Source organism: Lactuca sativa, chromosome 4, assembly GCF_002870075.4.
Source record: "Lactuca sativa cultivar Salinas chromosome 4, Lsat_Salinas_v11, whole genome shotgun sequence".
In the NCBI taxonomy this organism is placed as follows: domain Eukaryota; kingdom Viridiplantae; phylum Streptophyta; class Magnoliopsida; order Asterales; family Asteraceae; genus Lactuca; species Lactuca sativa.
In genome coordinates this window covers 60,160,497-60,232,585 of record NC_056626.2, presented here as the reverse complement: position 1 = coordinate 60,232,585, position 72,089 = coordinate 60,160,497, and the positions used below count along the sequence as shown (strand labels likewise).

Below are 72,089 nucleotides of genomic sequence, written 5' to 3'. Positions count from 1 at the left end.
GTATTGATCAAGTCCACCATAAGAGTAACAAAGACATTCGTCATGATTTACTAAAGGTTTAGTAAATATGATTATGCTTATAAGATTAAGTGTAATTCTGAATTGATTGAAAATGTTTAAATCAATAGCAGAACGAATAAGAAGAATCAAGTAGGCAGAAAGATAAAAATTTCTCCATTCTAAGAAGAAGGGAGAGTACCTTTTATGATTTATGATAGGTCTTAATGATTAAGAACCATGTCTCAATTGATCCTCTAAGTAAGTCTTATTACAATTATATGTTTAAGAAGAGGAATCAAGGATTGAAGAAATGGTCAAATCAAGAAGTCTATCATACTTCGTTCCAAAAACAAGTCTTAGAGTTAAGATTGTGACAATGAGTGAAAAGTATTAAGAAGGTTTAAAACATTCATTAAATGTGGTAAGTTGTGATGTCTTAGGTAAGACAAAGACCAATTAGGACCAATTTATGAAGAGTTTTGATAAAAGCTACACTAACTCTTGAATATTTGTTTGTCAAAAAAATGTTTTGACAAGAGAATCTTATATGTCAAGGAGTCAGTGGGAGTCTTAATGGTCTTGAAAGGTTTCAAGAACAAATCAAATAAAACTTATCGATCATCACTAGCACACGAGTTGAGGTTTACAACCTATCGTAATGACATTATTTTGTTTTTGTGCCAATCCAATCGAGTTAATTATGCATGAGAGTTCTATGAGTTCTCATTTTGAACGCATAAAAGGCAAAGCACCTTAATCAATGAAAGGTACATTGATAGGAAAGGGTGAGCTGCTTAACTCCTTGGAAGACATGGTGGGCAGCTGTGCTACCATAAAGCAAGAAATCAAGATTAAGGAAGTTCGGACCATATGAGTTTGAATTTGTCGTAAACCTTGGTTTTAACAAATTCACATGGATAGGAACAAATACACCGCTTTAAATCTAAGTGTCATAAGATTTCCTCCTTCATGAAAATGATTGTGAGGAAATGCTTTCACTAAGAAAGATTTTAAGAAGATAGTGATTGTAAAATTGCATTCTCGAATTCAATTATGGTTACAGTATCCCTTTCCATAATTTGAATTGTGAGGTTTGGCAATTAGTCTTAATTGTTTAGACACACATATGAACTATCGAAGGCAAAGGTGTATAAGTTCAAGAAGCCTTGATAAAAGATTATCAAAGCACTATGTATTAGAAACATGGACTTAAGAAATTCAATAGGTATTGTCTTTCTGGAAGTTAAGAGGTTTAAGAATACATGTCGAAGCTAGTGGGAGCATAAGTGTTATGTTTTATAATATCATCAAGATAGTGGGAGCATAAAAGTTATGATTGTATGATTATTAAGGAAAGTATTGCAAGGTTAGCAATATTAATTATAGAAAACAAGAGTCATACTTTGCAAAGTCGCAATAGTTGATGAATTGTTTTGCTATAATTAAGGGAGAGAATATTATGCTTCATTTCAAATCTAAAGGCTTAGGTTGTGGAATGTTAATAAAATTTAGTCAAAGGTACATAATGTGTTCTTAAAATTTCGATTATGATTACGGCATCCCTCTTCACAATTCGAATTTTGAGAACATAGCAAATAAAACATTATGCGTCGTGTCCTATACGCTTCGGGTATAGGATCGATTGCAAATGCTTTAATGTTTGAGCATTCTAAAATTTTCCAAATGTCGAGCGCATTTAGAGGGAAAAGGGACTAGAATTGGTTTTGACTAAAACAATTAAACAACTATCAAAGGACAACCCAAAGTTCGACGAGGATTGGTCGCTTGTGAGTAGTTGGAAGTATAGTATTAGAAAATATGGAAATGTTTCCATATTGGATGGACCGTATTGACATCATTACGAATAGATAAGATTCTATTAAGAATGAGTTGTCATATGGAACATATGGAAGTGTGTCCATATTGGGAATTTAATATTGAGAAATCTATGACTAGATTAGAAATTTCTATGCAAAAGGATGTTCAAAGAATGTACTTTGAGTGAGAGACATCACGTTTATGGAATTGTCTTGTAACAATCTCCGATAGAGGACTTTGTAATATCATTGGCAATAGTCTTTGTGACTTTGGTGCAGTGACATTACGAAAGGATAGTTGCATAGAATGTTAGAATCTAGCATATTCTATAAGTAGCAAGAATTTGATATTCTTTGACTTATGAAAAACGGATTTGGAGTTGTGAAATGAGAAGGATTGGAAATGTATTCAATGAGATCTATTTCACAAAGTAAGAACCATAGGTAAACATTGTGTGCATGCTAGGAGCATGGGACAAGTGTTGGAATTCAAGTAAGAAGTTGATTACCCGAAACGACAAATAATGAGTAATCAATATGGTGATAAATAAAAGGCGTTTTATTTATACTCAAAGGTTTGAGGCCATATGGGATTAGTATTATTCTTGTGTTTCACATTTGCATGTTTTGACTTCCAGAATAATTGAGTTTATTAAGAATAATCGAATTATTCGAACGGGCCACAGTTGTTCATATGTTGGAAGTAGATATGAATGAAGACTGTCGTGAATTGGTGTGTGGATTGTCTAAAGAGCATTAGACATAAGCAAATGTTTGCTGCAACGTTCATGAGTGCTTATGAATATGATTTGAGCATTAGATTAAACCCATGCTCACTTGGATCACTCCATGAACTGTATCACGAGTGATTGGTGAGACGATAACATCGTATATTCTTGAAACCGAGATGTGTGAGTTGTATCTTGCGAATCGGTTGCACATTGATAATATGTAAACGCACTAGTAACTTGGTGTTATAAAACATATTGTTGTGTGTGATTCGGTGCGTGAGTGCAAGCGAGCATTATATCAAAGTTTATCCATTCCTTTTATTCAAAGTAGGATAAAGGCAATATCTTTGGGCCCCTCGATGGTTTAGTGATGACAAACGTAAATGCTCGGCCGGGCTAGGGCTAATTTGATTTGTTCAATTAGTGTGTTGTCATAAATCAGAAATCGAGAAGTAGTACAAAGAGAATGATTTGAAATCATATCTCATATGATATCTAGAATGGAGGAATATATGATCCCTTATCTAAGGACACGCGTATCTGATATGATTAGAGTTGACAGCGGCTTTGGAAAGCTACGATTGCAGATCAGGATCCGAAGTCAAACGCATAATAGTTATTAGACTTATCCAAGTGGGAGACTGTTGGATTAGTGTCTAAGTCCATAACTATTTTGGTATGTACTTGACCCGATGGTGCATGGTCCTTTTGGGTTGCCTTCACCAAAGCAACTTGATAGGATGAATTATGGAGAGAAAGGATAAAATATGATTTATTAATATATTATGAGAATAGTATATTAAAGGAGAAATCATATTGTTTAATTAATATTAGTCAATAATTAATTGGTAATTAGTTTTGTGACTAAAAGAGATTAATTAAACTTAAGGGATTGGAATTGTAATTATAAGATAATTGCAATTAGGGCCATGGATTGCCTTTTATTATAAGGTGGACGAATTCTATAGGGGAAGCCCATATGAAATCGTCCAAGGCTTTAAGAAAAGGGCTCCATGGGTTGCTTAGGGCTTAAGCAACCAAATTAGGGTTTCCTTGTTAGATAACCCTAATAGCCTCACTATATAAAGACCCCTTATGCCTCAAAAACGTGAAAAAAAAGCAACCTTCTAGGGTTTTCACACGTTTTGGGCAGCCTCCATCCTCTCTCCTCTTCATCCTCTTGCTTATGGTGTTTGTGAACCATTAGAGGAGTGACACTTGTGACTCTAAGACTTCCAAAGTCAATTCAAGGAGGAATTGGGATTGTTATTGCTACATAACAATCAAGGTAATATCATAAACCTAATTATATGTTAATATTGATTTCCATATGCTAGAATTAGGGTTTATAGTCTTGGATTCAAAGCATGTACAATAGAGAAACCTAGATCCAAGCATTAGGGTTTGTATGAGCACATAGGATGCCTTATGACCAAAAGCCATCGGATATTGTTTCTGGTATGTAGGTATACTTGTATAGTTTTTGCAAAAAATACTTGTATTTTAAAAGTATACTTTTAGTTCAGAGCACTTTGGCCCCTTAGTGTTTATAGTTGTATACCATGTAAGTTTCGGTATACTTAGTTCACTATAAACAATAGCTCTGATACCAATCTGTCACACCCCCGAACCGTCGGAACGAACGGCGGAAACGTCCGGGGGCGGGTGACGTCATGCGTAGTATCACAACAATCGTATCATAGCAATCAAAGTAAACACAACCGTTACATTATAATATGAATATTTACATCTTTTTGAAAACACAGTTTGTTCATATCAGTATATAACAAAAGTAAAAGATAAAGATGAGACTCCAAGATGCTCCGTCTTCTCCAAAAGTTGGCAAGAGTACCTGTCTAAGGTTGCCCTAAGAATACAAGCAGTTTTAAAATATCAACATAAAGCTGGTGAGTTCATAAGTATTTAGTTCTGGTGAAAGAAATGTTTCTTTGATCCTTTGAAAAGTGTTTCCCAAGAAAATCCTATATTTTCTTATGAAATATGTTTGATTATCCATTAGTTATTTGTTAAGTAGCCTATTTATGTAAGGTTGAGTTATACCAGGAAAATCCTATATTTTCCCTAAAAGTTAACAGTTGGTTATTTGTTCTTGTCTGAGGTGTACAAGTATCTACCATACTTGTATCGTTAGATGTAGTTTCCTTGAAAAACCCTGTTTGCTCTTTGTGAGGTGTATTACCCTTAATTCAGAAATAAAACTAATAAATAAGTGGTGAACTAAATCCTAAGGGTATTAACAATATCCTCTAGCAATCGAATCAGTTATTACTTTGACGTTAGCTCACTTGTTTCATTATTACAAAAGTAAATTCTGTTATCTAGGTTGCGAGTGTCATAACCGTACTTAGACTAAAAATTTGCTTGTAATAATACCGAAAATCCTGTTTATGATGTGTATGAATCCTTTATAAAATATCACATTTTATGACAAGATTCACAAGTTCATTGCTTTAGTTTTGAAAAGTATTTCTACGTATTGATTTCTTAATCGTTTGGTAAAATTGTTTTCTGTGTTAAAAGCATACTGAACATACAATTATTTTATGCAAAATAATATACTTTGAGCACAAGCTTCCTTGTACTTTTGGTTGTATTCCCCCCTGAAAACATGAAAAACTCGGAAAAGCGTAGGGGTATGAACTCACTGTTTGACGTGGGATTCGTGTGTAAGTTGCTAGGAATTGCTGAGTGTCAAATAAAGCCTCGGGCACAAACGGATCCTATTTAGCATGTAAAAGTACATATATGCATTAGGTGAGGGCATAACACTAGTTGTTATAGAAGGAAATCACCCTAGGGACCAGGAAACACTTGAAACTAAGTGTTAGAATCGCATGTGATTTGAAAATGGGGAGTTTGCGGTCGTAAAAGGAGTGTACGGTCAAGGGTTTACGGCCCAACAGGGTTTATGGCCCATATGTTTACGGCCAAGTATTTGCGGTCCATGGGTTTACGGTCGTAAACACTTGGTGAAAGGTGCGATTTTCGGTGTTTCAAGGTCCTTTCTCGCCTTTTGGAAGTGTCCTAAGCCTCGTGCGCAGTTCGAGAAAGAGTTTAAAGGCTAATAATCGACAAAAAATGGAGTTTATGGCCATTGAAGGGAGTACGGTCGTAAACCCTCTATGTTCATGCGTTTCAGGTCGATTTTTAGGCGAAAATCGATGGTTTCTAGTAGATATCAAGTACAGATGGTAGTTACTTACTGTTAAGAAGCTTGGAATGAGGTTTTTAACTACCAAGAACTAGTGTGCGTTCTTAGTGAGAGAGAAAATCTAGATAAAGATGAGATTCATGAGATAGAAACATGGATTTACCACTAGAAGTGAGATAGAAACACAATCAAAGTGAAGAATCACTTACATTCTTGAGGGTCCTTGAGCAATTTCGAAAATTGTAGAGAGAAAGAGAGAGAGAGAGAGAGAGAGAGAGAGAGAGAGAAAGCTCCTAAGATGTGTAAAGTGTGAAATGAAGGCCACTCATCCCTTATATAGGGGTGAGTTTACGGCCAAAGGGTGGGGTGGGGGGTTTACGGCCGTAAACTCCTCTCGAAGGGGTATTTGGCTCGGATACTACTCTTTGACTTGGAAAAACTCATTCTTGGACCCAAACTTTGATTGTACTAAGCTCAGAATATCCCGTTAGACCAAAAATAATACTAACGTGAATGGAAATAAATCCGAATTGATTTATTTAAAACGTTCCCAAACTAAGAAATTTGACGAAATTCAATAAAAACCCAAGTTTTATTAACAGAAACTGGGTAAGGATAACGGAAAAAGTTTCAGGTTGTCACACCAACGTACTCCAAAGAGCACCCATGATGCATCTGCTTAGTATGCCCCACGTACACCTACGTATTCCTTGCACACTGTACTTAACACTAGTACGCCTAGCATACACTTATGTACGTCCCACGTACTAGGTTTAATCCTATGACCACTAAACTTCTGAAAGCCATATCTTCTCCATTATAAGTCTGATTCCGACGATCCTTATATTCAAAGAAAAGGTAACGAGAAGCTCTATGCTGCTATCAACTCATCCATGCCTTAAAAGTTCCCGAAAAAAAAATCCAATATTCATAAAAGCCCGAGCTGACACTTTACTGATATACCTTTTGGCTCCAAAACATAAACCGAACTCCCAGATCACCTAAATTACATTATCCACACCCAAAGGCCCTAAGCCTCGTGACACCCGATATGCGGATCACAACCATGCATTAGGAAACGATTCAGAGCAAGGCGTTACACCAAGATTGATGTTCATCTGAGCTGTTTGTAGAATAAAAACGTTACTTTTAAGCGAAGGCCTGAGCAACAAACAATGTTTGAGGTATCAAGGCAAAAATTATGTGAGTCACTGATTTTGACCTTTCTCGAGGGTGTTGAGGATTTTTGTAGTTTATTGTAATGCATCGATTTTGGGTTTGGGTGTTGTGCTTATGAAGGGGGATCATGTGATTACGTATGCTTCAGGGCAGCAGAAGCCTCATGAGGCAAATTATCCTACTCATGATTTGGACCTGGGGTGGTTGTAACATCCCAAAAATTCAAGCCGATTTAAAACTTTTTCAAACACCCAAAAGCCATTAGTTATTACAAAATGTTTTCAAAATAGTTTAATATCAGAGTATCCCAGAACTCATAAGTCCAAAACACGAGGATGTGTACGGTTACGCCTTCACCTTGCTGAGTCATCTGAAGCACCTAAAACAATAAACTAAAACCGTAAGCACAACGCTTAGTGGGTTCCCCCAAAATACTCATACACACAATAATACACATATAATCATAAATAACATACCATGGGTCCAATCAACCATCGGGTTGGAATAGCCCAGGCCCTCAACCATCGGGTTGGAATGCCAACATAATATAGGTCCAATCATCCATCGGGATGGAATACCCCAGGCCTGTTGACTGTCCCACGAAGCAGCCCAGTCTCACCATGTACAATGACAAATATATCGGGTCCAATCAACCATCGGGTTGGAATACCACAGGCCCAATCAACCTCCGGGTCCAGTCATCCATCCGGATGGAATACCCCAGGTTGGAATGCCAATATATATATATATATATATATATATATATATATATATATATATATATATATATATATATATATATATATATATATATATATATATATATATATATATAACAGGTCCAGTCATCCTTGGGATGTAATACCCTCGACCCACAACCATCGGGTTGGAATGCTCAGGTCTATTGGCTCTCGCACAAAGCAGATAAGCCTCAACCACTAATCAAACATGTGCACATATATCAGCTAATCGCATAACAATCTATAGACAGACAAACCGATCTAACAGATCATAACAACATAGCACATCCTATCCACCATGATACCGATCTAACGGATCATAACAACATATAACATCCTATCTACCAGGATATTGATCTAACAGATCATAACAACATATAACATCTCATCTACCAGGATACTGATCTAACGGATCATACAATACTCGAGCATACAACATATCAGGATAGCAATCCAAAAGGGCCGACTTTGGTGCCTTAGAACCTTGAGTATAGTGATGATAACTCACCTGGTACTGCTGAAGTCCCGCGGATGAAACTCCAGCTGCTGGTTGATATATTCCCAAACTGCCAACATCAAACAATAGCTAATTAATAAGTGCGTTCCAAGCCCAATGTCCAACTCACACTCCAAAGGCCCAATAGTCAAGTAATGGGCCAAAACCCAACATATGGCCTAATTTTCCAAAGTGGGCCCAAGACTCTCACATGGGCCTTATCCTAAAATCCATACAATTATTTAGTCCATTTACTTATTCTTGGAAAGCCCATTAATAGTCCAATCACCAAAGCCCAATAGAAAGGCCCAACTCAAGGCCTAGGTGAAATTAGGGTTCCCATATGAAATGACGATTAAGGTTAAGTGTTTCTTACTTAACCCATTAAGTGCAATATTGCCTTAGGTTAATTTGTCAATGATTATTAATTATTATTTTAGGTTTAATAATTAATTCTCGTGCGGTCCTGATGAATCCCAAAAGTAGGGTTTCAAGGCATTAGGGTTGTCCAAACCCTAATTAGAGTTTCCAACTCAAATACTAGCTCATTAATCAAATGGTTAGGCTTTTAGGTCAATTAGGGTTTCATTGGGCCCACTAGGGTTACATTGGGTCCATTAGGATTTCATTGGGCCCACTTTGTCCAAGCATCCCCAAACGAGTCCAAACACAAACAAGGCACACCGCCACCCAAAACAGCGACTGGTGGCGGCAGCCACCACGTCACGGTGGTGGTTAGGAGTTTTTTTTTTCATTATTCCGAAACGGTTACAAAATTTACAATGAAATTCCTAATTAAAACACACACACACACACACTAAATAAACACACACACACAACCACCCTTGTGGTGTCCGGTGGTGGTAGATGGTGGCAGCCACCATGGTTGGCGGTCGTGGTTGTTTTTCCCATGGTTTCCGGCCAAAGGGAACACCCATACTAGTATAGCAACACCAAAACACGCAAACACATGAGCTGAACCGGGAAAACACACACCCATAAGAATTCTTATGGCGGTAGGCGGCGGTTGACGGCGTTTCACAACAGCAACGACACCACGGTCGCTCTTCCGACTGCCTGATGTTGCATCTTCGACTTCAACTTCGAGTTCACCAGCGAGAGGAGCACCGGGGGTTAGGCAGTAGCATGGAGGCGGCGGTCGAGCTCCGCTGTGAAAGATGGTCGGAGAGCAGCGGCACCCGCAAGCCTTGTTCACCCAATCCTCCACGACTACGACGTCGAGTCTGGTCTGTGGCTCTCGTCTCCGACGGCAGCAAGCGTAGCAATGGTGATTGAAATGGCACCGATAACAGCCGATTGCGGCTGTGAACGATAACAGAAAAGGAGAAGAAGAAGAATAGGAGAACGACATAGAGGTGGCAGAACAGTGGTGTTTGTCGACAAGGCAACAGCTGGAACGGGCTATCGGAGTTGGTGACGCAAACGGTGGCTGAGGAGGGTTCCAATGGTGGTGGCGGCTACCGGAAGTGAAGAAGGTGGGAAGGTGGCGGCTGTATTCCACTTCTAGGGTAGGATTATGAAGCGTTTTTCTACCCTACACCCTTATAAACTTTATTCCATAATAACAACAACAATCCCTCCCTTCTAAAAATCATTTCGAATTCACCCCATTATTTACCGTTTAAACCCTAGATCCCACAATTCCTCTCATATTAGGTCCAACAGTTACCAAACAGCCCATCCTCTACAAATTGTTTTCAAATGAAGTTCATATGTTACCATTCAGCCCCTGCTTCCATAAATTCTTTCATTTTAAGTCCAATACTTACCAAATACATCCTGAAATTACACTTTGACCCCCGAAACCAACTCTCCGCTAAATATTATTGATTTATTCATTTTTATTTATTTATTTATTATTATTATTATTATTATTATTATTATTATTATTATTATTATTATTATTATTATTATTATTATCGGAGTGTTACAGCGGTTGTTTTTTTTACCTCGACATTTGCTGTCATTACTTATATGGAGTTCAGTGCACTATTTTTACAGATCATAAGAGTTTACATTATCTATGGATCAGCATAACCTTAATACGAGGCAGCGTCATTGGTAGATATTCTCAAGGATTATGACTATGAGGTTATTTACCGCCCATGCAAGGCTAATATGGTGGCCGACACTTTGAGTCAGAGGATGATTAGTGCAACTACTCGGAATGTATTTTTGGCTTTGACAGTTCTTTCTCCACTTTTGGATCTCATCAAGGGGCTCGGACTTATGCGGTCAAGGAGGAGAATCGCAAGTGTGAGAGAGGATCGCACGATAGATTTTCGTATTTGACATCGACAGTTGGGGATTATTCATGGTAGGGCTTGGGTTTCGTATTTGGGTGGGCCCCAAATGGTATTGATAGAGGAGGCTCACAAATACAAATTTTTGATTCATCTTGGTGTGACAAAGATGTACCAAGACTCGATACACAACTATTGGTGGCCTTGTATGAAGATGGATATAGATTCGTATGTGGAGCCTGACTTTATCGAAAAGTCAAGGTCGAACATCAACGACCTCACAAAAAAGTTACAACCATTGGATATCTCATTATGGAAATGGGAGCAGATCAACATGCATCTCATCACCAAAATACCAAAGACTACGAGAGGGTTCGATACGATTTAGGTTATTGTGGATCGGTTAACCAAGAGTACACACTTCATCATTATCCAAGAGAGTTCTTCAGCTGAGAAATTAGTCGACATCTACATTCGAGAGGTGGTTACTCTTCAAGATGTCGATCTTTGTAGTTACAGATTGGGACGTTCATTTTACTTCTAGGTTTTGGAAGAGATTTCATGATGAGTTGGGTACTCAGTTGCATTTCTGCACTGCCTATCATCCGCAGATTGACATTCAGAGAGAGAAGACTATCTAGACCTTAGAGGCTATGTTAAGTGCTTGTTTGCTTGATTTTGGTAGGAGTTGGGATTCGTATATTCTTCTAGCCAAGTTCTCCTACAACATTTATCATGCCAATATTGATATGCCTTCTTTTGAGTTGCTTTACGGGAGAAAGTATCGGACCACGATATATTAGGGTGATATCGGTAAAGAGTCATGAAGAGCATAAAGATAGTACTCAAGACTATGAAATTGATTCAACAAGTGCACAGGAGACTTCAGACCATGCAAAGTCGACATAAGAGCTATGCAGGTCGGCGCAAATCCAATTCAAAGTTTCAGGTTGGGGATCTCGTGTTGCTGAAGTGCCACCTTGGAAGAGTGTCATAATGTTTCAGAAGCGGGGCAAGTTGGGTCCCCGACTTGTTGGACCTTTCTGATTGATTGCTCGAGTGGGCAAGGTTGACTACCGATTGGATCTGCCCGAGGAGCTCAGCCAGATCCATGACACTTTTTACGTTTTTCAGCTTTGGAAGTGTTTAGACGATGAGTCAGTTGTGGTACCTTTGGACGACATTCAGGTGGACGAGCATCTGAATTATATAGAAAGACCAACTGTGATCTTGGATAGGAAGACAAAGGGCTTACGCAACAAGGTAGTGAACTTGGTGAGTGTGCAGTAGCGACGCTAGAAGGGTTCAAAATGGACAAAGGAACCTGGGGAAGAGATGCGCAAACACCATCCTGAGCTATTTGGCGCATCGGATTTCGAGGACAAAATCTGATTCAAGGAGGGGAGAATTATATCATCCGTTTCCTGGTATGTAATTTAATCTGATTTTAATTTGAATAATTTGCTGAAATCTGAAAAGTTGGAATTAATCGTAATGGACGCGGGGCACCCCTAATTATAGGGCGCGACGCACCCCAACCCATGGGTTGAATGATTTATAAGGTTTTTGGGGTTATCTAAATAAACTAAAGCCTCTATGGTTGGATCATTTGTGGCCTCCATCTCCCTAGAGAGTGTTTCTAGAAACCATAGCCCATTTCCTTCTATTTTAAGATTAGTTTCACTTAGAGCATTGAATTGAGGAGCAAGTGTAGATCCAATAAGTTTGCACCTTTCTTGGACCTTTGTGAGTGTAAAGCTTAATATTTCCTTTTTTATTTGCTTGATCATGCTTGTTGTCCATTTAATGCACTTTGGTCCCATTTTGGTGGTGAGCTTGAACTTGAGATCAATCCAACTCCTTTTCAACACTTAGGATTGTTTTATGGAGCATTTGGACTTGGAAAGTTGGTATCTTGTGCATGTTCTTTGAGCCATGCAAGTTGTGTTTGCATTTTAGGTCTTTTTGATGTTTTAAATTTCGATCTTGTTGGATTGGAGTGTCTTAATGGATAAAGTTAGAAACTTTATCCATTAATACACTACTAAGGACTAAATCTAGAAGTTTGGGGGATTGACTTAATGGAATAAGTCATTTTTCCTTAAGAATAAGGCATGAGCTTGCATCTTTCCCACGCGCAACATGCCTTTCTAATTTATCTGTAGTGCACATGTTTATGTTGGGAAAGCAGACTGTTATGTCATTTAGTGGGTGCGAGGTGTCCTTATAAGGTGTGGGGCGCCTATTTGACCATGTTGTTGACTTGTTGAATTTTTGACTAAGTTTGTCCTTGGTTCAAATTTTAGGGTTTTAGGTCATGGGCTAAGATTTGACCTTTCATTTAATGTTCAGGTGTTTTGTAGTACCAGCATATACTTTTCCTACGAGCTATGGTGTTTGTCTGCTTTGACTATGAAGTGAGTTTTCTCACTATACTATGTAAGTTTCTAGATGTTTATTGTCTTTGTGACTCTTGCATGGTTGTTTTTATGTATGTTGGGTAAGGGCCGCTATTATCTTTATTGGGTGAGACCTGTGGCCGAGGCCCGTTTATATGTTATTTTAGGCGAGGCCCTTTTATATGTTTGTTAGGCTAGGTCTGTTATGGTATGTGATGTCTTGAGGAAACTCACTAAGCTTTCTACTTATGGTTTTAAGTATAATGTTTCAAAATACTTCTGGTAGCAATGGGAAAAGTCTAGCCTGAATGCATAGCATCCACCGGAGATTCTGCACTATCTATTTGATGTTTTACTCTGATGTTTGTTGAGACTACGTTTTATATACTATGATTATCTTTTGATGCAATGGAAATTAATGGTTTCATCTTTTTTTTAAATGAAAAAATTTACTCTATATTTTGGGACGTTACAATGCAAAGTTGAAAGGTGAGAATAGACTATGGTATAGACATTAGATGTGTGTAGTTGCATATGCATTGCATTTATTCTTTTATTATGATGTCCATAATTTATATTATACTTATATGTATTTGATAGTTGATTTCTAAAAATCATAAAGTATGTTTTTATATTTGCGAATTGCTTTTTATGAAGTTTATAGTACCGTTGTTATTTTGAAACAAGTATCAACCGAATGTTTTAAAGTTGTTTTTGGGGTTTAACCTTGGGATTGATTGATTGCACTCAACCTCTACCCTAAATATGTTAGCCTTGGTTAATGTCACGATGCTTAGCAAATCTTATCTGCATTCTATTTTGATATATACTCAAGTTAGAGGAAGCAGTTATAAAGAAGTAGACTTTTGGGCATTTAGAAGACATCAACTTGGGATGCTGATACATATCTTATCACTACAAGAAAACAAATCATTAGCGGCGACGCCTTTAGCGGCGACACCTAACAATAGTGGCGACATGTAAATGACGCGTTACATGTCACCGCTATTGCTAGGTGTCGCCGCTAAAGGCGTCGCCGCTAATGCTTTGTTTTAGCGATCCGCGTCATTCTCACCCCATCCGTCTGATTTGTTTTCAATCTAACGGCTGTTGAGGAAAGCGGAAAGGCACGTTGACTTTTCCCTCCACTTGTCGCCGCTAATGCCCCTGTGTCGCCGCTATTGCCCTAGCGTCGCCGCTATTGCCCGTCGCCGCTAATGCTAAACGCAGATATCCTTCACAGATTACCTTTCTGCCAATTTTTTCTTACCTTTCTCTCGTTTTTCTCTCTTTCTTTCTTTAATATCGTGAATTTTTTCCATCTTGGTGGACTAGGAATTGCTTGTTCGACTGGTGCTAGCCCATCCTTCCCCCAAGACAGCCACAATACCGCCACAGCCCCAAAAACCGGCGACATTTAGCCAAATTCCAAAATTGCCCTAATCAATGTCGAATTCCTCCTCTTTTTTATGATTTTTCTGTTTTGGTGTTAATTTAGATGATAAATTGTGAGTATTTTTCAATTTTGTTGAGTGATGATATTTGTATTTTGAGATATGAAGTGGTTATGCATTTTGTTGGATTGTGTGTTTTTTCAGATTTGTGGGAATTTTATTATGCATTTTGTGTATGCTTTGAAATTTATGTTTAGATTACATTGGCTTAAAAATAAAATTTGACATGAATATATACATTTGTTGGATTGTAATATATGTTTATACCACATTGCCTTAAAATGAAATTTATATGTATATATTTGTATGAAATTGAATGCAATTGGAACATGCAAATTGGATGTATACATTTGACTTAATTGTATGAAATTGGATGAAATCGGAATATGCAAATTGGATTAAATTGGAAGATGCAAATTGTATGAAATTGGATGTATACATTTGGCTTAATTGTAATAGCAATTCACTTCTAGTAATGTATTGTATATGGTTTCAAAGTGCTTAATTATGTTAGTGACTTAATGTTTGGCCAACTTAATAACAACATACTTTTAGTGACTTAATGTTGGTCATTACAACTTTAACTTTAATTAGGTTATTAATAGCAACGTACTTTTAGTAATTTTAATTTAATTATAGAATAAAATTAAATTAATTTAAAAAAAACATTAAAAAATAATAAATTAGTTGTAAAATCAACTTAAAGTAGTTTTAAAATCTAGTTAATGTTAAAATTAAAGTAAAATAAAGTTAGTTTAATAAATTAAACTAATAACAAAAAAGAAAATATTAAATTAATTATAAAATCTAATTAATTTACCTTTAGAATAAAATTAAGTTACCTTTATAAAATCAAATTATATTAATTATAAAACCAAATTAATAGCAACATAATTTTAGTGACTTAATGTTGGTCATTACAACTTTAGCTTTAATTAGGTTATTAATAACAACGTACTTCTACTAATTTTAATTTAATTATAGAATAAAATTAAATTAATCTAAAAAAAACATTAAAAAAATAATAAATTAATTGTAAAATCAACTTAAAGTAGTTTTAAAATCAAGTTAATGTTAATATTAAAATAAAATAAAATTAGTTTAATAAATTAAACTAATAACAAAAAAGAAAATATTAAATTAATTATTACATATAATTAATTTACCTTTAGAATCAAATTAAGTTACCTTTATAAAATCAAATTAAATCAATTATAAAACCAACTTAATAGCAACATACTTTTAGTGACTTAATGTTGGTCATTACAACTTTAGCTTTAATTAGGTTATTAATAGCAACGTACTTCTAGTAATTTTAATTTAATTATAGAATAAAATTAAATTAATTTAAAAAAAAACATTAAAAAAATAATAAATTAGTTGTAAAATCAACTTAAAGTAGTTTTAAAATCAAGTTAATGTTAATATTAAAATAAAATAAAATTAGTTTAATAAATTAAACTAATAAAAAAAAGAAAATATTAAATTAATTATAAAATCTAATTAATTTACGTTTAGATTCAAATAAAGTTACCTTTATAAAATCAAATTAAATCAATTATAAAACCAATTTAATAGCAACATACTTTTAGTGACTTAATGTTGGTCATTACAACTTTAGTTTTAATTAGGCTATTAATAGCAACGTACTTCTAGTAATTTTAATTTAATTATAGAATAAAATTAAATTAATTTAAAAAAAACATTAAAAATAATAAATTAATTGTAAAATCAACTTAAAGTAGTTTTAAAATCAAGTTAATGTTAATATTAAAATAAAATAAAACTAGTTTAATAAATTAAACTAATAACAAAAAAGAAAATATTAAATTAATTATTAAATCTAATTAATTTACCTTTAGAATCAAATTAAGTTACCTTTACAAAATCAAATTAAATCAATTATAAAACCAACTTAATAGCAACATAATTTTAGTGACTTAATGTTGGTCATTACAACTTTAGTTTTAATTAGGTTATCCCGTGTTGGAATACTTTTTGAATCGTCAACTTTATGAATACTCTACTTGATTTTTGTTTCCCGTAAAGTAAACCTTAAACACTAAAATATGTTTCAGTTGCATCATGTCTATTGATAAAAGCTGGACAACTAATCCACATCGTCAATCTCCCGAGTTCCAGCTAGGACTTGAAACTTTTGTCGAGAGATCCATGTTACACCTAGATTGTAAAGGTGAAACCAGATGTCCGTGTGAGAAATGTGATAATCGTTACTTCATGAATCCAAAAGCAATGAGACGTCATGTTCGTATATATGGTTTCAGTCAATAATACAAAACATGGATATATCACGGTGAACCTTTAATCCCTCCAGTTGTAGATGCCATATCGCCAAGCAACGAGATGGCTGATGTTATTGATGATGTTATGTGGGAGTCGAGAGAAAATGATATAAACCTCAATGAAGGAACCTCGAATACAGGGGGTAGTGGTGTCGATGATGATTTTGAAGAGTTGTTAGAGGCAGTCGAAACCAAGTTATATCCTGGTTGTATGTTTTCATTCCTTGATTTTTTAGCAAAGCTGATGCATATGAAGGTCAACAACAAATGGACTGATAGTTCATTTGATCAACTCCTTGAGTTGCTGCATTCGGCATTTATACCAGACAACAAGGTTCCCCGTTCATATTATTTAGCAAAAAGAAACTGAAGAAGTTAGGTTTGGGGTACGAGTCAATTCATGTGTGCAAAAACAATTGTTTTCTCTTCTGGAAGGAACACAAGTCATTGCAAGTTTGTCCCGTTTGTAAAGTGAGTCGGTGGATTGATAAAAACACCAAGGGTAAGAAAGTGGCTCATAAGGTGTTACGGTACTTTCCATTGGCCCCTAGACTACGCTGTTTGTATTGTTCACGGTACACTTCCAAAAATATGATATGACATAGTACTGGGAGATCAGAAGATGGTGTGATGCGTCATCCTGTTGATGGAGAGTCTTGGCAAAAATTTGATGTAGATTAACCTGACTTCTCGAGTGAACCTCGCAACGTACGACTAGGGCTGGCAGCTGATGGCTTTAATCTATTTGGTAACATGTGTAATCCGCATAGTACGTGGCCGGTTGTACTCACCACTTACAATCTGCCACCATGGCTTTGTATGAAAAAGGCATCATTCATGTTGGCCTTGTTGATTCCCAGCCCTAAAGCGCCTGGAAAGGACATAGATGTTTTCCTTAGGCCGTTAGTGGAAGAGCTTAAGTTTTTATGGAAATCAGGCATACGCATTAAAGACGCAGCGACAAACACATTCTTCATGATGAAAGCTATGTTGTTATGGACAATAAACGATTTTCCAGCTCGTAGTAGTTTATCGGGCTGGAGCGGACAAGGGTATAGAGCATGCCCGACTTGCAATGAAGACACTCCTTCATACCGTGCAGTAAATAAAGTCGTTTATATCGATCATCGTCAGTTCTTAGATGCCGATGATCCATTAAGGATGAGTTTGAAATTTAATGGGCAACCAAAGATAAGACCCGCTCCGAGACACTTTACTAATAAAGACATACAAGAGCAACTAGGTCGTCTAATACTTCGTAAACCGGGTAAACATCCTAACACTCTCAAAGAAAACATGGATCGGCAAGGATTCGAGTTGAACTGGTCAAAACGTAGCATATTTTTCGAGCTCGAGTATCGGTCTTCTCTGCAGCTGAAACACAACATAGATTCGATGCATGTCGAGAAAAATGTGGGTGAGAGTCTTTTGGGTACCTCTATGATGAATGATAAGAGTAAAGACACATCAAATGCACGTGAGGACTTGAAAAATCTGAATATCCGGCGTAATCAATGGTTGCAAAAAAAGGGTAACAAGTTCACTAGACCACATGCAAGCTACTCATTCAAGAAACCTGACTGCAAAATCTTTTGTCAATTTATAAGAGATGTTAAATTTCCTGATGGGTTTGGATCTAACATTAGTAAGAAAGTGGTAGATAATGATGCTAACATTATTGGGTTGAAATCTCATGACTATCACATTCTTATGCAACGTTTGATACCGATTGGAGTTAGAGCGTTATTGGACAAAGAAACTTCTACACCAATTGTAGATCTTTGTATGTTTTTCAAGCAAATTTGCTCCAGAACACTAAAGGTGGAGGATATGAGGAAAGCAAAAGAAGACATTATTAGAATCTTGTGCAAGTTAGAGTTGATTTATCCGCCAACGTTTTTCGACATTATGATTCATTTAGTTTTGCATTTACCTGATGAAGCGATTGCCGGAGGCCCGGTATGTATGAGATGGATGTATCCGTTCGAAAGGTATATGAAAAAACTAAAAAACTATGTCAGAAATAAGGCGAGGTCGGAAGGTTGTATCGCTGAAGGTTATATTGCTGAAGAAGCTTTGACATTTTGTTCGATGTACCTTCGAGATGTCAATCGCCTTGAAAGAAACGAAGACGTTGTCATTGAAAAAACAAAATTTTGGATGTTTGAGTCCAAGTGTCGACCGATGAGCGCAACGCAAATAAACGTCTTGATATAACGCAGAAACGTAATATTGAATGGTTTATATAGAATAGTTGTCAAGAAGTCAGACAATACGTAGAGTAAGTGTTCTTACTTTTAATTATCTTTCATTATTTATTGTTACTTTTTTCCATTCATCAATTATATATATATATATATATATATATATATATATATATATATATATATATATATATATATATATATATATATATATATATATGTATATATTCATCAATATAGAAAATTCAAATCTGAACATCCTGAAAGTGACGAAAAGACCGAATTTCCCAACTAGTTTCTTGAAAAGGTAATCATAATTAACAAACAGATATCTTTCATAAATTTAATGAATAATGAATACATAACATATCAACATATGTTTAATAGGTTTATCAGATGGAAAAAGAAAACTCTCCTGAATTCCACAAAGAGTTGTCAGCCCTTTCAATGGGTTCATAAATGGATGTTTATACTTACACTGCGTGCATAGTCAACGGAGTTAGGTTTATGGTACTTAGTCGTGATGCACAACGCAAAACGCAAAACTCCGGGGTTCTAGCAGTTGGTGAGAATGGAGAGAAATATTATGGCCAGTTAGAAGAGATTATGGAGGTGCAATATCCATATGATTATTCGACTGTAATATTTCGGTGCAAGTGGTTCGATACGGGAGATATTCCTGATGACAATTTCATCAGTATCGACACAGAAAAAGAAGCGTACCAAGATGATCAACTCATATATGCTTCGCAAGCCAAACAAGTGTTCTACATCCGCGAGCCTATTAATCATTGAAGAAACCAAATCAACAACCCTCATTGTGTCGTCGAGCATGTTAATCATCGAAATATTTGGGATCTACCATCCGACAATCCTCGTGTCCAAAATGCTTACAGTGACTCTGTCCAAGATGTCGACAATGTGGAGGCCGAAAATGTTGACATAGTTCAAAACAACTCTTCATCTGGAGCTAGAATTTTTATCGACTTCTCACAATACTTTCAAAACAATGTTGACGTAGCTCAAAACAATGTTGATTATGACGATGAAGACGAGACTGAAGTACCTCCGCCAACGAGTAGAATTGATAATGTTTCCGATGAAGAGACTGATTATGATGATGACGATTCTGATTATGATACAGATGAAGAAGACATTGAAGTATATGATGAAGATTCTGATTAAAAAATCATTTTTTTTGTAATAGAAACTTTATTTGAAATGTACGTTTAATTCATATTGTTTGTCTAACTTTTATTTATGTTGTTTGTCTATATTGTATATCTTACAATTTCGCAGGGTAACTAACTTTTATTCATATTGTATTTCTATATTGTATATCTTGTAATTTACAGGCTGCATATGAGGTTTATTTGGGCGATACTCTTGGCCATGATGGAGGATGTTATGGGGCTTGGACATGGAGGTGATGGAGTCGGGGATCCACCACCTCCAGGAGGCTTTGGTCGTGGCCAGCACGAACATGATGGTGAGTTTTATTATGATATATTTATTAACTATTTTTATTATTTTATAATAAGTTATCGTGACTAATATTTTTAATTGTATTTTTTCAGCCGAGCTTCCAAAAAAAAGAAGGGGCATGTCAAAATATATCGAGTTGGGAAAGTTGATAAGGGAAAATAAGGGAAAGCCCGTAGATTTGGATTTCGACAGGGAGATCACATATTCTCCTGTCGGGAAGCGTGGTAATTGGCTCACACATGAAATTGGGAGGTATTTGTGGAACAATGTCCCTTTCAATGTATCTGGTTGGGACAATGTTTCCCCCGCCTTAAGGAACACAACAGTTGTACATCTAAAGGTAACTTGGATACAATTTTAAGTTTAGTTGTGATTGTTATTTAATTAACTAAATTTTTTGTGTTTTGCAAAATAATTTTGATTTGGATAAGGTTAACATGGATCCAGAGTGTGCTCAATTGTTGCGGAGCATTGATTCGAGTCTTGCAAAAGTTTATAGAGGCCGAAAAAGTAAAGCTCATTCTTATTTTAAGGAAATCGGGGGGCCTGCAGATATCCAAGCCGCATTAAACAACCCCCCTAACGGAATGTCACATGAAAACTGGGCGAAGGCAGTTGAACATTTTCAAACGCCAGAGTTTTTAAGGCGTTCGGCGTCAAACACGGAATGTCGTGCAAAACAAGTAGTTGTAAACAGAGGGGGGTCGAGCTCATACAACAATGCATGTTTCAAAGAAGTAAGTTATGATATATTTAAATATTTATCTAAAGTATAACTAATCTAAATTTTAATGTTAAATAGGATATCAGTCGAATCGAAGCTTTTCATAAGGCTAATTCCAATCTCCAAGGGGTATTTTATAGTCCTGCAGTCGAGCAACAATACGTAAGTGGTTAATTTGTATTTTTCATACAAGTGTTTATATCGTCAAAGGTATTTAGTAATCTAATTTTTATGATTTTTATTATTTTTAAAAAATACAGAATGCTTTACTCGAAGAGATAAACCAACGAACCCAAGCTACTTCCGAGGCAAGCGGTCTAGCACCAACTGATATAAAAGATTGTTTTGAAAGAATATTGGGTGTTCGACGCGGACATATCAGAGGCATTGGGCGTAAACCCCCTACCGTTGTGTCTATGTACGATCAGCAACAACCAATGACACAAGAACAACCACAATCACAGGTAATTGTTAGTAAATGTTATAATGGAAAGTAGAATGCTATAATGATATGTTGGTTATGATTTGATATGTTGATATTTTGTAGTTTGGTAATTTTTGGAAAGTAATGCTATAATGGAAAGTAGAATGGTATAATGATATGTTGGTTATGGTTTGATATGTTGATATTTTGTAGTTTGGTAAATTTTTGGAAAGTACAATGCTATAATGGAAAGTAGAATGGTATAATGATATGTTGGTTATGGTTTGATATGTTAATATTTTGTAGTTTGGTAATATTTTGGAAAGTAAATGCTATAATGAAAAGTAGATGTATGTTTAAGTGTATTTGATATGTTGATATTTTGTAGAATGGTATAATTAATTATAATGTTATTCTGATATGTTGTTAATATATTTTGTTTTCTTTATAGTTGCAAATGCTGCAAACAATACTACATGACTTGGCATGTTTTGCAGCATTGGAAGAGTGGTTTCGCTCATTGCCGCCACCAAATAATGAAGGAGATGATGATGAGGACGAGTAGTTATTTTAGGATTTTATGAAACGTTTTGTAATTTGGAAGAATACTTAATGTGGTATGGATTAATATTTTGGATTGATTGTATAATATGTATTAATATTTCTATAAAAACTTATCAGATTTTTCAAATGCTATATGGATTAATATTTGGATTGATTATAAATTTAATGTTAAATAAATAAACACAAAAAAAAAATCAAAAGAGTATTAGCGGCGACATCTTTTGTGGCGACACGAAGGTATTAGCGGCGACGGGTAGCATTAGCGACGACGCGTAGTATTAGCGGCGACTATGAGTATTAGCGGCGACATTAAACGTATTAGCGACGAAACAATACCGGCGACGCACTTGCAGCGACAGGTCGCCGCTAAAGGTATTAGCGGCGACACGCCTAACCTTTAGCGGCGACACGTGTCGCCGTTGTTGCCCAATCTTCTTGTAGTGTATGTCTTTGATATTATGTTGATGATTCCTAAAATTTTACACAAAAATGCATCTGAAAGACTTTTGGGACCATTTATTCCTCAAGCTAAGCTTTTAAAGATGTTTTGAGAACTTTATATTTAAAAGGTGTTGTTTTTGGTTTGTTAAAATATTTTTAAACTAGAATTTAAAGAAACTCACGCGAGAGATGTTTCACACTGGCATGGAAATATAGCATGTAAAGAATCATTAAAAAATGTTTAATTAAAGACTTAAATATAACCAGAATTCAGGATTAGAATAATCGATTCACTTGCATTTATTCGATTATGCACTGCCCTAAGTCGGTTTTCCTATGGCTTCTTCCCAATGATAGAGATAAAATCATGTTCATATACTAATGTATTAAATTAAATATTAAAAAAAACAAAAATGATAAAAAAATTCATTTCATGTTTTGGAGGTATTAAATCCAAAAAAGAAAAAAAAAATCTTATTTTGAGTGCAAGTTGATTTTTTTTGGATCTGTCTAGTTTTTTTTTTTTTTTTTACAATCAAGAGGGACCAAATTGGCAGTTTACAAACGATTTATTTATTATTTTTTTTAGAAAATATGATATTTTAAAATTTGTAAAGATTAAATATTATACTCATATAAATATAACATTTTGATGTTTAAAAATGAGATATACAAAATTTTGTGATATAAATACCAAAAGAAAACCTTTTAAAACTAAATCAAGATAGTCAACTTGGAGGTGCTATAATTTTGGAGACCGATTACTATACAAACCGACAATGATTCATGACAACTTTCAATTCCAGCAATACTGAAAATCAACATTTGTGGTCTTGGATGGCTCCTTTCTTCATAGTTAATAGTGCGAGGATTGTAATTATCTTTAAAGACAAAGTGCATTCAATATTGCAAGCTAGCAACGTGTTTGATCTTATATCACAGTGAAGACCATAGGCAAAGTTGACTTGCAATACGCTTAAGTATTTACAGACATTACAAGAATTAATCGTGTGACTGTATCAGTTTAAATGTTGATAATGTTCGATCCAAGTTCAATACTTTCATGTATTCTCACCTTCTTATCTACAATTCTTTTCTTTTTAGTAACTGGTATTCAGGCACAAGCCAAAATTCTTCCTCGAGATGAAGGCAAGTTTTTAATTAAGTTTGATTCTTAATTCTGTCAAAATAACAGGCGACTTAATCCTTGTTTATCTGTGAATAAGACCTCACATATAAGATAATATGTGAACCTTGACTATTATTTCAAAATGGATAAGATATAAGCAACAGATACCCGAAAGTATTTGATGTTATTTTGCAGTGAATGCGCTTCGTGAAATAGCTAAAGAATTGGGAAAAGAAGATTGGAATTTTGACCTGAACACATGTGATGGAGATCCCAGTTGGAACACAAATGTACAAGACCCAAGTTCTCAGTATAACAACAGTGTTGTTTGTGATTGCTCGTATCCTGGCAGTGTTTGTCACGTTGTTGAGATGTATATATGCAGTTTTGTTTCATTTTGCTTACTTTAAACGAATCATCTATTATGGTTACATATATAGATCACTCCACTGTTATCCAAACATAAGTTCCTCTCACTGGTATGAATGTGGAATTTGTGTAAACAAAAATTAGAGACCTAACTTATCCTTTTGAACAGATCTGTGAAGGGGCAGGATCTTGCAGGAGTTCTTCCTCCATCCCTAGCCAAGTTACCAAATATCAAGATAATGTAAAACAAAGTTTTATGTATAAAAAGATACCATGCTTAAATATATCATGATTCATTACAACATGGGTTGCTTGTTGCAGTGATTTATCGTTTAATTACCTAAATGGCACCATACCTCCTCAATGGGCATCAACAAAGCTGAAATTCATGTGAGTTAATTATACATGAATCTCATTTTTCGATCTCTAAGTTTATTGATATCTATAAGAGTTCCAACTTCCTAACAATTAAAAGTTACTGTAATCCAGATCTGCTACGGCTAATCGCTTGACAGGGAGTATTCCAACATTTTTGGGCAACATAACCTCACTTTTATATCTGTATACATTCTCAAATTTTTGTGATGATACATTATAAGTAATGTTATTACATTCTTCATGTTTGTTTCTGTTTAACGGATAATTAAATGGATAACAGGGGACTGGAGAACAACATGTTCTTTGGAGCTGTTCCTGCTGAGCTTGGAAAATTAAAAAATTTAACATCTCTGTAAGACCTTCTTTGTATTGTAGCTTTACTACAAACTTTTTTGATTGTAGCTGCTATGGTAACTACTGACTAACTGATACGTGTTTATTCTTAAATTGTAGGGTCTTGAGTGCTAATAATCTCACTGGTAAATTGCCGGAGGAGCTTAATTCTCTGACCAATTTGATAGAACTGTATGCACAATGCACCCTTCCTAAAAAACATTATAGTATAAATTTTCATGCTGTACACTAGCTAGAAATTTATCTTGCCCATTTCGTAGACTCATAACTGCTTCTCAGTTCTCACCTTTGTGCAGCCGGATAAGTAGCAACAACTTCAGTGGGAAAATTCCAAACCTTGGAAACTGCACAAAACTTCAGAAATTGTAAGTTTTTTTATTCAGTATTGCTATTTGTATATCTCCAACTAACAAGTTTTCAACGCCCTCCAAAAAAATAGAATGAAAAAAGAAAATAAAAATACTCATGCATGTCCTCCATGATTAAGACAATAGATACTCACTAAAATAAGGTGTTGTTTCACAAAATGATCATTTTCGGAAACTATCACAAAATACTCACCCATTTTGTATAATATATTTCCACCAAATTAACAAAAAGTAGTTGCGATTCACCGCAAAGCAATTTCACAAGTTAAAATATTTTTGCCAAGTTCATTTTGCAAAATAATTGCTAACTTTGTGATAGTCTTTTTCCTTCAAAAAATTATCATCTCATGATATGACTTCTGCAATTTTGGTCATTGCAATGAATAACCCTTAAGACAATGACTAATAGGGGATATTAGCAATAATAGTATTTGTTCTCATTTATTAGGTGGTAAAACATTTTTAGGTCATGTGTTCAGTAAAACAAATATTGGAAACATACATCCATGAAAAATATCAACTACACATTATATACAATAGAGAGTAGATACACACAATAAATATAAAAAACATATACATGTAATAAAGGTGGAGTGGACCCAGGGGTAAGCAAGTATATACCATACAAATTGCAAAATCAAAAAGAGAGGAAAACAAGGACCTCTGCTATTCTACTACCCCAATTTTAAGTCTCTACACCCTCCTATTTTAGGTGTCTTATCTGAGCTAAACAATGTCCCATCTCAATTACCATTCTTGAAAAATGTATATGATGTTTCTTTTTTTGGTGATTGTCGATGGACGCTTTTTTCCTAGTCCACGTCTCTACATGAACAAGGTATACTTTCTCTCTTTCGCAAGATGAGCATGTAACATAAAAAAGGTACTGCACATGTTACACTCCTCAAAAATAAAAAGATAGCATACGCCAAAATTCAAAACATTAAACTCTAAAGTAAAAAGTACATGCATAATTCCAGAATATATAAAACAAAATTTTGTCCAACAAAATAACTAATTATGATGCATATAACAACCCAACATATGTATCTCAACCTTGATAACCAATACATGAACCTAATCCACGATATAAGTAAAAAACTATATAGATTTGAATCTATATTCCAACAACAATATTCTATTTGCAGTAGTTTCCTGCACCACAACTAGCCTCCATATTCTTGACACTATAATTTCACTTCTAAGATACACTTTGAAAACAAGTTGCCCCCAAAATAAATGGCTAGAAGCATGCTCAAAAAAATCTCGAGGTAGAATAGGAAGCTTCGGCATATATTCAAACACATATCTATTGTAAAAGGAATGGTTTTACTTAATTAGGAAAATATGATTTTCACCAGTTTTGGACTTTGCGGTCTTGTTTGTCATCGTAGCCTTAGTTGGCACCACAACCATGCTACCAAGGAAACACAACCATGATGTCGGGTTGATCTAACGCTACAACTCAACAATCTCCTACTAGGAGGCTCGATCAACTTGTACTTTTGTGCCATAGAACTATGTACAACTTCTTCACACACACACACACACACTCTCTCTCTCTCTCTCTCTCTCCCAAGTCTTTTCTTCAAGTATCTAGAGGACCGGTTGAAGCCATACAGAATTTCAACTTCTTTGAAGTTACCACCTTGGTAAACATACTTGCTGGATTCTTCGTACCAAGGATATTCTTCAAGTGTAGATTCTCATCACTTATAAATTCTTTGATAAAGTGGTATCTTATTTGAAAATGTTTTGTTCTGTAGTGAAACACCAAATTTTTTTGCCAAGTGGACTGCACTCTACTTATCAAGATATAATACATAATCTTTATGATGCATACCCAGTTTGAAAATGTTTTGTTCTTCAAGTATATGAGTTGCTTGCTTGGTTCTGCAATAACCATCTACTTTGCTTCTACGGTAGAAAGAGAAACACTCTTCTTTAACATGGGCATCCAACTTATTATTGTACCTCAAATTTTGAACATATAACTTGTTAACTTGTTGTGTCTTTCCCTTAATCCATAAAGCCCCCTAAATCAACATGAGCAAAACCTTCCAAAACTACCCCTCTTTTTCTGAAACATTGGACAATTTTAGAAGTCCCTTTCAAGTAGTGTACGTAACACCCACCCAATTTTTTTTCCAATGATCTTTCCCCGAAGTACACATAAATCGCACTACATGAGCAATATCTGGTCTGGTGCACAACATATGTACATCTAGCTACCAAATTTTGAGGGATGGGGAACTCTAGCCATCTCTTCTCCGTCTTCTTCCATTTTTGGGGATTGTTTCTTTAAGATCCTCAACTAACTTTTCAAAAGTGTACCATTGGCTTTAGCATCTTCCATGTTGAACTTCTCAAGAACCTTCCTCATATACTTTGCATAAGAAAGTTTAGAGTACCAGCAACTTTGTTTCTTGCTATTCTTATGCCCAGTATCTGCTTAGCAGCCCTTAGATCCTTCATCTCGAACTCTTTTGACAACTGCTTATTCAACATGTTGACTTCTTATATGTCTGATACAACTATCAACATGTTATAAACATATAGTTGCAAGATGATGTATGAGTAGCCAAAGTTTTTCAAGTAGCAACAATGATCCATCTCACATCTCTCGTACCAGCTCGTTTGTATGAACTATCAAAATTTAAGTACTCGCTTCCTTGGAGCTTGCTTTAGAGCATACATATTTTCTTCACCTTGCACACCCGATTTTCCTTGCTAGGTTTTGGAAAGCCCCTTAGTTTTTCATGTAGACATCTTTTTCTAGGTCCCTGTGTAAAAAGATTGTATTCACATCTAGCGTCTTTAGATGGATCTTCTGCATCAGCAATACCCAATACCAGCCTTGTAACGTCTTAAAATATATAGTAAATTTTTCATTTTTAAAATAAAGTAAAACCATTTGATATCATTCCGAAAACAACAATATCCAAAACATGAGTAACAAGTTCCAGTAGTTATCAGAGTAAATCATAAAAAAAGATAGTGTGGAATCTCCGGTAGATACGATGCTATTCGACCGGCCACTTCCCCTTGTTACTAGAAGCATCTGAAACATTAAAGACTTAAAACGTATGAAAAAAGTTTAATAAGTTCCCCAAGATATCACATACAAAACAATTAATGGGCCCTTCCCTGAATAATGGACCCCATCCTGAATAATGTGCCCCACCTAGAGTATGGGAATAATAGGCCCTGCCTAGCATAGCATAACAACGGGCGTTGCCCAGCAATCATGTAAACATACTAATAAGGCCACAAAAACAACAAACATAAAATGACACCTCATGTCTAATAATAATATAGTAAGAAGACTCGCCTCACAGTCAAAGCAGCTAAACACCACATCTCACAAGAAACGTAAAGGCTGCTACTACGAACAAGATAAACATTATATAAAAGGCCAAATCTTAGTCTATGACCTAAAACCAGAAAGTCTAACCGCTCAAAAGTCAACGGTTGACTTACCACGCTGTGGCCAACCCTATAGTTGTACTGTGGTAACTAGATAACAAAACAAATGCGGCCAAACCGCAACCCCACATCGTGATCTCCTACTTACTGCGCCATGGTCAACGTCCAAAACAACATAATGGATTAAGTAGTTAACCTTTAATCTCTAGAGTTCAAAAGCTCAGATTTGATAGCTCTAAAGGTCTTAATGGACAAATTTTCTAACTTTATCCATTTTCATGTGTCAAATGTTGGGAAAAGTAGGGTTTATGGTAGAGATCTGGATACCAACTTGGACCGTGATATCACTTTCCGAACTGATATTTCTACCCTATGCTTGGGTTACAAAAAATTCAGTCTAGGATAATCCAAGTGGACACTTACGATTCTAGGCACAGAAATCATAAGCCAATATGCTAGAGGATTCTGTGAAAGTGTGATAAAACGAGAGCTTAAGATCGTAACCCTCTTCTGTAGAGGAAGAGCTGTTTATATATTAAACAAGATTAGGGCTCTTCCCCTTGGACCCCACTAGGGGCGCTGTCCCTGGACCCCGCCAAAGGTGTGCTGCCCCTTTGGAAACCCCAGACCCCCGACTAGTCATCAAACCGGCTTCTAATTCGATCTTATACATGCGTGCACTCCACACAACTCCATACATATATTAGAGTAAACATTATGAAGCCCCTTAGCTCACATGTTAGTTTCAGTTACTTAAAATGACATGGTGACACTAAAATCACCAACATCAAATGCAACCAAACTCTAAACCTCATTCTAAAATGAACCAAGACACATGCTTGCCCTTAATATGAAGCATGCAAACACACCTTTCTTTCAACACTCCATTCTAGAGATCATTTGGGCTACTTAAAAGGTCCTGGAGTTGCTCAACTACAAATATATTTAGAAGAGGAACTCAAAACCACCCAAAAGATGCATAAACCTAGATCTAGAAAAATAAATATCAAGGTTACAACTTTATATCTATAAAGGACCATAAATCTGATGTAGAATCAAGATCAAGCTTCGAACAATACTCCGTTGCACCAAAATTGAGTTTCTTTTTCTTCAATCTTCACCAAGAACAAGAGCTCAAGAATCAAGTATGATGGCTAGGTTTTGGAAGAGCGACATTCTCAGAGAATGGGGACTACCAAATGAGGCAACCCTAGAAGTTACATCCCTTAAATAGGGCCCAAGGCCCGAGGCGTAAGGTTTTGAGCCTCAGCTGCCACCGCACTGTGGTGAAGACCTAGTCGCATTTCCATTTAATGACATGGTTGGCGCCGTGGTACAGGCTTTACCGCATCATGGTGTTGGGAGAACTTCAATTCCTCAATTTGAAAATAAAAAGACTTATGACTATAATATAGATGTTACAAGTCTGATAGTCATCATATTCATCATTGGAGAGAAGATCTCATTGTAGTTGATCCTCCCTTGGAACCACTTAACAATAAATCCTTCCATGTACCTGTTCCTACCATCTATCTCATTTTTTTTACCCAAAACACTCATTTGTTCTACCAGGCTTTCTTCGTTGTTGGTAACTTGACGAAGAACCAAGTTTGGTTCTTGTCAAGTGAGGTGAACTTGTCTTCCATTGCGTTCTTCCGTTGTATGGACTTTTTAATCTCCTCTGGTATGATTCAGGTTCATCATTCTCAATCAACAACAAGTAGTTAGGTGAAGGAGAATACCCAAATGGAGGTCATCTTTTTATAGAGTACGTCTGGAAATTAGGAGTTTGAGTCTTTGCCTTATGTACATCCTCATCTTCTAAACTCTCATCATATCTTATGTTCCCACTATTTTTAGGTTCATCCGAGTTCCCACTGCTTCTTGAACTTTTAATTATCTTTGAATTACTGATAAGGTTTCGCAATGTTTTCCTCTGAGAATTTGCAAAACTAGATGTTGCCTTACATGAATAAAAGAGGGATTTTTTTTTTTCATTAAGTATGTATCACTTTGTACTTGGTATGCATTTTTCAGGATCTTTTAGCAAGTACATGATATACTCACCACATTACTATTTTGACCTTTAAAATAACCCTTAACACTATCTCTTATAGGGATGAGCATCGGAACTGGGTACCTGCTTTTGGAACCGGAACTGCCTCGGAACTGGTGGTTCTGGAACTGGAACTGCCTTAAGCGGTTCCGGTTCCAATTCTCATTTTTTCGGAACCGCTACCCGCTGTGTACCCACCGAAACCGGTTTATATATATATATATATATATATATATATATATATATATATATATATATATATATGTGTGTGTGTGTGTGTGTGTGTGTGTGTGTGTGTTACTTAGACCGGTTTACAATATATTGGTTCGATTCTGTCCCTCTTTGGTCCGAATTGATATGATTTAAATCGAACTAAGCTGCGGTTTTAACGACAAAAGTTAACAAAGTTAATGTAACCGGATTACCCGCTCCTGGAACCGGAACCGCCAGTTCCGGGTTCCAAAAATTTAAGAACTGCCTAGAGCGGTTCCGGTTCTCGCCAAATGATGGCGGATACCCGCCTATGCTCATCCCTAATCTCTTACACTGTACTTATTAACAGTAGTGTAAACACTAAATCCTCTCCAACCCAATATAATACATTATATTGAACACTAAAGATAACATTCTAGACATATTCTTTTTATCCAACGTTTCTAATTTTACAGAAACAACCCTTATATTTATTAGGTTTTTATCAAAAATTTATAACCAAAACATATTATTCGTGTATAACTAGTTATCCTATTATTGAAATAATCCTTTTATGAAATGAAAAAATTACATTAAAGATTAAACACACATCACCAACACTATATTTAGTGTTGGGTTAGAGCAACTTAACACCAATTTTAGTGTGGGGTTGGAGACGGTGCTTAGATTAGTTATTTGATCATTCTTTTTTTGCTTACTGCCATTATTTCTATCTTCTATCCTCAGAGAGATCCAAGGTAGTGGTCTAGAAGGACCAATACCTGAAAGTCTTTACTTCTTGAGAAATTTAACAGAACTGTAAGTTAAACATATACTCCCTCCATAGGATCTTCAGTTCTTTCTATTCATGCAGTAAGTACTAATCAACATATCTTTATGTGATCTGTGTGCAGACGAATTTTTGATTTAAGTGGAGAGGTCTCACGTTTTCCAAATCTGAGTAGGTTGACAAGCTTGAATAAGTTGTAAGTTATAGGGTGTAGAAATCTACTAACAAGACTTTAATTTCAAAACTGGTACCTTCATAAACTTTGGTGGATGTTGCAGGATGTTGAGAAGCTGTAATATAACTGGGATTATTCCTGGTTATATATCGCAAATGTTCAATTTGAGACATCTGTAAGTCCTCTCTCTTCAGACCATATCTGTTTGCAGTATCTTATATATTTCTACATGATAAGCTTCTTTGATTTCTATTTAAATTTCCTGAAGTATTCTCTCTATCTATTTTCATATACTTACACAGAGATCTCAGTTTCAACAATCTGAATGGTGGTATACCAGATCTAAGTGAATTGAATCTTGAAAAAATGTAAGAAAGATATGCATTTACTTTTTCCCTGTATGATTTTCTTCAAAACTATTATTTCTCTAGATTGCAGAATCATATATGTTTGCAGTAGTATTCTACTCTTGAGTATCTTTGATTTAGTGAAATGACTTGACTAGGTATCTGACTGGTAACTCCCTAGACAACAGTTTTCCTACATGGATCACCGGTAATCTGTATGTTTTTTTGACCCTCATTTTCATAATAAATTTTCTTAGAAGATGTGTTTGTTATAGTTCATAGGCATTTACTGTAATGCAGTGTAGTAGATCTTTCCTACAACAACTTCAGTAAAAACACTGTACCACGAGTTTGTGGTGAATCACTGTAAGTTTTCAAAACTCTATGTTCCTTTCATGTGCACAACTAAATTAAACTTAAGGTTTTATTTCCTTTATTAGGAACTTATTCAGAAGCTACTCTAGTGGGAATGACTCGTAAGATTATAACCTTAATATTATTCTTTAAAATGAATGGAAATAAATTCTATATAATAAGAGGTATGTGATATTTGGTTTGATGCAGAGACCTTGGGAAATGCCTTAGCACCCGTCCTTGCTTAAAGGGTGAGCAACATGGGTCCTTATAATGTTTTATTTCCATAAAAAATGAATGGAACTCGTTTGATCTATTTTATATTTCTCTAGACTACTATTCAGTTCATATAAATTGTGGAGGGCCACAAGTTACCATTGGAAACAAGACTTATGAAGCAGATGAAGATTCAGGTGGACCTGCAAATTTTGTTCCTTCAAGTGATCATTGGGGATATAGTAACACAGGAAGCATCTGGTCTGCGAATGAAAGTGTTGCAAATTATATTGAAACTAATGCATCTGTACTCACTATGAATGGCTATGAACTTTATATGAAGGCTCGCCACACGCTCCTGTCTCTCACTTACTATGGTCGTTGCTTAGCAAATGGAAAGTATACTGTGACTCTGCATTTTGCTGAGATAGTTTTTAGAGATAAACAATCTTACCAGAGTCTTGGAAGACGTGTTTTTGATGTTTATGTTCAGGTTGAATATTCTTTTTTTCCTAAACTTTCACAAGTGGACTATTTTCATACTTAAAATAGATCAATGATATATTTGTATAAATCCTGTTCATGAAGGCTTCCTCCAAATTCAATGACATTTTTACTTAATAATCTACAAGAATGAATGATGTAGTTCCTTTAGTTTTTATACTGTTGTATTTTTATTTGTTCTTTTCTCCTTTTTGCAGGGTGTAAACATATTGAAGAATTTTGATATCAAGATTGAAGCAGGCGGGGTTGATAAGGAAGTACGTAAAACCTTAAAAGGCATACGTGTTACTAATAAGACATTAGAAATCCGGTTCCAGTATGCTGGAAAAGGTACAACAGCTGTTCCAATTAGAGGAGTGTATGGCCCTTTGATATCTGCCATTTCTATGGAGGCTGGTATGTATATTCTCCACATATTTTATGTTAAATTTACAGTAAGTTACACGAATGGTCTTTGTGGTATGGGGTAAATTATATGTGTTAGATTGTAAATATTACATATATTAGTTTTGGCTTAATTAGCTCATTAATTGGCCCGTAGGGTTTCCTTTGCCTAGGGATCATGCCTTTATTTATAGTCTTGTACCGTTTCCTTGTAAATAATATAATCAATAAGGTATTTTCACGCTCAATCTATTCTTGTTTACATGGTATCAGAGCGAGGTTTAGGGTTGGAGTGTTTTTTGTGTTAAGCATCGGTCGTGCGAATCATCAAAAGTTTTCCTGTCTAACACTAAGAAATGATACACAATAAATAGAGATGCAAAGTATCTAACCCTAGAGCTATTTAAGGATACAAATCGAATTTACAGGAATCACAATTAAATACATAATAAACTACATAAATAATATTTTTAACTAATACGCCCCCTCAGTCTGAGAATGGGGAAGAATGCGCAGACTGGTCTTGAATATCTGAAACAAAGCTATAGCTATGTGACCTAACAAGTGAAATACATATAATGCCTAGGGTTTCATATTATTATCAAAGAGAAGCACAAATACAATAAAAAGGAAAGACATAATATATAGACAAGCTAATTAGGGTTTCCTAGCGAAAAGGCCCAATCGTAAAACCCAATTCAAAATAAAGCCCAAAATATTATTAGGCTAACATCCCCCTTCAAACTCACAATGCAACAGAAATAAGCATTGAGAGTTTGTCAGACAGAAAATGGAATTGAGGAGCAGTCAACGACTTCGTAAGAATATCAGCAATCTGCAAAGAGGAAGGAACATAAGGAAGGGAGATAGTGCCCTTCTGTAGATGATGACGTGTGAAATGACAGTCAATCTCAATGTGCTTTGTGCGCTCATGAAACACTAAATTCATGGCAATCATTATCGCACTCTCGTTATCACAATACAAAGGGGTAGGTTGAGAGATGTGAACGCCCATATCTGCCAGAAGCTATCTCAACCAAACAATCTCACAAGTGGCGATAGCCATGTCTCGATACTCAGATTATGTAGAAGATCGAGAAACAACATCTTGTTTCTTGCTTTTCCATGATATCAATGAATCTCCAAGAAAAACACAATACCCAGTAGTGGACTTACGATCATAAATATCACTATCCCAATTTGCATCAATATAGGCACACAACTCAAGAGAGGATGAAGAAGGAAACATAAGAGTGCGGAACTGAGTACCACGCAAATATCTCAAAATACGAAGAACAGCTCCCCAATGAACAGTAGTAGGAGCAGTGACAAACTGGCAAACCACATGAACTGCATGAGCAATATCCGGTCTAGTGACAGTCAGGTAAACCAAACTCCCAACAATGGTACGATAAAGACTTGGATCTGATAATGGGACACCATCGGTTGGAGAGTACTTTGCATTACTCTCTATAGGCATATCAACTGTTCGATTATCCATGAGTCGTGCACGCTCAAACAAATCTGAAATATACTTCGTTTGAGATAAAAGATAACCCTTTGGAGATTGAGCAACTTCAATCCCCAAGAAATAACGAAGTAATCCCAAGTCTTTCATAGCAAAATGGTGAGCCAAATGACTCTTTAAAGACTCTATAGCATCATGATCATCACCAGTAATAATCATGTCATCGACATATAAGGAAAGAATAATCCGACCTGCATTCGTACATCGAATAAATAGAGCCGAATCATGGTTACTTGGTTGAAAACCAAGAGAACTAATCACCGTAGAAAATTTCTCAAACCAAGCACGAGGGGCTTGTTTGAGGCCATATAGAGCCTTCCGAAGTCAACAAACTTCACCTGGTCAGTGAGCAATACCAGGGGGAGGAGACATGTATACTTCTCCATGAAGATCACCATTCAAGAAAGCATTCTTGACATCCATTTGACAAATCTTCCATTGGTGAATGGAAGAAACTACAATCAAGGTGTGAACAGTCGTCATTTTTGCAACAGGAGCAAACATCTCCTCATAATCCATACCATACTTTTGCGCGTACCCTTTCGCAACAAGTCTGGCTTTATAACGCTCAACGGATCCATCAGACTTTGTTTTGATTTTATAAACCCAATGACAACCAATCGTGTGTTTTCCAGGTGGAAGCGGAACCAGATCTCATGTATGAGTCTGATAAAGAGATGCAAGTTCCTCAGCCATAGCAGTCTGCCAAAGGGGATCAGAAATGGCCTCTTTATAGGATGTTGGCTCAAATAGACGATGTACATTAGCAATAAAAGAGGCAAAACCCGGTGAGTAAGAGGAATAGACAAATTCAGGAAGCTTTGTGGACTTCTTATTACGATAAGGTCTCGATGGAGGGGGGGTCTTGATGATTTCCAGGCAGAGGATCAACGATAGGTGTTGGATCAGCCACATGTGGTGGATCAGCAGCAAGTGGTGGATCAGTGACATGTGGTGGATCATCAATGTCAATTCTAAACGAATCAATAGTACGGAGCTCCTCTCGGGTTGCATCATGTGACTGAACATGAATGCTATAGAATGGAATATGCTCCAAAAAGGTGACATTGCGAGATACATACAGTTTCTGATTTGAAGGATCATAGCACTAATAACCTTTCTGACCAATACCATATCCCAGAAAAAGACAAAGAATTGATTTTGAAGACAACTTATCTCTCTCTACATGAGGCTTCAAGACAAAACATGTACACCCAAACACTCGTAATGAAGAATAATTTAGGAGTTGTCCAAACAACATTTCATAAGGAGACTTCCCCGAAGTGTACGCAATAGGAATGCAATTAATAACATAAGTAGCGGTATGAACAGCTTCTCCCCAAAACATACTGGGAACTTGAGCAGAGAGTAGTAAGGATCTAGCAGTTTCTAGGAGATGTCGATGTTTTCTTTCTGCAACACCATTCTGCTGAGGAGTGTCTATACAAGATGATTGATGTATAGTGCCATCAGATGCCAATAACTGTTTAAAATCATTGGAGGTAAATTCTCCTCCCAGATCACACCGAAAACATTTTATGATAGCAGAGTGTTTCAGTCTTGACAATAGCTCTGAATTCACTATATATGGTGAAAAAGTCAGACCTGCACTTCATAAAATAAACCCACGTATAACGAGTGTAATCATCAATGAATGAAACATACTAGTTAGCTCCTGACTTTGAGGTTATCGGAGAGGGACCCCACACATCAGAATGCACAATATGAAAGGGATCAACAGAACGAGTGACACTTTTATTAAAAGGTAAAGCAGAAAATTTTCCCAATTTACAACCACAACAATCAGAAATATCATCAAATTTCAAAGAGCCTAACACACCAGTGGAAACCAAAAAATGTAAACGAGACGCTGAAACATGTCCCAAACGAGAATGCCAAAGATAAAAAGGAGACAATGAAGGGTTTAAACGAAAAGACGACAAATAGACACTAGATGCAACAACATCAGCAACATGTAGCTGCTCCAAGACATAAAGCTCCTCAAGTCTACGGCCTATCCCAATCACCCTCCGAGACCGAATGTCCTGTACACAGCAGAATGAATCAGAAAAGAAGACCCAACAACCAGATTTACACAACTGACTGACTGATGCAAGATTCAAAGAAAGTGTAGGAATGTAATACACATCTGTTAAAGATATATAAGGAGTGAAAATAGAACCAACACCCTCTACTGACATGGGTGTAGCACTAGCAGGCATAACAGAGACGGGTGTACGAGAAGATAATGAAGCAAAAGATGAAAAATGTGGTGACATGTGATGAGATGCACCAGAATCCAATATCCACAAGGATGAAGGAATACCTGACATGTTGGATGAAGACAGACCTAAATGAGACATGGAAGCTGACATGGCAGTTGGATTGGTAGCTAAGAACTGTCTGAACTGCTCAAAAATATGTGGATCCAAGGCTGATGGTGGTGTGAAATATGTTTCATTCTCAACTGAAGGTGTAGCAGCAGCGTACTATGGTGGCCTAAAAGATGAAAAAGAGGGACGTGACTGTCCAGAAGACTTGTTCTGCTGTGAAGACTGAGAGTGTGCTAGTGATCTTGTTTGTTGTTGCTGCTGATTTCCCTTACTTGTCAGTAAAGGACAATTTGCCTTCCAATGGTTTTTCTTCTTACAGAAAGAACAGTCGTTAAATGCAACTCTGGGACGATTTTGGTTTGAAGATTGGGGTCGTTGTGAAACATAAAAGATAGCAGGAGTGGCTGTCTTAGGAGCTTTGTAAGCATGAGACTTGATACGAGTTTCTTCAGCAATCAACTCCTACACAACCGAATCAACAGTGGGAAGAGGTGTATGATGCAAGATTGATCCATGCAGACCTTCAAAATCTGAACGTAATGCCATCAAGAACTGAACCAAACATTGCTCTTCCGTTCTATCAATATAAGGCTTAAAAGCCTTCAACACATCAGGTTCTGTAAGAGCTAACTGGTCCCACAAATCCGACATAGCTGCATAAAATTCCTGAACACTGAGATTGTTCTGTTGGAGGGATCGAATATCAAACTCTAACTGATATTGCATTGCAAAGTTAGACTGAGTATACAACCTAGCCAAGTGATCCCAAACCTCCTTTGTCGTGTCATACTTCGCCAACTGAGTACCAACAGACTGGATGACCGAATTATTAATCCATGTAATGATCTTTGAGTTATCAGTCTCCCATGAATCCAGTAAGGTTTCATAATTAGCGGCCTTCTCGTCTGTTGGTTTCTTCTTGTCACCTGTAACAATCCCCCACATAGTCTTGCCCCACAAGAAATTTTTCATAACATAACTCCAATAGGCATAGTTTTTGCCATCAAGTTGAATACTAATGGACTGAAGAGAATCATCTCTTGGGGCCATATTTCAATATCAGTCAAATAGTAAATACGAGTAGCAGCAAAAAATGATCAAGATCTCGAAATCAACAAAGCTAGACGAAAACGAAACCCTCAAAACCGACAAACGAACAAATCAAACCAAACCAAATACAGAAACGAGCAAAAACAGCGTACCCCAAAATTGCAAATGGTGACAATGAACAGTGCACATGAACAGTACGATGAATAGTGCGATGCACAGTAACCGCCGATGAACAGTGACTCGATGAACATTAATCGCCGATGAACAGTACACGCCCCCAAAACAAAAGAAAAACGAAAAACTACAGATAATCATCCGAGCTCTGATACCATGTAAACTAACAAGTGAAATAGATATAACGGCTAGGGTTTCATATTATTATCAAAGAGAAGTACAAATACAATGAAGAGGAAAGACATAATATATAGACAAGCTAATTAGAGTTCCCTAGCGAAAATTCCCAATCATAAAACCCAATACAAAATAAAGCCCAAAATATTATTAGGCTAACAAGCTAGACCTTCCGTGAAAATGTTTACATATTGGTAGTCGGTGAAGATGTGTAGAACCCGGATGACACCAATAGCAACCTTGTTCCGCACAAAATGAATATCAATTTCAATGTGTTTAGTGCGTTGATGTTGGATAGGATTGCCTGATAGATATACCGCAGAAACGTTGTCACAAAATATGATGTTGCCATCACGTGTTCAAACATATAGCTCAAGAAGAAGGTTACGGAGCCATGTGATCTCTGTTGTGGTGTTTGCAACACCTCGGCCTTCAGCTTCTGCGATAGAACAGGATACCATGTGTTGACGTTTTAAAGACCAAGTGATAAGGTTATGTTCGACAAAAACACAATAACCTGATGTTGAGCGTCTTGAATTTGGACACCCCCAGTCAACATGAAAATAAGCAGTTAAATTTGAGGACTTGGAGGGAGAGATTAGGAGAACATGAGAGGATGTTCCTTTCAAATATCACAACATACGTTTGAGGAGCTAGAAATGAGGTTCGCGCGGAGCATGCATACATAGGCTGGCCTGTTGAACAACGTAAGCAATGTTGGATCTCGTGAAGGTGCCATTAGTGAGAATGGTTATGTCCATTGTACTTAGCTTAGAATCAATGTCACATGGAGTGTAGCTTAGTTTACAATTTTGCATCTTAGCCCGGGCATTGATATCATATGTAATATGCTTCCTGGAAAATAAACAAGCTTCTCGATTTATGTTTCACCTTGATGCCTAGAAAATGATGCAATTCCACTAAATTTGTCATGGAAAAATCCTTAGAAAGAGACGAAATTATGTAGCAAAGGAGTTGGTGATTGGTGGCGGTGAGAATAATGTCATCAACGTAATGTAACAAATAGGCCATCCAGTTGCCTTCTTTATATATAAAGAGAGACGTGTTACATGAGGAACTGTGGAAGCCAAAATATTGAATAAATTTTCAAATATTTAATACTAGACACGAGGGGCCTGCTTTAGTCCATATAAAGATTTGCGTAGGCGGAAAATGAATGATGGATTGGGCCGATTTGTGAAGCCTGATATTTGGTACAAGTAGATAGTCTCGTTCAGGTGCCCATGAAGAAAGACGTTTTTAGCATCCAACTGGTTGATTGGCCAATTTCTGGACACAACTAAACTAGGTACAGTGCGAATGGTGATAGGTTTTACAATGTGGCCGAATGTCTCGTCGTAATCTAAGCCAATATGTTGATATTTCCCATTAAAAACTAATCATACCTTATGTCTTTGAAAGAAACCATTTGGATGGAACTTATGTTTGTACACCCACATGCAGTTAATGATGTGAGTATGTAACACCGTAAATTTTCAAACAAATTTTTTCATTTAAAATTCACTTTAATCTCATTAACAAAATCACAAAACCCCCAAAAATATTGAGTTATACAAACACATGTTCATAAATTGTTTAAAACAAAATCCAGGATCCTCCAAAATATATCTCGAACTTGTGTGGATGTACAATCAAGTTGGTGTCTTCCTGTGATCGTGAGAAGTACCTGAAACACATAACACATAACGCATAACACATAACACATAACACATAACACGGTAAGCACGAAGCTTAGTGAGCTCCCCAAAATACCACTCAAATCTCATTAGCCTCTCATGGCTATGCTGTAATAAGACCATCCGGTCAATGTGTCTCAGTGGGACCCTCTGGTCCTATCTCAGTAAGCTCAGAATAATACACAACATAAATCACAAAGACATAATGCAGGATATCAATATACTCAATATAAGCACATAAGACCCTCCGGTCACACAAAGGTTACCACTCTAGGTAAGTATAATGAGAAGACTCGCCTCGCAAGCAAGCAAATAAATAACAGTGTACACGAATCTCGAACTAGCCTCCGCTTAACACATAGGATAATTATCTCTAACCAACACTTAAATCACGACTCTAAATAAACTAAGTTATTTTCTCTCTCAACTCTTGGAATATGTAAAAGACCATTTTACCCCTCCATGGTCCCCATAAACCCTTGTCTTGACCAAACCCTAAAGTCAACAGAAGTCAACACTCGAGTCAATACTCCATGTTGACCCAAGTCGCCAAGTGCATCTATGTGACTCATCGAGTCCCCTCGATTCCTCTAAAATTTCGTGAAAATCCAACTTAACTCGTCGAGTTACCCATGTCTAGACTCATCGAGGAAAACCCTAGCTGGCTCGTCGAGTCAGCTCATTGAATCGACGAGTCCATTCAGTTTATTTCCGCATTCAGACATTATAAGTTAGATCTACAACCCCAAACTCTAGATCTAGCCTCCCAAGGCTCGAATGACACGTAAAGCCGCAACCTTTACATTCATACATGGCATATTAGACTCAAAATGCCAATACAAACTCCAACAATGGTTAGATGCACAAAAGCTACACTCTAGCTCAATAAAGCTCGGATCTTTGGGCTCTCAAGTCCTTCTACAGTCCAGATCTGAGGTGTCAACCTCATGATATGCTTAAATAACTCATTGTCAAGGATGGATGGGAGAAAATCCTCAAAACCTCCCTAAACTAAGATCTCACAAAGGAAAGGTCAAGCCGGGAGCTTTTTACCTTTGCACTAAAGCTAACCACTGAAGAACTCTAGATCTACAGCCCCTCCTTGATCAAACACACCAAGCACTCCAAATCTCTTTCAAAGGATGCACAAAACCACTCAAATTAGTCTCTTTCTCTCTCTCTCTCTCTCTCTCTCTCTCTCTCTCTCTCCCAAACCAGTCTGCTCGATTAGGGTTTCACACAGGGAAGTTGGGTGGTTGGTGAGGCAGAAATGAGGGCTTAAGGCCCTTTAAATAGGACATAAACCCGATAGATTAGGGTTTCCACTCGCAGCGCCAACTCACCGAGTTGGTCTCTCTAACTCGTCAAGTTTGTTTAAAAACCCATGTGGTCAATTCGTCTCTACTCGACGAGTTGGAGCACCCACTCATCGAGTTGTCCACTTAACTCATAATTAAATATTTAAATATTTTACCTGGGAGTCGGGATGTTATAGAGTATTATTAGGCCATGAAACCAGTTCACAAGTATTATTGTCTGTCAAAGCCTCTATTTATAGTCTTGTATCGCTTCCTTGTAAAATATAATTAACAAGGTATTTTCACCATCAATCTATTATTGTTTACAATATGTTTAGTACCTACCTATTTTCTTAACCCGGACCATCTCTAGTATATGTTTTTGTTGTGTCTTTGGTCCCTACATATATAAAAAGAGATTTTCCCTTCTTTATTTACTCTCTCCGTCCCATATTAATAGTCTATGTTTTCTTTTTGGTTTATCCAAAAATAATAGCCTACTTCTTAAAATGATTATCCCTTTTACCAAAAGACCCCTCATTATTAGTTAAACTACCATGAAATTAAATGCATCAAAAGGGTACAACTATCATTTCATTTAATAAAGTTAGTGGTAATTAATGGTTCCTTAATTAATCTACATGTTTTTTGTCTGTAGACAATAATTTTGAGACGAAGGGAGTATTATTTTATTTATTATTTATAATTTAAAAAAAATTAAAATACATCCTACCCACCCCCTTCTAAAGCTGGTAAATTAGATTATATCTTCCTCTCTTTTCTCTAAAATTGAATGTCTCGAACCATAAATCACATGACCACATAGCCGTTGAACCACTGACGACCAAAAACAATGGTAGCCACCCATTGAAATTGGAAGTCTTGAACCCTGTACGGCGCTCTTCTAGCCACCAATATCCAGATCCAACCGCCGAGCCTAGCACCAAAACACCGAAAACTTGATCTTGACTGTTGTCGTGAAGTTGGCATCGAACATAAATCTACTTATTTCTTTCTTCCCTTCTCTTTCGCTCTCTTTCTCTCTCTCACACACACACATACACACAGACCTTGTCTCCGACGGGGTAGAGAGGGACCAAAAATCCGATATGCATTTTTTTTCTCCAAGTCATGTTTCAAAAAGAGGCGGAGTATAAATTATTGAAAAACTTCTCTTTAATCTGGGATATAGATAGATGGAGGCTAAAGAAAGTAAATTGTATGTTGGAGTTCCTGAGTTAGAAAGAAAGTAAAGGAAGATTAGCAAACAAATAACCCTTGTTAATCCTACTTCCAAATCCCTCCAATTTGGTAGGAATATTAGGAGAGAAGATCATCCTTTATCGTCTCTTCTCTTCTATCCAATTCCTTTTAAAAAATAATATCACGAACAGGATAATGTCTCTTTTCTTTCTGGTTCTCTTCTCTTCTTAAGTTGAACTCTCTTCTATCCAATTCGTTTTAGAAAATAATATCAGGAACAAGATAATGTCTCTTTTCTTTCTAGTTCTCTTTTCTTCTTAAGTTGAACTCGATAACAAGGTGGGAAAGCTTATCTTTGGTTTGGGTTTCTTGTTGAAATTTTTGAGAAGTTGGTTTTTTAAGTTTGTACAACTCTACTTTGTCCCCATAAGTTTGTTACAAGTTGAATTTGACCTTTTTTGTACGTTTGATTTTCATTTTTAGCATATGGGTGTGATTTACATTAGGTATGAAGTTTGTTCTTTGCATATGCATTTCATATATAGGGTGGTGGAAGTAATGGTAGGTCAAGTAGCCAAGAGACCGGTGGTGTCAAATTTTGGTTTGAAAGGTTTGATGTGGTATTTTTTCCGATGGAATATGCAATGATGATTTATTTTGGTGGCAAAGGTGATGGTGATTTACTTTGGTGGCATAGGCGTTGGTAGTTTACTTTGGAAATAGAGGAACCAGATGGGTGGAATATGGAAGGGATTGAGGTTTTGGATGTACAAATTACAAGGTTAATCATAATTATATGAGAAGTTGACAAAGATAACCACTTCCTTACTCCTCATGCCAAAAAAAACCAAAAAACAAAAAACCTAGTCTCCGAAAATGACCAAGCAGCCCGCTACTAGAGGCTTTTGTGGAGCTATGTGTCATCAACCAATGGTCTCTCTCTATACACTTTGTTTTTTTGTCATAATTTTTTTCCTTTGTAAAACAAATCTGAAAAAACTAAAGTTCTTAAAATTTAAGTCTCTATAAAATGAGTATAGACATGAAAATTTGAAAAAAAAAAAAGATTATTATTTTACTTTTATAAATTCAAAAAAATGTATCTTCAAATAAATAAAATTTTAAGGGATTTTTTTTATCAGTATATTAGCAATTTCTTAAAGAGAAAAGGTTATGATTCAACATGTTTATACCCTTAATTTTATATTATTCAAAATTATTAAATGATCCAAGATTGTAAGATCCAAAGTTATATGATTCAAAATGTTATAATCCAAAATATTATGAACCAAAATTTGTTAGAAACTAAAATATATAGTAAAAGACTTTATTTGGTGTAAAAATTATTTGATCCAAAATATTATGATTTAAAATATTTATGATTCTTAAGTTTTGATTAAACATATTATAATTCAAAATCATTTGATCCAAAATTTGTTATAAATAAAGTCTACATTATATCATTATATATATATATATATATATATATATATATATATATATATATATATATATATATATATATATATATATATATATATATATATATATATTGGTTTTTATAAAAATAAAAATTTTAAAAAAAATCTTTTATCAAAGTTTTATGACCATGCCCATTTTATAGATAATTAAATTTTAAGAATTTTGGTTTTCTCAAAATTTTTTATAAAGAAAAATAAAAGTTATGATAAAAAAAGGTGGGTTGGAAGCCGGCGGCCTATTAGATAATGACATGTATCTCTGCAGAAGCCTCTATGTGGGCAGTGGCGGACCTTAGTGGTGCCCCAGGGTCCCGGGCAACTGCTCCGACGCCGGCACGTAGTGTAAATTTTTTTTTTTAATGTTTTTTCCAATTGGGTGCACCGGCTTAAAACACATTTGACACTACTAATATAAATTTATTTGACAATTTTTTTTAGTGCCACCCCTACGAAAATGTTCTGCGTCCGCCACTGTATTTGGGCTACAGAGGACTCTCTTTGGACCAGGTGGTCATTTTCAGAAACTTTTTTTTTGTTATTTTTTGGTATGAGGGGTAGGGATTTACTAGGGAAGTGATTATATTTGTCAATTTCTCTAAACAAATAACATTAGATTATAAAGGACATACATAAACAATAAGAAAATTTAAAAATAAATAAAGAAGGGTAATATATTTTTTTTATGTCTGAGACCAACGATGCAACAAAACATGTAGTAGAGATGATCTGAGTTAAAAAAAAATAGTTTGGGGCCAAGTGCGTAGATTACCCCAAACCATAGGTACCATTCGTGTAATTTACTCTTTTTTTTCACAAGCAGTTACTATGTGTGGTTTATGATTGTCATTTCTATTATAATAATAATCTACTGATAATCTCTTCAAGTGACTTACTGTTACTAATATATATTGCTTTCATTAGAGTTCAAGCCTCCAGCTAAAGGCAAAAAATATACATTTGTCATCATTGGAGCGGTGGCTGCATTGTTGTGCCTCAGTCTCATAGTTCTTGGCATTGCATGGAAGGGGGGTTATATAGGGGACCAAAATTCAAGAGAAAAAGGTGTTTGATTACTAATTAATTAAACTTTTGCCATGTACTTGTTTGTAGTTTGTGAAGTACATTTATTTCATTGGTAAAAAATTGTTTGCTTGTAGACCTAAGAGGATTGGATCTGCAGACTGGTGCATTTACATATAGACAAATCAAGGCTGCCACTGACAAGTTTGCTGATTCAAATAAACTTGGCGAGGGTGGTTTTGGGTCGGTTTACATGGTAACATTGTAACATGCATTAAATTTTCTTTTTGACAATTCACATTGTGAAAAATCTACGGAACTTCACTTGGAACGTTTTCTGATGTAAAAATATAAAATATGAAAGAAAATAAGAATCATATTGAAAATACATCTACTTCATCATCTAATTCATCAATTACAGGGTACCCTATTAGATGGAACTCCAATTGCTGTGAAGAAACTCTCTTCGAAATCAAAGCAAGGAAATCGTGAATTTGTGAATGAAATAGGCATGATAGCTGGTATACAACACCCAAATGTTGTAAGGCTATATGGCTGTTGTGTGGAAGGCAACCACCTACTACTTGTGTATGAGTACATGGAGAATAATTCTCTAGCACATGCTCTATTCGGTATTCTCCTTTCCATCTTCTTCTTAAGTAATAACTCTCTCACCCTATAAGAATTTTGAAGTTTATATTTCACTTTGTAAATTAAATATGTAATCATTAGTCAAATTTGTAAAATAGTAAAATATTGTTTAGTAATGGACCAAAGTTAGAGCTCTCAAGCATAGACCCAATAGGTCGACCCACTCAACCCATTTAATCAAATAGGTTGTGTTTGGTTTAAAACTTGTGAATTGTTTCCAGCCTGCCAATGCATTCAAATACATATTTATTGTTATTTTATATACTATTTTTATCTTATAAATTATAAAATACAAAAGCAAAACTCCAAAGTCTTAGAAATTTCGAATGTTATGTCGATAATCAAGTTGTAGTTGTATACTTATATTTATCTGCAACTTTCAATAATTATTTGGGTTTGTTACTATTTTAACTAAATGAGTCAATCTAACATTTTATTTCTAAACTTTGAAACTTAAATGTGTCAATCTAGAGCAATCCATTTATCTAACATATTGGGTTGAGAAAAAAAATGGGTCTACTTGATCAGGTCAATCCTTTTATTTGACCTTTTATCTAGGGTTCTAGTTGAGCTGGAAATCTTAACAGTTTAATTAAACAACTTGGGGTGCATCGGATGAAAATCTCAACCTGTTTAATTGAATATAAACAGGTCAACCTGCACCCACCCAACATGACCCATTTCCGGTTTAACCAAAACCAAGAACATGAATATTATAATAACGATAGGTAGCTATAGGTTTGAACATTTGCAAAAGAACGAAATGTTACAAATTAAATTGGACATCCCAAAGTGTAAACTATGTCATCTTTATTTCCACAAAGAGAGTCTCTCTTCCATTTACAACAAATTTCTAAATTTAAGATTTAAAATGAATTTATAAAATACCAGAGCACAATAACTCTAAGTTGGAAAGTGATTGGCCTACAAGACAAAGAATTTGTGTTGGCATTGCAAAAGGCTTGACATTCCTGCACAAGGATTCGGTGCTCAAAATGGTTCATAGGGACATCAAGGCTTCAAATGTACTCTTGGATGCTGACCTTACACCAAAGATCTCAGATTTTGGTTTGGCCAAACTCGATGAAGAAAAAAACACTCACATTACCACTAGAGTTGCTGGAACTATGTGAGTAGTTGTCTTGTTGTTCCTTTTCTTATATTGTAACGCTTATTTTACTTTTAATTATTCATTTGCTCGATTTGCTTTTGGTACTCACAGAGGATATATGGCACCAGAATATGCATTATGGGGCTACTTAAGCTACAAAGCAGATGTATACAGTTTTGGGGTTCTTGCTCTAGAAATTGTTGCAGGAGAGAATAATATTAAATATCGGCCAACTGAAGATTATTTTTGTCTTCTTGATTGGGTAAACCTGTTTATAAAAGAACTATAGTTCGATTTTTCCCCACAAATCCCAACTTATTGACTTATCTGTTTCTCCTTTCTAAGGCCGTTGTTCTGAAACAAAAGGGGAGTTTGATAGACTTGGTGGATCCAAGATTGGGCTCTGGATTCAACAAAAAAGAGGCAGTGAGGATGATCAAAATTGCTCTATTATGCACTAATAAGTCCCCGGCTCTTAGGCCTACCATGTCTGAAGTAGTTAATATGCTTGAGGGTCGTATCAAAATCAAGGAACCAAACATGAAAGTAACTATGTCTGAAGAGCAGCTTGTGATTGGAGAAATTGGAGAGAAGTTTAAAGAGATGAAACCCCATGAGTCTGTTCAAACAGTGATTTCTATTGAGGCAACAGCTTCCAGCTCAAACAGCCAGCCTGTATCCCAATAGTAAAAAATTCTGAAGAATGTTGACATGTACTAGAGTAAGCATTAGTATCAAAGTCAAGTTCTTTATACTACTATAAATGAGATGTTTATATTTCATTTTAAGGATTTTGAAACAGTCTTTTTGAAAAAAATTGTTTGATACATTTCATCAAATCTTGGTTGGTTGTACAAGAAATTTGCCTTCAGAGGGGGTGAGTGTCTGAGTGGGTGATGTGTTAAATTGTTAATGGTTGATGGTGGTAGTTATTATGTTCACAGTGAAGATGGTGTGAGCACGGTGCTGTTAGCAATGGTTCCAGTGGGGGTATAGGTGGGTCCTACCTGATAATAAAAAAAAATAAGAAAAATTAATACAAAAGACAAATCTATCGGGTGTCAGTTTTAGGGACCAAATCTTTTCTTTTCTTTTCTTTTTCTTTCTATCCCTATTTTAATAAAAAAATAGTTTTAATATCCTTTTGACATGTATCATCATATTAGGCCTTTTAATTAATACATATCACCATATTAGGCCACTAATTAATGCATACTACTTGTCAATGTATTAGTTCTCCATTTCAAATTTCAAATTTTAAATTTCTCACTCTAATTAAATTAAATTAATAACATTAGAATAAAATTAATACAAATTATAATTGATATAATATTTCATATATTTATTTAAATTAGCGATTATAATTTTATATAACTAAAAAAATATTTGTTAATTAGTAATTTATTTAAAATAATTAATTAATAATTTTTGAACTCTCACTAAGAAAATTTAATTAATTTTGTAACCGTGGTTTCCACGGGTTATAAACTAGTCTACCATAATAAATAAAAATGATTTTGCCACATGTCATTCTCTCATTCAATTGGCCATATGTCATTTTGTCATAATTTTGAAAAATATTTATTTTCCACTTGTCATTTATTTCATTTTTTATTTCCAATATATCATTAATTTAGTTTCCATAAATTAAACCTATCATAATGACTATTAATTTCAAATTTTAAAATTTGAATTTCAAATAAATTTATAGTTTACACTTTTGTGTTTAACATTTTGTTATAATTTACCCGTTTAGCACATAGATCTAATAACTAAACACATAATTATAATTTATTTATTTTTTGCATTTTTTTTCTTCCATTTTCAGTTATTTCATAATTTTAATTGAGATAAATTTTTCATTTAATCTTTTCTATTTAACATTTTGTTTTAATCAACCCGTATGATATACGGGTTTCACAACTAGTATGCTAATAAATAAGTATTTTTTGTGCCACGTGTCACTCTATTAGCCTTTCTCATAAAATTTTCCCGCTTAAGTATATGGTCATCAACTCTATCAATTCTTATTCCATTCATTTAGATAACACACATCCCATAAAATCAACAACTAAATCATAGAAAATAATAAAATCAGCAACTAACTCGCAGAAAATCTTGGTTCCATAATTATGTATTGCCGATTAATCAATTGAATCCCTATCACACCCATCTCATTTGAATTCAAAATTCGAAACCACCTCTCTCTTTTCTATTAATCGTTTTTTTTTCCATTGAAATACATGAATTCGGTCAGACGTGCAGATACTTCATCTTGAGATTTTACTCCACCACTATCACCACCAGCAACCACCACACCTCCATATCTCTTTCTCTCACTCCCTACACTTCCTTAATCCATTTCCCTATAATCATATTCAGACTCCAACATAGAAGTTTCCAACTCCACGATACGAACAAGAATAACACATCCGTGCCCCTTTCTCTTCACCAGCTTCTGACTTTTAGACCTCTACATATTGAGTTTTTTTCAGTCAAAAAGGTAATTCCAGACTTCTTAAAACTTGATGAATGATGAGTTTTTCTTTTCTATTTTAACTTCACTTACCCCTGTTCTATAAAAATTACAACGACATTTTTTCTTGGTATTTGTGAGTTATAATTACCAATTTGTGCATTAAATGTGGCATTGTTATTACTGTAAGGTTGTAAAGAGCATTGCTCATTTGAAATGTTAGACATTAACGTTCCAATTTGTATATTGGTGCAACTGTGCAAGAAGCTTCAATGATCCTGAAATGGTTAATTTTAGCAGAGGAGACATGCCTATTGGGCTTTAACCCTCCTGACATGGTGGTAGAGTTACACCAAAGAAGGGATTCAATCCTGGAAGAATCTTTGGCAACTCATTTTTAGTAGAAGCACTGTAAGACAAAAGAACACCGTGGAATGTTTCATTGAAAATGCCTAAACAAGTCCGTTTCAAAGGATTTTCGATCATAGTGACAGGTAAAAGGCAACAAAATTTTGATTATAAGCCTTACATGTTTCATAATGTTAACTGCCAATTTTGATGAAAAAACATAAATTAAAAAAAAACAAAAAAAAAACAAAAAACTAATGTAATGAAGTAATGAACTTTTTTCCTAACATCTTGGGTTAATGGATCCTTGAACAAAAAGTCAAACCTTTCCAATTGTGACAATGAGTTTATATTTGAAGGTGCATAAAGTTAACTTAACAATTCAGTTGAATAGGGTAACGAACACGAAAAGAGATTGCATTAATGGTGGTAGAGGTTCACCGCACTCTATGTGCAAATTCACTTTGGTGGATTGTCGGACATTAATGCATGGAATTAATTGATGGCTAGAACTCTATATATAGAGTTAAGTGAACCAAACAAAAAGATATAGAAAAAGACACACCATATAGAAAAGATAGTGAGGTAGATTATTTTTGTGCCTAACGGTAAGGAGTGACTCTCTCAAATGAGTGGTCATGGGTTCAAGTCTCATTAGGAGACATAGGTGGTGTTTAGGATTAGATTAGGATTAGGATAGTTTTCCATTTAAAAAAAAGATTATTTTTGTGCAGATTTTTTCGTTTGACTGACAAAAATACGAGTTATACCTTACGCTGAGTGTAACACCCGCAAATTCGGGTTAGGCATTTAAGATATAATATAAGTTTCGTACTAAGGTTTATATTATTTCTTGAAACGATTACATAGGTATTATGCCTCTTATATTAGACTACATCACATGATACTATATAGCTACTTTGTTGATCCTTGCTTCTAATCCCTTGCGTTGTCACTTGCTTCATTAATGATCATCTGGAATGCTCTCGCCTTTGACTTTGATGGTACCTTTGGCCTTGTAGCTCCTTCTCTATTTGGGCAATCTTGCTTGAAGTGTCTTTCTTCACCACACTTAAAGCAGACTTCTCTCTTGGTCATGCATTTGTTGGGATAGTGATATCAGTCTTCCTGTATTTGAAGCAGGTAACCTCTTTAGAGCATCTCCCAATGTGCTTCCTTTTGCACTTGTCACACCACTTTTCTTCATTACTATCCCATACCTTTTGTTGTTGGGGTCAGAGACTTCAGGAACCTATTTTTCTTGTCAGATCTTGAAGACCCCTAAAACTTCCTCTTCTCGCCAACTTTGGCTCTCTACAGAACCTTTTCCCTTATCCGGGTGTCGACATTCTTAGTTGCTCTAACGGTTGTCTTCAAAGTAGTTGGCATTTTGACCGTTGGGCCAAAGTCTGTTGGCAATCCGTCAGCAAACCTATCTTTCTTGGAGAGTTCAGCAGACACCAATTAGGGGAATAGCTTCATCCTCTTGGAGAATGCGGTGGCATACTCATCACACTACAAATTAAATGACATTTAGTGGCATATATTTTTAATGACATATCTTATTTGTGCCACTATATTATGTATTTAGTGGCATATTATATATGCCATTATAAATAATAAAAGATTTAATGACACTTAACATTTTATGCCACTAATATTCATATTTATTAGTGACATAATGATTTGAAGTGCCACTAAAAGTTATAGATTTTTTGACATATAAATTGTTATATGCCAATTATGTGCCACTAAATGTTTTATAGTGAATTAAGTAGTCTTTTATGCCACTATTGAATTTTCCTACCCAAAGGTTTATAAAAAGGCAAAAATAAAATTAATCTCGGTTATATGATGACTCTTTCACTTGGCAGGTAAATCCTTAAATCTTATTTAGCCCCTTCAGTGGACCAGCACGTACCCTAAAAGGCTAAAAACCTCACTCGACTAATGCACAATCGTGTAATCTTCCCGACGACGAGAATCATTAGCGCTCACCTTCCCTCTCTTCACAATGACGAATTCACCTATCCCGACTTCATCATCTCGTTTTCTCGACTAAATCGGCATAAATTCCAGGTACCCAAACCTCCTTAAGGTTCATAAGGTTGTAGATTATTTCATTCATTGTTCGTAATTGACTTTGATTTCAGGTGCTCTTCCCGGCGACCAAATCCCTTTCCAGTGCGCTCTTGTCGACGACGACTCCTATTATGGCCATTTAATGACCGATTGGCACATACGTGAATACAAATTCGACTAAATTGCTTCAATCTCTTTATCAACAATATAAAGAAAATTTTGAACCCTAAATTGTCTGTTCTCAATCTCTATCTTAGGTATACAAGATATTTTCTCTCCTCACTTATGTTAATGTTTGTATTTGATTATTCATGTCCTTTAGGCTAACTTTGATTGGATCGATAGCTTCAGATAAACAAAGTTTTTTTTAACCATTGCGAAACACTCTTGCCTAAATTGTATCATAGCATCAATTTCCTATTAGTCATGGCGAGTCTTGGTCTCTTGGAGGGTTTTCTATATTAAATTAGGGTTTTTTTTTTACTAATTTCACTAACTTTTTTAGTAGTTTCTGCCACTAGTGACATTAACTGTTAATGAACATTGAATCTTATCTTAGATTGTTACATAATCTTTACAGTTGACTATCACTTGAATTGTTTATGATCTTTAAAGGAATTTAGAACTTGAATCAAACTAGAAAGTTGATAACCAAAAGATAGAATGCACTAAAAGGTATTTTGTATCTGTGTATATTTTAGAACATTGATGTTGTTTTTTTATATAGATGCTTGTGGATGTTAATTCCTTCTTTTTGTAGGATGAACAAGGTGTTTGATGAGGATATTGAAGAGGATGATGAGATCCGGAACCAATATCCTCTTAAAGATGTAATTAACACCACAAGAAACTCGTAAGTGTCCTTTAGGTTATACAAATTGTTTACATGATTTTGTTTCTTTCTTTTCATACATAAGATGATACAAACTATGTAGAAGAAAAAGTGGCTGCAAAAGTTTTCGACAGTGACATTGATGAAGATGTATGTATCATCTAGTTCACCTTGATTTGAATTTCATTGTGAAGACTAGTTAAACTATCTGTCCTAACAAATTAAATAATATAAAATGCCTAAAATGCCCCTAACTCTCATGTAGTAATAAGAAGCTCTTTATTTGTTGATTTCCCAAAGTACCTCTATCTAAACTAATGTGACTAAAGAGGGTACCTAATACATCTGCTTCATCTTGATTTGAATTTCACTGTGAAGACTAATTGGTTTTGTTGACCAAATTACTTGGTTTGACTACAAGAATCGGTGCTAGAAGAGGATGTAGAAAATAAGCCAGATGAAAGGTTAGTTTTTTTTTTGTAGTTGACATAAAGTGAAAAATAAAAATTAAATCTTGAATGTAAATTCTATATAGGAAGAGTTCAAAGAAGAGATAGGCGTTTTCCAGAAAGCAATTGCCAAAGAAGAAAAAGTAGAAACTTGTTTCATAACCTGATTGTTGTAAAAAATAATGGGATGTCCTTTCAATCACAAGTTCGTACATCAGCCCCTCCATGTGAGTAGTTACTTATTTAAATGTCTTTTGAATTGTCTTTATTTTTTTTTTGTACAGGAAGTTACAAGTATTGATTCCAGAAAAAAGCTAACATGAGGTGATACAAACTAGCATGAAGTTTGGGGAATAAGTTCCACTATAATGAAGTTTCAAGGTTTTTTTTATATTTAATGTGTACTTTGTTCTACATTTTGATGTATTTGTAAGTAGACATTTGATTCAATGGAGCTTTTCTTATTTTCCATGGAATACAATATAATTAGTTTTTATATTTTATATTATATCAGAAAATATGCCTGTATAAGAAAACATTAATTCTAGAATTGTACGGATATTTATGACACAAAATGTTATAAAATAATTTCATGTACTGTGGCACATAATAAGTGCCACTAAAAGTGGCATAAACTCTAGAACCACATAAGTAATTACCGGCACAAAATATGTCCCACAAAACACTTTTTGTCTACTGTGACAAATAAAAGAGTGCCACTAAAGACCTAAAAAAATGCAGCGGCAAAACCGAAAAGTGACACTAAAGGGATTTAGTGGGAGCGCTTCTAGTGGCACTTTGTAATTATGTCGCTAATTCTTTGAATGATCTTTAGTGGCACTTTTTTAGGTATTTAATGGCACTTTTTGTGTGCCACTAAATGACATTTTATTTGTAGTGTCAAGACTCATTTTCCTTTTCTTCAGGCTCTGAAACTCATTGTTTAGGTCGATCAGATCTATCTCTGAGCAGTATTGCATTTTCAATTGCTCCCTGAATACTTCCCAAGACATCCACATGGCTTCTCTCCATGGCATTGTATCTACCAACAGCTTCCACCAACTTAAAACTCTGGTCTTTAGTTGTCTGACTGTAAACACGGTCTTTTACTTATCGTTGCAGTTTCATCTTTCAAATACCATTTCCATCTCGGAGATCCAATCCATAATTTCCAGTTGCTTTGGGCTTCCAGAAATACTTGGTGGTTTGGTACCCAAGAATTTTTTATACATGTGCCCATCTATGTCAATCCTTCTGTCCGGGTCGTTCCCCCTGACCACTCGGGGTCCAAATTGACTCACAAAATGGTTGTAATTTCCCTCCTCTGACAGTTCTTCATTTAGTTTGGGTTGTACAATAGGCACAATAGGATCATACCTATTAAGAAACATTAGCCTCATTTCCTCCCTTTGTTCGACTATCATAGCCCAAATCATTGTTTGGATTCCTGCCATCGTGATTGGCTCGAGTGCAGCTGCTACCTCTGGTGCACGCTCAACCATAGGTTACTGATTAACATTAGCATTTTCATTAGCATATCTAAATCCACTTTGAGTCCTCACCATGTCGATCTATAAACCAAATCATACGTTCGGTATGTAGTGACGAGAATTAAGATAGGGAATGCTTTATTTACGATTGACCTATAAATCTCCTTATCATTTCGAAAAGTTACATACCAGTTCTAATACCGTAATCAAATGTTTAGAAATATGAACATATCAAGTTTCTAGATATGGTCGACAATAGATCTGATCAAACGATAGCGTCATAAATCATCACAAATCGTTTAGCACATAAAAGCATTTTAGGCATTTTCCCTAAATAAGCTAGTGCTTGTGTTTATTTAGGGTACTACGTAAAATATATTAGACACACTCCTCACGATCATCACTTAGCATTCTTAGTTTAAGTCTAGAAAAAATCTTTATTCTTAGTTCGCTTAAACAAATGCTCTGATACCAACTGTGACATCCCCAAATTCATGGTAATTTTAATAATTATATTTATGCTTATTTGAAAATCAGAGTATTCATTTTAAAGAATAATGTTGTGGAATTTGTTCCTAGAAAACATGATAAATATTTTATCAAAGAATTTCCGAAGAAATGCATTTTTGTTTATATTAAAACTTTGGGATGTCATCGTCAATACAGAAGCATAAGCATAAACAGACCTTAAACTCATTTACACTAGTTATTTACATCTCCTTTAATCTCTCAGTGTAATGTAGCTTCGTAGCGATACCTGTGATACAAATAAACTGAGTGGGTCAGGTTGGGAAACGTGGTGAGTGCATAGGGATTTCAATCTCACAATGTTATATATATATATATATATATATATATATATATATATATATATATATATATATATGTTTTAGGACCCACAATATATATAATTTCACCTCATATAAGCAATTTTTACCCCACCCCGTCGATCCTCACAATGACACGATCTATACTCTTGGATCTAAAATTAACCTCTTTGCCTAATCCATACTCCTGGATTAGGTATGTCTAATCCATACTCTCGGATCAATAACTATGCCCATTCTATACTCTCGGACTACGGACAATTGACTATGTCTAATCCATGCTTCTGGATTAATAACAATTAACTATGTCGTCTTTATACTCTCGGACTAAGGACAAATGATTATGTCTAATCCATGCTCTCGCATTAATGACAAGTTTAAAGTTCTATCCTCCGTGTATATCTTACTCGTACTCGTATGAAGATACTACCCAATATTCCTCTTAGTTAATTTAGGTTTGCTATGTATCCTAAATGATCATATATCGTCAGATATCCTGTTAACATGTATTTTAGTCAATATCAAATATTTCGCACACAAACATATATTTAATACTTTAATCAATACTTATATTAAAATTATGTTCATGAAAGGGACTATGCACTCACTTGTTAAAGTGACAATTCGCAATTTGGGCAGCACTTCGCTTCTAACAACTCTATTTTCCGTCGATGAAACCTAGTATCATTACCTCTAGATTTTAGTCTAACATTTATAGTGACTGTTTACGAGCGACATTGTTTTATAAGTGTTAAACAATACTTTTTAACTACTGTGTACAAACAAGGTCGGACGTGAAACACCGGAGGGTAGGACCATTTTGGCATTATAGCATTTCTGAAATCCAACAACCCCATGCAGCTCTTCAAACCAGATTCTCCGTACCGCTAATAGTTAAAAGATATTATAATAAAACTTTGTATACTATATATATATATATATATATATATATATATATATATTGTTTATAAGTTCATAATAACGATATTGAACTTAAACATAAGCTATAACTAAAGTAGGGTAACCATAACTCACTAACTAGGAGGTTTGGTTAGGAACCAGGCTCTGCGGGGGCAAAACTTCTGAGCCAAAAGGTCTTCTCGGAGCCTTCTGGCGCTTCAGGACCCACCTCTTAGCACTTAGGAATTACTAGGGATTGGGAGGGGTTTAGAGAGATGTTTGAGAGAGAGAGAGAGAGAAAGAAAGGCTAAGGTGTAAGCAATATGGGAGGACCTCGCATGCTATTTATAGGAGCTGGCATGCGCAGTACGATGGGGGTTCCTTGAAGCTACATTGCGCGTACCTAGTACATTGTGTGTATGAGGGCTACGCTACACGTACGACGAGCAGGTGTCACCTCCGAATGCGAGATTGTGGAGAGCAAGCAAGGGTCCAAATTTTGCCACGTCTCCTTCTACGCATCAGCCTACTTCCGACTTCTAAATTCCCTAAATTTCGCATACGAGATCTGTTTTTGATGTTCTTTTTATCCACGCGTAGGTGGCGATGTACTCAATAACTTCGTTGGCTAATTTGACTTTATTTTTAAAGTTATATTTTAACAGGCCTAAACAGTTAAAGTCCGTTAAAAATTCATAACTTTGTCATCTGACGTCTGTTTTAGTCTGTCTTTATATCGTTGAGTTCTTATTACGAGATCTTCAATTCTCGTTAGGATTGTGTAGGCTGAAAATCGGTCGATCAAAAATTTGAATTCCAGGTTGTGAAGTTCTATGCTAAATCTTAGAAAAATCATAACTTCCTCATATGAAGTCAGATTAGGATATTCTTTTTATGCACTCTCTAGGTTTAATGTATACTACGACTTTTGGTTAGATCTCTGAGGCTAAAAAGTATTTTATCGCAAACTCACTTTTTACGTCAGACATCGTCGTGCTAGTTTTGTCGCGAAACTTCGGCAGGTCATAACTTCTTCGTTATAACTCGGAATTCAACGTTATTTATATGTACGAAACCCTTGAGACATATACTATAACTTTCTTAAGATTATTCATTATAATTAATCTTTCATCAAAAATTCATTTTTGACGCTTATTGTCTTTAAATTGAATAGCCCAAATCTACGGGCTTTACATATACTCATCAGGTTTCCCCACCTGACCCACTCAGTTAATTTGTATTACAGGTATCGATGTGAATATACATTACATTGAGAGACTAAAGGAGATGTAGATCATTAGTGTAAATTAATGTACGATCTGTTTATGCTTATGTTTTGTATCACTTATGGCATCCCAAGTTTTGAAAAAAATATCAATATCAAACGTTTCTTAGGAAATGTATAATGTTAAGATTATCACACATTGAAATAATATTTTTGGGACCAATTCCGCAACAAAAGAAATACTCTGTTTTAAAATAAGCATAAATATAATTTTTAAAATGGTCCTGAATTTGGGGATGTCACAGGGAGTTATCAAATTACAAGTGCAGTTTAGCCTTGTATGATTGTAATTTTCTTGGTGATAATAAAATCCTCTCTCTCTCTCTCTCTACATATATATATATATATATATATATATATATATATATATATCGTTTTCCAGTAGATGCTGGTCATATTAGACCGAACCACTTTAAATATTGTGTTCATTTTTCGATTAAAATTTGCAGTAGTTTTCATTCCGCGAGTGTTAAAGAAATCATTTATCATTTTTCTAAAGTTGTTTAACTTGTTTTGTTTAATACCCAACAAACTGGTATCAGAGCTTTGGTTGAAGATGGGAAAGTTAATATCCATAAATCCGTTGGTCAAGATTTCGGTTTCTAGAAAATAAAAATTGAATATTATCTCTACTAGAAGAAGTTACACCTACCATTGTTCGAAAGGAAATCGGAAATATTGGAACAGGAGGAATGGGATTTATTAGATCGGCATGCTCTTGGTGTAATTAGGTTGTCATAGGTAAAGAATGTTGCTTACAACATTGTCAATGAATGAACAATGTTTGGTCTGCTCAAGGCATTGTCTAACATGTATGAAAAACCCTCAATGTCAAATAAAGTTTTCTTGATCTGACAGTTGGTGAATCTAAAAATGAAGGCGGCTAGCTCGGTGACTGATCATGTTAAGAATTCAATTCAATCATCTCAAGGTTGATTTCGGTTGATATTTGATTTAAACATGAAGTCATGACACTGCTATTATTATCTTCACTACCTGAAAGTTGGTATGGAATAGTGACATCAATTAGTAGCTCAGTTGGTGGTGCTAAGCTAGCATTCAAAGGTATTTGTGCCTTAATCCTTGGTGAGGATGTGCACAAACGAAGTGCCGAAGAAGCTTCCAGTAGTCGTCTAAGTATTGAAGACAGATAAAGAGGGTCTAACAGAGGGGGCATGGGTAGAGGAATATCGAAGTCAAGAAAGAGAGGTCGGTTGAAGAACAGAAAGGATATTTCATGTTAGAACTGCAAAGAGAAGGTTTATTTACGAAATCAGTGCCCAAAGCCTTCTTCGGATACAGGCAACAAGGAAGTGACTATGACAGCAGATTCTAAAGATGATGCGCTCATTTGTTGTGTCGAAAACTCAACAAAATCCTAGATCATGGATTCTGGTGTGTCGTTTCATGCTAGTCATTCAAAAGAAGTAATGCATAATTTCAAGCAGTATAAAGGGAACATCAGATTAGAAGATAATAAGGGCATGGACATTACTGAAGTTGGGGATGTGGTCCTCAAGACACCTTAGGTATGAAGTGGACCTTGAAGAACGTCAAGTTCATTCTAGAATTTAAGATGATTTTAATATCAGTGGGGCAGCTTTATGATGAAGGTCACCATGTTACATTTAGTGATCAATAGGGGAAAGTGACAAAGGGAAAATTAGTTGTTGCTAGAGGTCAGAAGCAGGGCTCACATTATATAGTGGAATTTTCTAATGCTGAAGCACATGTTGTTGAAGAAGTTGGGGCATCCACTATATGGCACCAAAGACTTGGACATATGAGTGAGAAGGGAATGAAGATGCTAGCCTCGAGAGGAAGAATACCATATTCGAAGACTGTGACAACAAATTTCTGTGAGCCATGTGTTCCGAGTAAACAAAAGAAGGTTACTTTCACAAAGATAGGCCATCCCCCCAAGTCCAGGAAGTTAGAGTTAGTTCATTCAGATGTTTATGGTGCCACTTTAGTTTCTTTAGTGAGAGGATCTCGATATTACATTACATTCATTGACGACTGCACAAGGAAATTTTGGTTTATTTCTTGAAGCATAAGTCTGAAGTTTTCATTACATTCAAGAAATGGAAAACTATTATAGAAAATGAATCAATCTTGAAAATCAGGTGTTTCAGATCTGACAATGGGGGCGAATACAGTAGTAAACAATTTGTTGATTATTGTGCTGACCAGGGAATCAGAATATAGAAGACTGTTTTGAAGACATCTAAGCAGAATGGAGTAGTTGATAGGATGAACCGAACATCAAATGAGAGGGATAAAAGCATGAGACTACATGCATGTTTACCAAAAATGTTCTTGGAAGATTCGGTCAACACAGTTGCATATATAATCAACAGAGGACCCTTAGTCGTCATAAGGTTCAAGATTCCAGAAGAGGAATGGCATGGTCGGGAGATTTTGCTTAAACAATTGAAGGTATTCTCTTGTGTCTCTTATGTCAAAGTTAATGACTCGGAGAGAGACAAGGTATAGGCAAAGGCAAGAAAATGCATTTTTATAGGTTACATGTTGGATGACATGGGGTACCGCTTTTGGGATAACGAGAATAAGAAGAATATAAGAAGTCGGGACGTAATGTTCAATGAGAGTGATTTATACAAGGATGAACTTGACAAGAGCTCTAGCAATGAAAAACAACCAGAAAAGAAAGATCATGTTGAAATAGAAGAAATCTTAGATGATAACGTTGTAAAACCTGTCAATACTCTAGCAATATGTGAATGTTCAGGAAGTAGTGGGAGCTCAGATGTATCAGAGGATAGTAGTTTAGAGGATGAGGTTGCAGATGAAATAGTGACCATTACTATAATTATCTATAGATCTACTAGAGTATGTAGACCTGCTGTTAGGTATTCCCCTTCAGCTAATTACTTGTTGTTGACCGAGAATGATGAACTTGAGTCTTATCCATAGGCCTTAAGGATGAATGATTACATACAGTGGAAAAAAGGCTATGGAAGAAGAGTTGAGCTCACTTGACAAGAACCATACTTAGTCCTTCAAAAAGATCCCAACATGAAAGAAAGCACTCTAAAACAAATAGGTGTTTCAGGTTAAAGATGAGATTGATGGTACAAAATGATACAAGGCAAGGTTGGTTGTAACGTCCCAAATTAAGACCAAATTTTTCATTTTAATTATGATAAAACCATCAACCCAAACATGATTTATAAAACCATGATAGAATCAAAGTGTAGCCAAGATATGCAAATACATTAGAGTCAAATAAAATGCGGAACAATGTGGTGTGTGCGATGCGATCACCCCGAGCTCTTCCCTTTGGATCTAGAGGTCCCTGAAACATTAATTGAAAACCGTAAGCACAAACCTTAGTGAGTTCGTTCAAATACCACATACCATACATATCAAACATATAATAGGTCCCGCCCGTCATTGGGCCGTGCCTGACATCAAGCCTCGCTCGGAACACATCTATCAATAATATGAGATGGGCTCCGCCACATCACATAAGGCCTCACCTTGCATCGGGCCCCACTCAGTATACATACAAACATATAAACACATGCAATAATCACAAAGATAAATAGCATACAAGTCAGTCATCAGGCCTTGCCTGGCATCGGGCCTCACCTGTATACATATAAACTCATAATACGTTCAAGTATCACAAAAATAAATAACATGCAATATATTCATCAGGCCCCACCCGGTATACATATCAGATATCATACATGCAGAGTCACGCAGACAACGAGCATCCTACTCATAACAAACCATGGGCCAGCATTGGTGCCTTCGACCCTCCAAACACAGTGAGAAAACTCACCTCAAGCTACTAAATCTCTCAAAAAATCTCAGACTGTTGATCCAGAAAAATCTCCGCGCTGACACCATTAAATAATATCTAATTGATAATTGGTCCACAACCCATAACTGAAATCTCTGATGTACATCCCTCAGGGTAAAAGTCCATTTTACCCTTTCCTCCCCTGGCCCAAAATGTAAGGACCAAACCAATAACACTAAAGCCTAAAATGGCCCAACTTCCTAATTGGGTCCAAAACCTGACATAGGCCTACTCTAAGAAGGCTTAAATTCCTAAATGACACCTAAAGCTCTAAATGTGCCTAAGCACAAAAAGGCTGAAAGTCAAAAAACTAGTGGCCCATTAAGTCCCAAAAAGCCCAAAGCAGCGTCTCACGTCGCGACCAGTCCTTGGTCATGCATGAGAGGTGTCCGTTCTGATTCCGGGACTCGCTCCTGACTGAGACGACTCAGCGGGGATGGTGACTCATGCTCACATTGTGAGACCTTATGTCTCACATCATGAGAACGGTCTGAAGCCAAAACCACCTTTTCAATGTTCTTAATCCATTCAGCCGTCAATTCCAACCCTTCTAGAAGCTAAAGGGGACCCTAATCGTCCGTAAAATGCTTGCTTTATGGGCATGCATGCATCATGCATGTCTCTCCATCCTTATGGGTTAAAAGTAGCAAATTAGTCTCAAACTCACATGCAAGCCTCTAATACTAAACCAACATCCATAACTGAAAGATATAAGACTCAACCGGCAATTTAATTCCATAAAGTTGCTAACTTTATGGATCTACTTCACTCCAATCAAGCCAAAACATAAGAAAAATGGGACCAAAGCCTAGATCTAGCCATGAAATGAAGTAATGCTTGAGTCTTGATATTTACAAAGGTCCAAACTAGATGAGAACTAATGAAGATGATTATCCCAAGCAACTTTCTTCCCAAGATGATTCTTATTCTCTCCTTTTCCTTCCTTGCTACAAGCAAAAAGACCAAATATTTCAAGGTGAATCGAAATCTAGGGTTTCTAGAGGCTTAAAGGGTGAGAGAGGCCGAGGATGGGTAACCTTAGCCTCTCATTCCCTTATATAAATACCCGAAAATTAGTGGTTGGGTTCATTAATTTGTGTTCACATCATGAGACCTTATGTCTAACGTTGTGAGGACCCCCAAAATGAAATAAATGAATAAATTTAGTACCTCGGGGTTCAAGATGTTACAATTCTCCCCCACTTGAATCATACTTTATCCTTGAAGTCCGCTGCATCAAACAATTTAGGGTAATGCTCCCTCATCTCGTCTTCCAGTTACCATATCCATTATGAACCCTTGCGGTGCTGCCACTAAACTTTCACCAACTGAACAACCTTGTTCCTTAAGGTTTTCATCTTCGGATCAAGACTCGTCACCGGTCTCTCGATATAATTCAGGCGATCTTCCACTTGAATATCCTCTAATGGAATCACTACGGAATCATAAGCCAAAAATTTCCGCAGCTAAGAGACATGAAACATGCTATGGATCTTACTAAGCTCCTCTAGTAGATCCAAGCGTTAAGCAACCCAGCCCACCCGGGCCAATACCCTAAAAGGTTCGATGTACCTGGGGACCAACTTTCCCCTCTTCTTGAATCGGATGACACCTTTCCAAGGAGACACATTCAAGAGCACCATATTCCCAACCTGGAACTCTAGGTCCGATTGTCGGTATAGATCTTCTACCGACTCTATGATGTCTAGAGTCTACTCCAAACCTGTTGAATCAACTCGATAGTCTTGAATACCACTTCAGTACTCCCCATGACTTGCTGACCGACTTCACCCCAGCACAGCGGGGTCCTGCATTTCCTCCTATAGAGCATCTCAAAAGGAGTGTAGCACCTGGTTCCTGGTACGTATTTCCATTCAAGAATTTATAACATTTTGGCCTAGGACTCGGCGAGTTGAAGGTCCAACTCATCGAGTAGAATCTACTTTGGACACGGGAGTTTAGTAACCTACTCGACGAGTCGGCAAACCGACTCGATGAGAAGCCGTTGTTTGGACAAAACCCTAATATAAGAGATTGCACCCTATTTAAGCATCTCATTCAGCCTCCCTTCGTCCCTATTGCTCTCAGAACTCTTCATATCAAACCCTAATCATTTGTGTAAAGATCTAAGGCCTTTGTGGTGGTTTTTGGTGATTTTGGACATAAGAAGGAAGAGAAAGGCTTGAGGAATCAAGAGGAGGCCAGAGGAGTTCGAGTTTGTGCACCCTCTGCAGTTCTTTAGAGGTATAAAGCTGATACCTTGCTCCTTCATGTTTTAGATCCCTTTTGGGGGTGATTTAAGGCTTTTAGGATCCATTCTTGGTGACCAATCATGAGTGCAAGCATGGTTACAAGGCAGAAAGAGTCGTTGCCAAACTCGACGAGTAGAGGCGTGAAGAAGGACAGATGAAAGGATAGGGACTCGACGAGTTGGCGGCCCAATTCGGCGAGTCGGGTCAATAGGAAGTTGACTTTGACTTTGACTTGGTCAGGGGTAAAATAGTCATTTTACCCTAAGAGTAGTTATCGGTGTCTGATTAAGTGTTTTATGGATTTATAGCCGGAGGATCACCGGAGCAATAGTCAAACATCTATCAATCAGCTTTTCAGCAGTCAGCCTTACAAGGTGAGTTACCTTCCAGTAAAAGTGGGTCTAAGGCACCAAGGCCGACCTACTAGTAATTGTTAGTGGGGATGATTATCTTTGTGATAATTGTCTGGTCTGTTATTGTTGGATATGCGAGTATGCTAGATTGCTAGATATGTGAGTATGCTAGTTTGCTAGATTGCTAGCTATGGGGGTATGCTAGTTTGCTAGTTGCTATGTTATGTGAGATAGTATCATTAGTAAGGGACTAGTCCCCGATCTGGTCGCTAGGACCAATGTGTAGGTCGGACATCCTAGATATGTCTGACAGCATGATTATGATATGATATTATGTGTTAGTAGTAGGGGTGAAATAGTCCCCGTGTTCGGTTGAGATAGACCGGAGGGTAGGTTAGCACCCCAAAATATCTTGACATTGGTAGGTCAGCACCCATGAATGGCTTGACATGGGTTAGTCAGCACCCCTGAATGTCTTGGCATGGGTAGGTCCCTGAATGGCTTGACATGGGTAGGTCAGCACCCTAGAATGGCTTGACATGGGTAGGATGGGCGCCCCAGAATTTCCCGGTAGTATGTATGCTATGTGATTGTATGGTATGTGGTATGATGGGGGAACTCACTAAGCTTTGTGCTTAAAGTTTCAGTTTTGTTTTCAGGTACCTCTTCGTCCAAGGGGAAGGAGCTGACGGTGTAGCAGTGCATCACACACACACATGGGTTCCGCATAGAGTTTTCTAGGAATGTACTCTGATTTATTTTACTTTTGACAATATGTTTTTCAGACACTTTGTTATGTTTCTTTTTACAATGACATGGCATGGGAAACGTTTGGTAAACTGAGTTGTGAAATACTTAATTAAAAATGAAATTTTTGGGCTTGAATTTTGGGATGTTACAAGGAGGTCGATCGATGTTGACATGATAACTATTGTTATACAAAAACTCTGCCAAAGCGAGATATGTATCCTAACTCCCACCAAAATCCAATGCACACGCCCACAACATATCGTCCAAGGTCTGGATAGTCCGCTCACTCTGTCTGTCAGTCTGTGGGTGGAAAGTTGTGACGAAGTGCATATGAGTACTCAACTCTTCATGAAACCTCTTCCAAAAGCTAGAAGTAAACCGGACATCCCTATCTGAAACCACTAAAACCGAAACCCTACGTCTTGGCATAACCTCCCGGATATAAATTAGCCAACTTCTCCATAGAGATACTCTCCTGAATCAGAATAAAGATTGCGCTCTTGGTCAATCGATCCATGATGACCCAAATCGAATCCACTCCGTGTGTTGTCTGAGTGATGTGTGTAAAACCCACTAGTTTTAAACCTACTTTTAATTATCAAATAACACACAAAAGGCAGTGAACCTATCAATTGTGGTATAGTTCAAGCAAGTAGGGTATCGAACACAGGGAACGGCAAATTAAATACTAAAACCTAATTTATCTAATTTAACTAATAAGTAGGGGTTTTCTCTAGTTTTACAAGACCAGAAACTTACTAATTATTACTAACTTAAACTAGAAAACAAAGACTTGACTAGATTCAATAACGGAGAAGTACTTCTATTTAGTTCAACTTAATTGATCCTATGGTTGATTTCAAGGTAAAAGTGCAATGGATTAATTCTTTTGCTAGTTACCGATTCAATTGATTAATTCCGTATTCACTTCATTAATCCTTAGCAAATAAATCAATTTAAGCAATGGCCAGTTGTCTATTTCAATTAAATTTACTAGATATAATATTCGGGTTAAGTTAGACTTGCAATAGCTAATTAATTTATCTTTTAATTAACTTCTTGTTTAATGGTCATCTCACAAGCTTGCACATAAATTTACTTGATTTTCTTATTAATCCTAGTTTCATGTTCATTACACTAGACATATGACAAAAAGTGTTCACCAAGCATATGAGATTGATAACTAATAGATGTTCATGCTAATTAATTATCTCCCTATTAACAGAAAATCAATTATCATTCATACACAAGGTTCTTTAGCAAGCTAAAATAACTAAATTAACCAACATAGAATTAATCCTACCAAGAATCAAACCATATTACCAATTTCGTATCCCCAAATAGAAGTTTAAAGAATTTAGCTCATAACTAAGGTAAATAACAGCAAACAAATAAGTTCAAGTTGCTTAATCATGTTGACAAAACAAAAGAAACAAATAGAATGGTGGAATTATGCCTTAATTACTCCCGGAATTGGATTCTAGCTTCCTTGGTCGACTTCTAGGGTTCTTCTGGCTTCTTATTCGCAGCTAAGCACTTCTGAATCGTCCCAGAACTTCTTGCTCTCGATCTGTGGAATTATCTTTAAATAAGCGGTTCGACTCGTCGAGTCAAACCGCTTCTCTTGCTTCCTTTTACTTTCGAGCTTCATCTTTGGACTGAAAAACATAATTTAACACTTTTAAGTACCTTTTGTCCATAATATGCGATAATTTAGCTAATATATGAATAAAAAACTATACTAAATACACACTAAATATGCACATATCAAAATACCCCACACTTGTCTTTTGCTTGCCCCCAAGCAAAACTGAATTTTAATCATATTAGAATTATGTATAACAACTCCAATCTAACCCAGCCATTATGCCAAGACCGCAACGCATGCATTTGTGTCTAAAATTTTTCCTAAAGAACCCCCCATATTCCAAATACTCACAATCCTCATAAACATTCACCCACTCACCCCGAACTATGCTCATTTTATGCAACCCTCCGAATCCATCCGCAGAAAACCTCTTTACCCTCAAGGTGTTTTTAATCGAGCAACCTAAGCATACATATTCTAGAAAATTACAATTTTTCGATACCACTATGGAATTCTTTGAATTCTTCACTTCTTTGAACATTTCATCTTTGATATCTTTGAATTCACCAACTTGTACTAGCTTTTGGTATCTTCAACTTTTTTTGGATTTTTGGAATTTTGATCTTTGAACTTCATACTTAACTTTGATGCTCCAAAATTCTTATAACTTTTCTTGTAATTTTTTCTCTCTCTCTTTTTCATGTATTTCTCACTTTTTTTTCACTCAAATCCCTACATGCTTAAGCAGGGGCGCTCAATCTCAACCTTTATTGGCTAACGATAACAATCTTCCTGGATACATTTCAGGTTTAGGCTGCTAAACATATTGCATCCCTCAGGCCGAGCAAGGTCGTGTTTTTGTCTCATGATTTCACTAGAATAAGGAGGCCACAAATGCACTAGAACGTATATAGGCTCAACTAAACATTTGGGTTTTCATGCAATCATCAAATATAATACTAGCATGAACCCTAATTGCTTTTACCAAAATTTTCTAAATTAGATCCTAAATAATACTTTTGGTATGCAAAATTTTTTAAAATTGACTATTATGTAACCAACCCCCTACCCCACACTTATGTAATGCAATGCCCTCATTGCATATTATGCATGATAACGAACAATAAAAATAAGAAGAGAATTGGAACAAACTCCCCTGGGATAGCAGTCGATAGGCTGATCACTTCCATGTTAAGCTCCAACTTGAATCAACTTTAGACATGGTAACATCTCATCCATGCCTTGGGTGTCAAAACTCATGTGGGTCGCTCCAAATACGCGGAAATAAGTGTAAGATCTTCAAGAAAGGAAATGGAAGAATAAGTGAGCAAGTGGGACCAGTAGCAGCATCAAATCAGCAGTCCATCGAGATAAAAAATGATCGACTCGTCAAGTCTTATAGTGGACTCGTCGAGTACCAGCGCGCCTTCTCAGAATATGTAGAAATACAAGGCGACTCGGCGAGTCTGCTTAGTGCACTCGTCGAGTAGGCCACTGAACGAAAAATCTTGGTATTTTGCAACTGTTTTAGCTTCTAAAAACTTCTTTAACCCTTCCTCACATTTGGACTCAATTGCTCATACCCCCTAGGACCGGACTCGACACTTTGACGTTAAAAACTCGCTTCCTTGACTCGCTCTTACTCTAGAAAACATCCATGCTTTACATCTCTAACCCATCCTAAATAAGCAAGCATAATTCAATCCTGAAAAATACTAAAGCAAACAACCATTAATCATAAAATCTTAAAGCATACACACCAAATAAAAAAAATAAAACAAAACAAAACAAATTAAAATTGTTTGATTAAAAACACAAAAACATCAATCTTCATCTTCCTCATCATCATTAGCGGCTCCACTTCCCCCGGCTCCGCTTCGTCTAGCAACAATCCTCTCATCCCAAGATGGAATGAATGGGTAATTCCCACCATCAATATGTGGGATATTGAAGTGGTCAAAAAGTCGAATGTGGGATTGGTTGCTAAAATTCCGCCCCCTTGCCAATTGATCCTGCATCCGCCTCATCTCTACATTGTACCAATCCATTGGTACATCTTCATTTTCGACCGGAATCACTGGCGGCTCGTCCTCCACATCCCGTTCTCTTCTCGGTCTCACCCTCCTTCCCGGTGCATCGGGACCAACAACGGGGTCATCATTTGGGATGGCATAATGGCCACCACCATAGTCTTCAATTATCCGCGCTCGTCGGAAAAGAATGGGATTAAACGGGGGCGTCGGGATCATTGTCATGAAGTTCCAAGCTCCGCGGTTCATCAACCCGAATGAATTCGCCAATCGAGTGACAAACATTCCTCCATTGATACGGGATGTTTTGCGATCTTTGACCGCACCCTCCGAAAGGTATGAAGCAATACACCATGGAATGTTGCAAAAGACGCCGGGTGTTATTATGCTCCATAAGTAGAAAACATCAAGGTTGGAGACCTTGTCATCGTCTTTCCTTTGGTTGATGGTGGAGGAAATAAGGCGGTGAATGAGGCGGTGAGTCGGGGATCGGATGCTCCCTTCTTGTGCAGACTTTGGGATGTAGACTTTGTTTCCTATGGTATTCCACCAACACGTGCTCGTGACTCCATCGGGGAACGCCATATGAGTGTTTGCCAAGAAAGCCCGAAAGATGTTCGTTGTCACTAAGGGTTGATCATAGATCCCTAGTCGGCAGGCAAGGTCCACCACCGAGCATTGACGATACTCGCCCCCAAGACAAAAAGTAAAGCTCGTCGGGTGATACACATCCACTCCCCCGGTAAAAGATACCGTGGAAAAGAATTCTAAACATAGCTCCAAATAAACCGGTTCTTGAATACGGAAGACCCGGCTCCACCCATCACACACCATGTTGTTGCCTTCATGTTGGAACTCCTTCAAAAGGTAAGGAGCTAGTTCTTCTTCATAGCTAACGCTCTGCAGCCATTCCCAATCAATTATGTTCGGTACATACACCTCCTTCTTCTTAATGTCGGAGAGCTTCTTCTTCCACTTCCTCATTGTTGAAGGGGATTCAATTTGCGGGAAGTTTAACCATGGAAACTCCCCTTGGCTACCAGTTGAAGATTGTCCTCTTCTGAACATGATTTCTTTTGAGTTTAAACCTTGAGAAATTGAAGAAGATTTGAAGATTTCTTTGAATGCTTGAGAGTGTTTGCGAATGGGGTACCCGGCGAGTGTGATGTTGAAATTGAATTTTTAGGGTTAAAACTCTATTTACCAGATGTAAAAGTAATTTCGAAATTAATTTTTTTTTTCTGTAAATAAGACCGACTCGTCGAGTTGTGGTTAGACTCGCCGAGTCTGGTCGCGAAGTTAAATGCTTTTCTGGAATCCATGTGGACTCGTCGAGTCGTGGTCAGACTCGGCGAGTCATTTAAAAATTTGCATATTTTTCAAAATTTTTCTGTTTATTATGAATCATTTCACCCCACACTTAGGCTTTGCAACTCTCAAGCAGACATGCCCGATGATTTAGAAGATTTAAGAATAAAAACGAAGGGAAAATAAAACGAAAAATAAAAAGAAGAAAGCAAACTCTATTGAACGGGTTGCCTCCCGCCAAGCGCTTCTTTTTGAGGAGTCATTAGCTAGACTCCTTCCCATTTACGTTTTGTCATCTTCAAGCATCGGGAATGTACGCCTCACTTTTTGTGGTTTATACTTGGTCTTGTAGGCGTAAATCTTTTTCTTGTAAGCCCTCTTCAATTCGTCTCTTCTCCTTTTCATTGCTTCATCTTTAGCTGCTTGGGCTTTCCTTTTTCTCTTTTTCTGCTTTACCCTCTTCTTTTTCACCAACTCTTGAACATCCTTCTCTTTAAATTTAATGACTTCATATTTCATGATGGTCCGTGCTCTAGGTTTAGTGGTGAATTGGTGATCAGCTTCTTCCTTCCTATCCTTTATTCCTGCATCCCTTCCCGTGCTTAACCCTTCTCCAAATGGCATCGTATCAATGCATGCCACATTGGCGTGTTGCACCTCCATTCCTTTTTCCTCTTCTGCCAATTGTTCTTCATAAACAGTAATTGAAACCAGGGTATGTGAAGGACTATTCACAAACAGATCAGCTTTGGTCAAGTTTCTATCCAGATCGACTGGACTCGTCGAGTCCATTATGACGACTCGGCGAGTCGGATCGTGTTCGATCACTCCTGGAGTGTTTTCTGAGTTGGCTTCTTCCAGTAGCTTTTCTAGCTCCTCCAAGTCTTTGTTAGCATCTTCAACTTCTTCAAAGTGTAATGTGAACTTACTTGGGTCTTCTTTTAGTAAAATTTCAAGCTCTTTTTGTAATACCTCATCATCCAATTGGATAAATGAGATCTCTTCTCTCTTTTCTTCTTCTTGCTTGACTTCTGGAATAGCTTTAAACATCACCGACTCATCTCCCACTCTTAATGTCAATGTAGACTCACATATGTCAATTAGGGCACACGCGGTGTTTAAGAATGATCTTCCCAAAATAATTGGTATTTCGGGGTCTTCTTCCATTTCCACCACCACGAAGTCTACTGGAAAAATAAACTTGTCCACTTTGATAAGGAGGTTTTCACAAATGCCTTGTGGATTAATTATCGTTTTGTTTGCCAAATGGATTCTCATATTTACCGGCCTTGGTGCTGGTAAATTTAGCTTCTTAAAGAATGAGTAGGGCATCAAATTGATGCTTGCACCTGAATCAGCCAATGCTCGTGTAGAAACTTCATTACCAAATTGGCAAGGAATTACTATGTTACCCGGATCACCCTTCTTCTCAGGCAGCTCACTCATCAATATCTCTGCGACTTCAGCCAAATCCTTCCTAGCAGCAAAAAGGCCTTTTAGCAAGTTAAAGTATTTAGGAGTTTGGAGCATTGTTTCCACAAATGGGATATTGACTTGTAAAGCTTTAACATGCTCCATGAAGGTTCTATAGGCTTGAATTTTTTCTGCAGGCATGGCTCTGGTTGGGTATGGCAAAGGAGGGTTGTATGGCTTTAGGAAACTGACAGTGTCTTTATTCCCGACTGGACTCGTCGAGTCCATGAGAGTGACTCGGCGAGTCTGGTCGGGTTTTTCTAGTTCTGGTTTTTCTTCCTTCCTTGCCTTCTTCTTGGAGACTCTTAGTGTTTCTGTAAATTCTTCTTCACTGCTGGAGGTCATTACGCTCACGTCCTCCTTTCTTGGATTGGGCTCGGTGTTGCTCGGAAGTTGACCCGGTCTTCTTTCATTCACTTGATGTGCAAGCTGTCCCAGTTGTTTCTCAATGTTGAGAATGGAAGCTTGCTGATTCCTCAGCATGTTTTTGGTTTCTTGCATTGCTACATCGTGATCATTATGTCTTTTCTCGGACGCGGTTATGAATCTTGTGAGTATGTCTTCTAAATTTGCTTTCTTTTCCGCCACCGGCTCTTCCTTTTGATAGAATCCCCTCTCCCTCTGTTTGTATTTCTCCTCCTTAGCCTTTTTA

The 72,089-nt window shown here is 36.3% G+C and overlaps 1 protein-coding gene across 4 annotated transcripts; it reads left to right on the top strand.

Moving 5' to 3' along the window:
* The first annotated feature begins 23,218 nt into the window (after positions 1 to 23,218).
* On the top strand, positions 23,219 to 47,991 carry LOC111878484 (probable LRR receptor-like serine/threonine-protein kinase At1g53430). Of its 4 annotated transcripts, XM_023874984.2 has the most exons (25): positions 23,220 to 23,546; positions 23,722 to 23,899; positions 24,065 to 24,136; positions 24,217 to 24,285; positions 24,385 to 24,456; positions 24,554 to 24,625; positions 24,727 to 24,798; positions 24,924 to 24,992; positions 31,417 to 31,488; positions 31,584 to 31,655; positions 31,738 to 31,809; positions 31,937 to 32,002; positions 32,140 to 32,196; positions 32,282 to 32,347; positions 32,422 to 32,457; positions 32,546 to 32,586; positions 32,668 to 33,044; positions 33,253 to 33,451; positions 44,819 to 44,887; positions 45,302 to 45,442; positions 45,538 to 45,656; positions 45,822 to 46,032; positions 46,943 to 47,180; positions 47,274 to 47,424; positions 47,508 to 47,991. In XM_023874984.2, the coding sequence occupies exons 1-25, from the start codon at positions 23,426 to 23,428 to the stop codon at positions 47,847 to 47,849; spliced, it is 3,054 nt and encodes a 1,017-aa protein (XP_023730752.1). In that variant the 5' UTR covers positions 23,220 to 23,425; the 3' UTR covers positions 47,850 to 47,991. The 4 variants fall into 4 exon arrangements, with proteins under 4 accessions (XP_052626230.1, XP_023730752.1, XP_023730753.1 ...); XM_052770270.1 differs by lacking the exon at positions 31,417 to 31,488 and having other exon boundaries at positions 23,219 to 23,546; XM_023874985.3 differs by lacking the exon at positions 44,819 to 44,887 and having other exon boundaries at positions 23,225 to 23,546.
* Positions 47,992 to 72,089: the final 24,098 nt, after the last annotated feature.

Coding starts and splice junctions, on each gene's coding strand:
- LOC111878484 (XM_023874984.2), top strand. CDS start 23,426: ATGTTGATAATGTTCGATCCAAGTTCAATACTTTCATGTATTCTCACC. Junction 32,003..32,139: donor GAATTGAATCTTGAAAAAAT/GTAAGAAAGATA, acceptor TGACTTGACTAG/GTATCTGACTGGTAACTCCC. Junction 46,033..46,942: donor TCTAGCACATGCTCTATTCG/GTATTCTCCTTT, acceptor ATAAAATACCAG/AGCACAATAACTCTAAGTTG.